The sequence below is a fragment of the Ranitomeya variabilis genome, chromosome 3 (genome assembly GCF_051348905.1).
Source record: "Ranitomeya variabilis isolate aRanVar5 chromosome 3, aRanVar5.hap1, whole genome shotgun sequence".
Lineage (NCBI taxonomy): Eukaryota > Metazoa > Chordata > Amphibia > Anura > Dendrobatidae > Ranitomeya > Ranitomeya variabilis.
The window spans coordinates 734,177,847-734,248,911 of NC_135234.1; the positions used below are offsets into that span (position 1 = coordinate 734,177,847).

At 47.0% G+C, this 71,065-nt stretch overlaps 3 protein-coding genes across 8 annotated transcripts in view; 1 reads left to right on the forward strand and 2 right to left on the reverse strand.

The window, feature by feature from the left end:
* Positions 1-12,776: 12,776 nt before the first annotated feature.
* Positions 12,777-25,986, reverse strand: FAM76B (family with sequence similarity 76 member B). 3 transcript variants are annotated; one of them, XM_077298459.1, is made up of 10 exons: positions 25,644-25,986; positions 23,794-23,858; positions 23,353-23,407; positions 22,453-22,608; positions 22,174-22,373; positions 21,148-21,195; positions 20,824-20,904; positions 19,667-19,817; positions 15,871-15,972; positions 12,777-15,480 (listed from the first exon to the last, which is right to left on the reverse strand). In XM_077298459.1, the coding sequence occupies exons 1-10, from the start codon at positions 25,725-25,727 to the stop codon at positions 15,391-15,393; spliced, it is 1,032 nt and encodes a 343-aa protein (XP_077154574.1). In that variant the 5' UTR covers positions 25,728-25,986; the 3' UTR covers positions 12,777-15,390. The 3 variants fall into 3 exon arrangements, with proteins under 3 accessions (XP_077154574.1, XP_077154575.1, XP_077154576.1); XM_077298460.1 differs by having other exon boundaries at positions 13,663-15,480; positions 19,667-19,802; XM_077298461.1 differs by having other exon boundaries at positions 15,298-15,480; positions 19,667-19,799; positions 25,644-25,859.
* A 541-nt stretch (positions 25,987-26,527) lies between these two features.
* CEP57 (centrosomal protein 57) lies at positions 26,528-41,260 on the forward strand. Of its 3 annotated transcripts, none has more exons than XM_077298457.1 (11): positions 26,528-26,675; positions 27,075-27,237; positions 30,624-30,803; positions 30,937-31,058; positions 31,299-31,415; positions 33,169-33,246; positions 33,352-33,450; positions 34,673-34,753; positions 34,988-35,214; positions 36,728-36,872; positions 37,526-41,260. In XM_077298457.1, the coding sequence occupies exons 1-11, from the start codon at positions 26,646-26,648 to the stop codon at positions 37,733-37,735; spliced, it is 1,452 nt and encodes a 483-aa protein (XP_077154572.1). In that variant the 5' UTR covers positions 26,528-26,645; the 3' UTR covers positions 37,736-41,260. The 3 variants fall into 3 exon arrangements, with proteins under 3 accessions (XP_077154572.1, XP_077154570.1, XP_077154571.1); XM_077298455.1 differs by lacking the exon at positions 26,528-26,675 and adding an exon at positions 26,708-26,839 and having other exon boundaries at positions 37,526-41,248; XM_077298456.1 differs by lacking the exon at positions 26,528-26,675 and adding an exon at positions 26,708-26,839 and having other exon boundaries at positions 34,676-34,753; positions 37,526-41,248.
* Positions 41,261-48,409: 7,149 nt separating this feature from the next.
* The window catches only part of MTMR2 (myotubularin related protein 2), a 25,215-nt gene continuing 2,559 nt past the window's right edge, over positions 48,410-71,065 (reverse strand). Inside the window, exons 2-15 of one of the 2 annotated variants that reach the window (XM_077298462.1) lie at positions 69,292-69,398; positions 68,756-68,821; positions 67,507-67,601; positions 66,377-66,487; positions 66,194-66,295; positions 65,211-65,294; positions 64,947-65,096; positions 64,393-64,581; positions 55,838-56,023; positions 54,708-54,914; positions 54,530-54,622; positions 53,786-53,899; positions 52,559-52,735; positions 48,410-50,481 (exon numbers count right to left, since the gene is read on the reverse strand). In XM_077298462.1, the coding sequence (XP_077154577.1) occupies positions 50,332-50,481; positions 52,559-52,735; positions 53,786-53,899; positions 54,530-54,622; positions 54,708-54,914; positions 55,838-56,023; positions 64,393-64,581; positions 64,947-65,096; positions 65,211-65,294; positions 66,194-66,295; positions 66,377-66,487; positions 67,507-67,601; positions 68,756-68,813 (1,716 nt within the window). In that variant the 5' untranslated portion in view covers positions 68,814-68,821; positions 69,292-69,398 and the 3' untranslated portion in view covers positions 48,410-50,331. The remainder of the gene's footprint in view (positions 50,482-52,558; positions 52,736-53,785; positions 53,900-54,529; positions 54,623-54,707; positions 54,915-55,837; positions 56,024-64,392; positions 64,582-64,946; positions 65,097-65,210; positions 65,295-66,193; positions 66,296-66,376; positions 66,488-67,506; positions 67,602-68,755; positions 68,822-69,291; positions 69,399-71,065) is intronic. The other variant, XM_077298463.1, reaches the window with a different exon arrangement.

The following is a 71,065-nucleotide window of genomic DNA, read 5'->3' on the forward strand; positions in this document are numbered from 1 at the left end:
CCAACGATCACGACCAGCGATGCGATCGCTGGTAAGTCGTTGTGTGGTCGCTGGGGAGCTGTCACACAGACCGCTCTCTCCAGCGACCAACGATCAGGGGAACGACTTCGGCATCGTTGAAACTGTCTTCCGCTGTGCTCTGCTTTACGGCCGGCTGGCGCTGACACATTCAGTGCAGGGAAGCCGCCAGCAGGGGACGTGACAGACATCAGAAGGTGAGTATGTAATGTTTTTTTTTTTTACTTTTACAATGGTAACCAGGGTAAATATCGGGTTACTAAGCGCGGCCCTGCACTTAGTAACCCGATGTTTACCCTGGTTACCCGGGTGCTGCAGGGGGACTTCGGCATCGTTGAAGACAGTTTCAACGATGCCGAAGTCGTTCCCCTGATCGTTGGTCGCTGGAGAGAGCGGTCTGTGTGACAGCTCCCCAGCGACCACACAACGACTTCACGACCAGCAATGTGATCGTTGGTAAGTCGTTTAGTGTAACGGTACCTTAAGATGCAAAGTGAGAGGAAAGTTCAGCATGGACGTGCTGCTCAAGGAGTTACACATGTATTCATATACACACTGCACAAACACACAATTATATACACACACTGCACATACACACATTGCACATACACATGCTAACTTCAGTGGAACGATCCCAAATGTCTGGCTGCGGTACCGAAGGTGACGGTACAACCCTGCAATATTCCTGGAGTAGTGAGGGACAGTACAGGGAAAGGAAAAATTATACTCTGAAGAATCTTGTGCTGCCTTTGTGACGAAACTGGACACGCTGTGTAAAGAACTGAGTACGGTAGTTATTTTGTTGGAACTGGAAATGGACTCCGACTCTCATTGTGTGATATTCAAGAGAAGAAAGCCCTAGCAGACTGGAGTGGACTCTGATGTACAAGTGAATCACCAAGCACACAACAGAAGGGACAATGTGTTTACGTGATTGAGGGCCAGGGTGTGCTATTACTACCACCCTCAGCCACGACTACCTCCCTGCCCCGTTACATACACACATTTATACACACACACACACACACACACACTGCACATACAGATGTTATACACACATATATGCACATACATATTACACACACACACAGCACATGTATTTATATATACACACACACAGAAATACATGTATTTATACACACACACTGCGCATACAGTACTTGCCAGCCTGTCTCTTCAGTTCCACTAGACTCCTGCAGTTATGTGACCATGATGTCACCAAAAGTTCTTTAAGCAGTCTTCACCTCAGAATACAAATGCTGGCGGCCCTAATTTCTGGTGTGCCCTCTCTCCCCTTATAAAGCAGGTCCTGCATAAAAAGTCCGTCTCATTAGTTCCTCTAGACTACTGCAGTTAAAAGACTTTTGAGGACTGTGATGTCACCAAAAGGTCCTTAAGCAGTTTTAGCCTCAGAATAAAACTGCTGAGGCCACTAAAGGTACCGTCACATTAAGCGACGCTGCAGCGATAGCGACAGCGATGCCGATCGCTGCAGCGTCGCTGTTTGGTCGCTGGAGAGCTGTCACACAGACCGCTCTCCAGCGACCAGCGATGCCGAGGTCCCCGGGTAACCAGGGTAAACATCGGGTTGCTAAGCGCAGGGCCGCGCTTAGTAACCCGATGTTTACCCTGGTTACCAGCGTAAAAGTTAAAAAAACAAACAGTACATGCTCACCTGCGCGTCCCCCAGCCTCTGCATCCTGACGCTGACTGAGCTCCGGCCCTAACAGCAGAGCGGTGACGTCACCGCTGTTGCTTTCACTTTCAGTTTAGGGCCGGCGCTTTAGTGTCAGGAAGCAGAGGCTGGGGGACGCGCAGGTGAGTATGTACTGTTTGTTTTTTTAACTTTTACGCTGGTAACCAGGGTAAACATCGGGTTACTAAGCGCGGCCCTGCGCTTAGTAACCCGATGTTTACCCTGGTTACCAGTGTAAAATATCGCTGGTATCGTCGCTTTTGCTGTCAAACACGGCGATACACGGCGACCTAGCGACCAAATAATGTGCAGACCTTCTAGCAGCGACCAGCAATTTCACAGCGGGATCCAGATCGCTGCTGCGTGTCAAATACAGCGATATCGCCATCCAGGTCGCTGCAACGTCACGGATTGCTGGCGATATCGCCTAGTGTGACGGTACCTTAAGAGTGAGGGCCCTGAGCAATTAACAAAACCAAAAAAATAAGGGTATGTTTCCACATTCAAGATACCCCGCGACGCCCCCTGTTGTACACGCGGTGATTCCAGACGTGTTCATTGAACACATGTGGAATCACCACATTATATTCATTGACTTATTTATCTTGCGGAGACGGAGCGTCTGTGCAAGATAAATAGACATGCTGCGGTCTGGAAAGATGTGCCGCATGTCCGGATACACAGGGTCGCCGGATGTGGCCCTGCACGCGTAATGGAGATGTGATTTCATAAAATCCCCTCCACTATGCTGCAACATCTGGACGCTGCGGCTGTACGCAGCATCCAATCCACAGCAAATACTGAACGAATACACCCCGTGGAAACATACCCTAAATGCAGTATGTACGCTATGTAGGAACATAGCCTAAAATCTCTCTCACATATTAGGTGGAAAAAAAAAATAAAAATTTGCAAAGCGAGACTCTTTGCTTCTGAACTGGAAGATACTACTGTGTGCATGTGAGAGAAATGGAGTGTGCAGCATGGAAAAAGCAGCACAGATCTCCCATCTTACTCCATGCAGGATGTGGTAATATGTGTGTTCTGAAACAGCAAGAGACCAGAAACTGAAGTAAATCCTGTCACAGCTTCTCGGTATATTGTAGCAGTCTGTTTATCCTTTTCTTAACAAGCGGTCATGTCCTCCTTTTGCAGATTAAACCTTTAGAAGCAGTTATGTCCTCCTCCTTATATAGGACACATACACAGACATGAAGAAATAGGCTGGAAGGGAGGCAAAGTTTTGCCTGATAGGCATTTCACTTATTCACCGCCCACTGGGATGAATTGGTCAATTAATGTCACCACATCGGCGAACTTGATAAAAACATGTGATTCAATTCTCACCATTTTTCCCTCTCAGATCTATACACTATAGAGCAGAGGTGTCAAACTGCATTCCTTGAGGGCCGCCAACAGGTCATGTTTTCAGGATTTCCTTGTATTGCACAGGTGAAAATGTAATCACCTGCACAGAATGATTCCAGCACCTTGTGGAATGCTAAGGAAATCCTGAAAACATGACCTGTTGGCGGCCCTCGAGGAATGCAGTTTGACACCTCTGCTATAGAGGATCTAACAAAATAATAAAATACAAATATTTTAACAATATTTTTATTGTGAAATATTGGATTTAGAAAAAAAAAAAATATACAAAATGCCGACAGTAACATGTGCAAGTACAGTATTCAAATAATCTATACAGGTGAAAAAGCAGACTTGTCAAGTTGAAACTGCATATTTGGGACAGATATACATGATGAACAATGCGTACTCACAAGCGTCAAACGCAGAAATAAAAAGTTCTCACTTGGTAATACCACTAAACATCTGAAAAATATCCTGAACGAGCACAATATAGGACATCTTATCCAATCCACATGAAATAAACTTCCATTCATTTCAGTTCACTACAGACCTAAGATCAAGAATAGAATTCAATATATTTTTTCATCTTTTTTTTTTTTCCTTTATTTTAATACAATGCAAAGTTAAAAAAATGAGGTTAAGATATAGTAACATTTACTGTGGACTTAATACTGTGAAGCCCCTAAAAGAAAAAAAAAAGTACTTAAAAAAAAAAAAAAAGTTAAAAAATACTTAGCTGTATCTTTCTGGTTTAAAAAAAAAAAATCATGACTAGTCATGACTACTAATTAGAAAATAGACGGAGGCAAATTAAAAAGATAAAATACAACCATTTAAGATTAGTCTTCCAATAAAATAAACCTTTACAATGTATGGCTATTTTACAATTCATTATTATTTTTTTTATTTTATTTTTAAATATGCTGAATATAAATTCATACAAATCCAGTTTATCACTTAGATTAATAAGACAAAATACAGTGTTGGGTTCTAAATACAGATATATACACACACATATATATAAAACTTTACTGATTGCAGCCAGACCAAAAAATTAAATAAAAATACATTTAAAAAAAAAAAAACAAACAAACAAAAATAAACAGCTAAATAATAATTTCTACATAAATAACAAAAGCATTTTCCCCATAGCAGTTTGTATAATAATGCAAATTCATCAATATTCTAAAAGGAATTGCCTAATTCTCAATCTTCAGGAGAGCACAGCTTCCCCAGCAGCGACGCACTCCTGACTCAACAGGTCGGACCAACAGCATGGTCGCACCGATGGTCCGAGCGAAGTCAGACGCTGCGAGCTTTGCCTCTGCAATCCGCACTTTCAAGCTGTACGTCAAGGAGCGTTGCACTCCTTCCTTGCCTAGGAAAACCGGCCACCTGTGAGGTTGCAGAAGTGGTCGGTAAACTAAGCATTGACCAGTAAACTGTACATTTAAAAAAAAAAAAAAAAAAAAAAAAAAAAAAAAATCACTGGAGAGGATTTTTTTCATAGGTTATTTGCAACTTTGCTTGCTTTGTTTTTTACAAGCACTTTGCATTTTTACCCATGTAAGGCGAGACAAAGCCTTTGAAGAGATGGTCAGGCGTCGCTCACATCTGCATGGGGTGTTGCCGGCAAGGTAACATACAGATCCTGCAGGTACAATACACTTTATTTTAAAAAAATTGGAACAAGACGCACAATACCTAGCAAGCATTCGTCAGCAGCGTTTTCTTAGCGCCTGATACCGAACACTTTACGACCTCCTTTAAAAAGGAGTGTTATCTCAATGCAGACTTTTAGAAAGAAAACCCTAAAATAAGAGGCAAGACTAGAAAGGTCTACAATTACTGCTCCAAATCTATCCATGTATTTTGTATGGACATGGCAAAGTTTTGAAAAAAAAACCCCCCCAAAAACTTCTATTTACAAGACGCCCTCTCAATAAATGGAGGAGGTAGAGTTGAGCATTGAGATATGAACTGGCCGGCGGTACTCGAATGCCTTCACCATTGTGACTACGAGGCCTCACGGGACGTGACGTGGGTCCAGTAACCCCCAGATGTGCCAACATTAGAGCGCTGGCAATGCCCCGGTCAGGCTGAACTGTGCGCCGTGCAAGGGGAGTGCATATCTCAATGTTAACGACAAGTAACAGCAGCTTGTGATAGAGCCTGAGGATGGGACCGGGACCCCAACACAATACATCGAATACCTAAATAGTGCAAATATCCCATGAAATAGGCTAGAAGTTGATAGCACTGACTGCTTTGATCAGAGAGCTGGAGGCGACATTACATTGGCCTGTAGTAAACCTTGTCCTAGCTACACAGAGGGAAACTACGGGAAGTGGCCGCTTCATTTCATTCCTCACGCTCTTTCTAGAATTGCCTAAATTGCCTTTGGTTTTGTCGGAAACGCCAACTAAAGTGAATATTTACAAGGTAAGCAATCCTTGGGGGTAAGGGGACGAAGCCGGCAAGGTTTATAGGTTGTACAGAAGAGCTAGGTCTGGAAAGTTAGGAACTATACATGGAGCGCGACTCTTAAATACGGCCTTTCTGAAAACTTTGATATTATAACTATTAATTAGGGTGAAAAGGAGCCGACAAAAATGGCAAATTTGACTTTGTGGAGAACCACCCCTGCGGAACGCATTGCAAAGGAAGTGGCTGAAAGCTCGTCCATATGGACATGGATAGGCGGCACAGAGAACAAAATGAGCATTTGGGTTAAAGATTTTCACCCCCTTTTGAGGCAGATCTGTTGGTGAATTCATGATTGAAACTTGGCCTAGTCAACATGAATCTCGCGTCAGGATCCCGTTAAAGATGATTCAATGCAACATTTCATCACTGCAATTGATGAGCACAACCAAAAATCGCTCTACAGTAGGAAAATAGCAAAAGACTCCCACCCCTTCTGGACATGCGATGTAATATGGAGCGGACTCAGGTGCTGTGTCTTCCTGTATCAGCAGCGGCCGGAGCGGTCTCTGATCGCTGCGGCCAATCTTTGGACAGTGGGATATATAAATACTGTGATTGCTGAGAATCGTGGCACCCGGGAGCTGCTGAAGGATCCTATAATGGCCATCTTTATAGGTGAACCATGGTACTACAGTATATATAAGCGATCACATGATTGCAGGTCTATACATTTTAAAATAATTATTTATAAAAATTAAAACTGAACATATTTCATAATGGCAATTCCAACATAGATTTTAGCAGTAAGTATACCAGCCTCATCAGTATCAGGTGACTGTGCCGCCTTACACCATCTATACCACGTGCTATAGACTTGACGCAGGGGGCCTCTGTCCAGATTAGATTATTACACGGAGCCACTTCATACACAGAAAAGTAGTACACAAAATGCCTCTTATAAGTGGGGAGGGCGAGGTACTGGATATGTGTAATATATATACACACCTCAGGAGCTTTACTGGCACATACAACAAACACTGAGTTTGTAAAGGCAGTAATACTGTCAGGATATTAAAAAGATTCACTTAAAAAAAAAAAAAAAAAAAAAAAAAAAAAAAAGGGTCCTTTATTTACATCCGAGCCATTTTTTTTTTTTGCATGAAAAGTTGACACGCAGGAGGCAGAGGAGCAGTAAGTGCATTTAAGGGGTTAAACAGATATGGACGGTGCCAACACTGATCGTGGCTGATGCAGCAAGTTGTCAGCTATAGCGCACGGCAGCTGGATTGTCACCTATATGGGGGATGCTAGTTTCTTATACCGCAGGTCAGTAAAAAGACGTATTGGCGGTCACTACAGGGTTAAGCTACTGCAATGCCCTACACACGGGGTAAGCGAATCAGAAGAACAATACTACATTTCTAATTGGGAGGCATTTGCTAATATTATATATACTACATATTAGGATAGGATCTTAGAGATAGGAATACTTCTTTAAAGAGTTGTTTTCTTTTCTTTTTTTCACCCAGGAGCGCACTGCTCCTCTGCCTCCTGCTTGTCAGGGGCAGCAAGTGGATGATGGACTTTTCAGACTGACCTGAGACATGTGCTCTTTCTGATGCAGTTAAATAAGGTAGCTTTGCCTCTTGCAGCACTAGAAGAGCACAGAGGCAATAAAGCAGACGGGGACGAGCGATCCGGCCAGCTTCAAAGCAGAATGTGCAAGCTAAAGGAAAGAGCTTGCAAGCGAGTGCTCCTTACCTAGGATACAAGTCACCACTGATTGAGACCGCAAAAGTGGTAGGCAGCGAGGAGTATATTATAGAATAAAATAAAAACCCATCTGCTTTTGAGAACGGAGAGGACTTTGCAATTTTTGTTCTATATATTTCTGATATTGAATAAATCACTTTAAGGCTGCCGTCACACTAGCAGTATTTGGTCAGTATTTTACATCAGTATATCTAAGACAAAACCAGGAGTGGAACAATTAGAGGAAAAGGAGATTTTTGTGTACTCACCGTAAAATCTTTTTCTCTGAGCCAATCATTGGGGGACACAGGACCATGGGTGTTATGCTGCTTGCCACTAGGAGGACACTAAGTAAACACAAAGAGTTAACTCCTCCTCTACAGTATACACCCCTTGACTGGTCAGAAACGACTCAGTTCGGTAGTAAAGCAGTAGGAGTATAAGAAAAAACAAGACAAATCAACTGTCAAAAACTAAGGAACAAACCACAACAACAAACAGCCATAGGCTAACAGGGTGGGTGCTGTGTCCTTTTCTCCTATGCCTCATTGGGGGACACAGGACCATGGGATGTCCTAAAGCAGTCCCTGGGTAGGGAGCAATCGCACTGCTAAACCCCATGTATCACTGGCTTACTGAGGTACCGCTGTCTGCAGAATGCGCCTGCCAAGGGCAGCGTCTGCCGAAGCCTGGGTATGAACATGATAGTGCTTCGTGAAGGTATGCAGACTGGACCAAGTCGCAGCTTTACAAAGCTGTTGTGCGGAGGCCTGGTGCCGAATGGCCCAAGAAGCACCGACCGACCGAGTCGAGTGTGCGTTAATCCCTGCTGGGACAGGGGCGTTCCTGATGCAATAAGATTCCTGAATAGTGGAGCGAATCCACTTGGCTAGAGTGGCCTTAGAGGCGGGTAAACCTTTCCTGTGTCCCTCCGGGAGCACGAACAGGACATCCGACTTACGGAAGGGAGCCGTGTAAGATATGTACGCCGAAGAGCTCTAACCACATCCAGAGTATGGAGAGCCTTCTCGATACGATGGGTTGGTGCCGGACAGAAAGATGGCAAGACGATGTCCTCGTTAAGATGGAAGGATGAGACGACTTTAGGTAGGAAGGAGGGATATGTTCTCAAAACTACCTTGTCTGGGTGAAAAAAACAGGAAAGGGGGACGACAAGAGAGCCGCCAACTCCGAAACTCTCCTGATTGACGTAATAGCCACGAACAAGACCACCTTCCAAGAAAGGAGGGTGAGGGGAATGTCCTGCAATGGTTTGAAGGGGATCTCCTGAAGAACTCCCAAGAACCAAAATAAGATCCCATGAGGCTAATGGCATTCTATAGGGAGGGACCACCCGGGGAACTCCTTGGATGAAGGTTTTGACCGTCAGTCTGGAAGCGATCTTCCGTTGGAACAGAACTGACAATGCGGATACTTGACCCTTGAGCGAGCTTAGGGCAAGGCCTGACTCTAGACCGGATTGGAGGAACTCCAGAATGGACGGAATGAAGAATACCAGGGGAGAACGTCCATGCGCCTTGCACCATGAGAAGAAGGTGCGCTATGTACGATGATAAGTGCGCATGGATACAGGTTTCCTAGCACGAATCATGGTAGATGAAACCCCTGGAGAGAATCTGGCTTGGGCTAAAATCCAGGATTCAACGGCCACGCCGTCAAAGACAGGGCCCTGGAGTTCTGGTGGTAAATAGGGCCCTGTGAAAGGAGACCCCTGCGATCCGGGAGCCACCAGGGGACGTCGGCGACCATTTGGACGAGTTCCGCGTACCACGCTCGGCGCGGCCAGTCCGGTGCGACAAGGATCACCGGTCTCCCCTCTGCTCTGATCTTCTTGATGACCCTCGGGAGCAGAGGAAGAGGGGGAAAGATGTACGGCAGCTGGAACCGCCACCACGACAGAACTAGTGCATCTGCTCCGATGGCGCGAGGATCGAGCAATGAACTGGGGAACCTGGTTGTTGAGCCTCGAGGCCATGAGATCCACATCCGGCTTCCCCCTGAGATCCACATCCGGCTTCCCCCAGCGAAGACAAATCTGCTGTAAGACTTCCGGATGGAGGGACCACTCGCCACGAGGCAAGACCTTGGCGACTGAGGAAGTCCGCTTCCCAATTCTCCACACACGGTATGTGGATCGCAGAGATGAGTGAATGATTTGTCTCGGCCCAGCGAAGAATATGGGCGACTTCGCACATGGCTGCCCTGCCGGTTGATGTACGCTACGGCCGTGGCATTGTCGGTGGTCACCACCAACCAGCGTACCGGAAGAAAAGACCTCCCTTGGTTCAGGGAGGACTGTAGCGTCCACCTCAGGGATTTCCTGACATGTGGTGATAGGCGAAAGCGACGGTCGAGGGAGAACGGACTCCTGTCCCAGGCTAACAGCAGAGCCTGCTGCAAGGGACGGAGATGAAACTGCGCAAATGGAACTGCTTCCATTGTGGCTACCATCTTCCCGAGGATGCGCATCGCGAAGCAGATGGAGTGCGGGACTGGGCGGGAGAGCTTACGTGCCCCCTGTTGTACGGACAAGACCTTCTCTGGAGGGAAAATTACTAACCCACGGGAAGAATCCAAAATCATGCCCAGGAAGCAGATTTGCTGGACCGGCACCGCAGATGATTTCTCGAAGTTGATTTTCCAACCCAGGCGAGAAAGCGAATCCACGGTTAACCTGACAGACTCCACGCATGCAGAGTGGGAAGGCCCTTTGATCAATAGGTCGTCCAGGAGAACTACCACTCCCCGAGCGTGAAGAATGGCCATGACAGCTGCCATGACCTTTGTGAACACTCTGGGGGCAGTGGCGAGTCCGAAAGGCAAAGCCTCAAACTGGAAGTGCTTGTCCTGGACTGCGAAGCGCAGGAACTGCTGATGAGAGGAGCAGATCGGGATGTGGAGATAGGCGTCCTTGATGTCTATGGATGCAAGGAACTCTCCTCTTTCCAGAGACGCGACAACTGAACGGAGCGAGTCCATTCTGAAGTGTCGAACCCGCATGAACTTGTATAGCAGCTTGAGATCCAGTATGGGCCGTAGAGTCCCGTCCTTTTTGGGGACCACAAATAGGTTCGAGTAGAATCCCCTCAACCTCTGGTCTCGAGGAACCGGAACGGTGACACCGTCCCTTCGAAGCGCCTGTATGGCATGAAGAAGAAGTGACGCTTTTGATTTGGGGGGAGAGGACTGGAAAAAGCGAGGGGGGGGGGGGGGAATGGAGGAAAACTGTATTTTGTATCAGGAGGACACGAGCTCTCTGACCCACTCGTCGACCGAGAGACAATTTTGGCGAAACAAGAGAAGGCGTCCGCCTACTCTGTCGGTGTCCGCTGGACACGACAACGAGTCATTGAGTAGAAGGTTTAGTGGGTGCAGAAGCCTTGGAGCCAGAGGGTCTCGGTCTGGGCTTCCAGGAACGGTTAGGTCTGTATGAGACCTGGGGATTTCTGTCTCCCCGCCGTCCCGAACCAGGGGAGGAGGACGACCAACCGGAGTTGTTACGAAAGGATCTGAATTGAAACTTCTGTTGATTCCGAAAGGGCCAAGTAGGTTGCTGCTGAGGAAGGAATTTACTCTTTCCTTCGATAGTGTCAGAAATTATTTGGTCTAGCTTCGCTCCAAATAAAAGGCCAGCGTGGTAAGGTAAAGTCAACGACTTTTTAGAGGCAGAATCTGCACGCCAATCCCGGAGCCACAAGGCCCTCCTGATGGAGATTGCGTTTGCGGCCGCTAGAGCTGCACAATTAGCCGCATCTATAGAAGCGTTGACAACAAAATCTCCAGCCTGAGCTATCTGGTTAGCGAGTCTGGCCACCTCTGGGGGAAGGTTACTGCCATGGACGGTAGAGGTTAACACCTCTGCCCAGGCAACCACTGCCTTAGCCACGCAGGTAGCCGCAAAAGATGGAAGGAGTGCTGCTCCTGAGGCTTCAAAGACTGAGCGAGCCAGGTAGTCAATTTGACGGTCAGAAGGGTTTTTGACCGATGAACCGTCGGACAAGGATAGGATTGTTTTGGATGCGAGGCGTGATATGGCAGGATCTACAGAGGGGGAGAGAAGCCACTCCATCAGGTCCTTGGAGAAGGGATATTTGGCTTCTGTGGCCTTTTGGGCCGTAAAACGCTTATCCGGATGTTCCCTGTGTTTTTGGACGATGTCCTGAAACTCAGGGTGATTAGCAAATATTTTCTGGACGCGTTTAGTCTTTTTAAAAGACACTACGTGTTCCTGAGTGGAAACAGATTCCTCGTCCACCATCAGAGATTTATTGACTGCCTCAATAAGGGAGTCAAGTGTATCCTGACCGATCGAGGAGTCCTGAGTTAAAGACTCCTCTGACTCATATTCCGAGTCATGTACGCTGCGACCCTTGGGAGAAGGGGAGTGAGAGGTGGAACTCCCCGATGCTGAAGCTCGATCGTGTACGGGGGACGAGACATGGGCCCTTTTCCTAGAACTTCGAGATTCTCGAAGTAAAGTATGGCCCCTGTGGTCGGACGGCCCTTCACCGGCGGCGGATAACGTCGCGGTCGACGGAGGGGAGTTCTGGTTTATAGAGGATCCCTGGAAGGATTCCAGTGCCTTGGCCAATGAATCCATGGAACGCGACAAGGAAGCGGCCCACTCAGGAGGGTTAGGCCCGACGGGGGTCGGTGGAGACATTGGAGGTGGCGGCAGAAGGCGGCTGCGCACCGGCCGGGTCACAGTTCTGGCACAAAGGAGTAGTGTGAGCACGTGGCAAAGAAGAATTACAAGTGGCACATGCGGTAAAAAACAGTGTGCTTTTTGTTGCCCCTTTTTGCCTCCTTAGATTGAGACATAGTGTATGTCTGTGCCTCCAAAATACTGCAATAGCAGGGATGTGGATGCAGGGAAGGGGTTAAGTGTTTTCCTATAGGGAGGAGCAGCTTACCCACGGTCCTGTGTCCGTGTCCCCAGGGAGGAAGCGTTTGAGCTTGAATTCCACGCAGGAGAGGAGTCCCAAGATGGCGCCCGAGATTTGCAGGGCTGTTCTCGTTCAGAACGAGAAGGGCCTGAGCGGTGGGCGGGGCTCCAGTGGTGGGTGGGAATTATTTATGCAGGATGCCGGCGGGCGCGGTGTAGCGCCTCTCCCCAGGGACCCGGACCGCATCCTCCCACGCTGCAGCGTGAGGAGGGGACTACTCACCGAGCCTCGGTGCGGCCTCCAGCTCAATCGGTCCTCCCTGCGCCGGGGGATGGAGAGCGTCCTATGTGCCTGCCGCAGGGGACTTATGGCTGTGCAGCTGTGCCTGACGCAGGGGACTTACGGCTACCGTGGGGACTACAAGACGCCGAGGTGAGGGCTTGAGTGCGGTGGAGCCCGGGAGATGCACGAGAGGTATACTCTATGAGCTCACCCTATGTGGGGGAGATCGGGACAGAGTAGGAACCGTCGCCCTGGGTTTAGGTTAGGCGTGCCCCATTCGTCGCAGGAGAGGTACGGGGAGGTATACTCGCCTGTTGATGGTTCGGGGGAGAGCGGAACCTAAAAAGGAATCAGTCGCCCCCTTCACTCTGTTAGATAAAAAAATAAAAATTTACAGAAAATAAAAAATAAAATATTTAAAAAAATAAAACCATTTATATGGTGGGGTCTGAATAGACCCAAGTGCCTCCTACAGACACTAAGCAAGAACTGAGTCGTTTCTGGCCAGTCAAGGGGTGTATACTGCAGAGGAGGAGTTAACTCTTTGTGTTTACTTCGTGTCCTCCTAGTGGCAGCAGCATAACACCCCATGGTCCTGTGTCCCCCAATGAGGCGTAGGAGAAAAGTATAATAGAAACACATCACCACTTCTGCATTTATCACCCACTCCTGGTTTTGGCTTACAAATACTGATGTAAAATACTGACCAAATACTGCTAGTGTGACGGCAGCCTAACAGTGAGGAGGCGAGGGGGGCGTCCTGACTTAGGCTACGTTCACATTTGCGTTGTGCGGTTCAGCGTCGGCGACGCAACGCACAACGCAAATGTAAACGCATGCACAACGCAGCGTTTTGTGACGCATGCGTCCACTTTTGCATGGTTTTTGGCGCAGAAAAAACTGCATCATGCAGCGTCCTCTGCGCCCTGACGCATGCACCACAGTGACGCATGCTTCACAAAACGCAAGTGCAACGCATGTCCATGCGCCCCCCATGGTAAATATAGTGGCGCATGACGCATGCGTCGCCGCGGCTGCGCCTGACGCAACGCTAATGTGAACGTAGCCTTACAGACACTGATGTGCGACCAAATTACATCTGTGTAAAACTGGTATGAAGGTGAAAGCTACAGAGAAGTCCATCAGATCAACACACTCACCTATGAAAGGGGGTTATAATGCCCAAATGGAGCAATGCTTTCACTGGCACATTGGCACAGAAGGTTTAAAAACAAAACAAAAAAAAACAAAAAAAAACACACATCAGATCATTAGATTTCTACCTAAATGTTTTCTGTACAAAGTAAAAAAAAAACAAACAAAAAAAAAACCATCTGATAACAGAGAAAGGTTCTATACACACACCTAGAAATTAAAAAGTTACACCAAAGGCACTTGCAAGTAAGAATCCACAGATCTTACAAAAAGCGCACAGGCGACAGACGAGGGATTTCCTCCATTCTGGTATGAACTTACCAACTACTAGAAAGAGGAGACATCCCCGTAATGTGAGCGTCCACGAGAGAGCAGCATTTATTCTTAACTGATGCAAAATTCTGGGCCGATTTCAGAATTTATTATTATTTTTTTTTTTATTAATACAAAAGCTACAAATCCTCCGCTAAAATGACTGCGTGCAGTAGTAAGAGCTTAGCGCACACTTTAAACCTTGAGCTCAGTGCACAAACAGTAGGGAGCAAGGTCTTGAAGATGTTGTCAACCACTTGGACAACTTCTCATTCCCCTCGCTTGGCCCCGATAAAATAATAAAGGAGGAGAGTATAGGCTTTATTATTTTATTGGGGCCAAACATTTTGATCAAGTGGACAACCCTTCGAACTTTGGGGTTTTGTTTTTTTTCTTCCTACCATACAGCATTTGTCATATGGGGTTAATAATTTTACATCTGCATAGACCGGTCTTTCATACATATGGCAACATCATTTTTTATTTTATTTTTGTACTGGTAAATATTTTTACAACCTTTAAAAAGTTTAAGAACTTAAAAGCTTGAATCTGCGATAATCCAGTATTGCAATATATGGGGATATTACCGATGGCCTATATGAAGCCCAGCCACAGCCCAAGCTTCTTAGTGGTATAAAGATGGCAGTGATGGAGGAGGCCACCTTAGATAGGACTTATGAGCCACCCAAGGGGATTGCGTCACTAAGATCCCACTATCAGGAACGGACTGCGGCATTTAAGTGGTTAAGTGTTTTTAAAGTCAAGTGCTGGCTGTATAACACTGCCGGTACCTGCCCTGAGACTGCCACATACACCCGCGCCCGGCAGGGACAACTGGGCGACAATCGTGGACACTTACCCCTTAGGAATTTGCTTTTCCCATACGGAGGGCCAACTAGTTCTCACGAGTCCAGTGGAAGTGTCACCGTGACTGGTTTCCCTATAGATGGGGATTGTTTACAAGGACTTCTATTCATTTTATTTTTCCATCCAACAAGGATCCAGGTGTGATATTAAAAGACCGGACATGCACACAAAAATAAAATCTATAAACTTGCGATTAAAACAAAAATTTAAAATATATATTATACAGCAGATGTCATGGACTTGCTACAAATACAAGCCTCTTATTAAAAACAAAGGCCGTCGGCTGCCTCGGAGTTTTATTTCTTTTTTATACTTTTTATTGCCGTATAAGTTTGTGAAAAATGGCACTACTGCAGCGACACACATTCGATAAATTGGCCATTGCAAAAACAACCAGGCGTCTTCAAGCCGGCTGAAGTTGGTTTGCCTTTAAAAATTGATTAATGAGTCCGGTCAATGATTTAAAAAAAAAAAAACAAAAAAAAAAAAAATCTAAAATATTCCCTTATTACTACATAATTTTTTTTAAGGGCTTCACAGAATAAGAGGGAGAAAATAAAATCCCCCCAAAAAAAACAAACGCAGTCCTCCATGCTAAACAGGCCCTCAAGGAGAGGTCAGGATGCTGCCGCTTTTGTCAAATTTTTTACCCTTGGATAAAGCTGCCACCTGCTTCAGCAATTCACGATTTTTGCCCTAAAACAAAGATGAAAAACAGAATTGATAAATGTCAGGTTATACTGCAGGCCAACTCTGCATCAGCAGCTGAGGATATATAAACTTTTATTTTTTTTTGTGCTACAAATTGATTTATGAAAGGAGGAAAAGACATGAATTCTAGCTATTGTAACCGAGCTCCTATTGAGGTGAATGGGAGCACAGAAGCGGGAGACAAGATTGTTTTGGAGGCCAGTGACAGAAGATGAATCCTTTAAAAGATGGACAATTCCATGATCTGATGCTGCAGATCCTAACTGGCAATCTTCGGGAGTGCACCGCCACCACCTGCACTGCAAGCAGGAAGCCAGGGGAGCGGTGCACTCTTGCAGAAAGATCATGAGACAACCTCTTTAATTGTTGCCATACCTGCATCTGCTCCACAGATTCCTTATGAGCTTTTTCCATGCCATTCATCTTTGTCCTCAAATTATTCTCTTGGTACTGGAAGTCCGCTTTTAGCTCTGTAAGCTAAAAAAATATAATAATAATTTCAGTGATTTGATAACATTAAGAAAATGTATTTGTAAAATACAGAGGCCGAGACCGTCCTCCTTTCAAAAGGTTTTTATAGCCGGCGCTGTAAATGAAACGTTAAAAGCCAGTGAAGGAGACTTCGTCCCTGTGTGCTACACCCTTCACCGAGGTATTTTGGGGTTTTAGAGGGGCTCTGATAAGCCAGGAAGCAAGAGAAGCACTGATAGATGAATTGTAGCCAAGTACACTTTACAAGTAAGTTTTCTGTAGAAAGAAATCCCACAAGTCAGGAGGACTTGTAATGTGTCACCGTTAATCTCCTGAATGACACCTATGCTTTTAAATAAACCGAAATATCACCTGGAAAGCAACTACGGTATTATTCCAATACGCAAAAATTAGTTTTGCACTACTACAAAGTACAAGATTGCACAGACAATATTCACACGTAAAAAGTTTTAACATACTGAATGTTTTCATATACAGGCATGGCATTCTTGAAATTGTTCCAGAAAATGAAGCATTTCTCCCAGAAATAATAATAATATTTATACAGCGCCAACATATTCCGCAGCGCTTTACAGTTTAACAGTTTCAGAAATGTATTGTATTGTAATTACAAGTTTATTTCCTTTATTTTTTTTGTGTTCAAATATACACAGAAAAAAAGGCAAATTGGATATAACTTCACCCCCCACCCCACCCCTTAACCAAAAAATAAAAATGGTCCGGACAAAAATTTTTGGCACCTTTTAAAAACTATGAGTAAGCAACTTTGTTTCAAGCATGTGATGCTGATTCAAACTCACCTGCGGCAAGTAACAGAAGTGGACAATAAGACAATCAAGCCTGAACCAGATAACAAGGGGAGAAGATAACTCAATCTTTTCACTGTGCGTGATACACTAAGCATGGAGAACAGAAAGACTAACAAAAAAATATATATATATATATATATTGTTGTTGAAAAATATCAACAATCTCCAGAGATCTTGATGTTCCTTTGCCCAAGGTGCGCAACATAAATCAAGAAGTTTACAACACGTGGCACTGTAGCCAATCTCCTTAGTCCAGTGGTGAATAAGCAGCATCAATCATGTGCCAAAGAAATTTAAGCTGTCTTGTAGGCTCAGGGTGTATCAGTGTCAGTGCGAACTATCAATCAACATTTGAAAGAAATAAAATATTATGGCAGGAGACCCAGGAGGACCATATTGCTGACAGACTTAAAAAAAGCTAGCCTGCAGTTTGCCAAATGTACATGAGTAACCAAAAATTTTCTGGGAAAGAGTCTTGTGGACAGATGACACCAAGATACAACTCTTTGATAAAGCACATCATTCTGTTTACCGAAAACAGAATGAGGCCTACAAAGAAAAGAACACAGTACCTACAGTCAAACATGGTGGAGGTTCAATGATGTTTTGCTGCCTTTGGCACTGGGTGCTTTGCCTGTGCGCAAGGCAGCATTAAATCTGAAGATTACCACAGGATTTGGGGTTGCAATGTAGTGCCCAGTGTCAGATATCTGGATTTGCGTCCTAGGTCATGGGTCTTTCAGCAGGACAATGACCCCAAACATACTTCAAGAAGCACCCAGAAACGGATGGAAACAAAGCGCTATAGAGTTCTGAAGTGGCAGCAATGAGTCTGGATCTAAATCCCATTGAATACCCGTGGAGAGATCTTAAAATTGCTGTTGGGAGAAGACACATTCAAATACTCTGCTAAAATAAATAATGGGAACACTTAACACAATATAACTACAAATCGATCACACTTCTGTCAAATCAACTTGTCCTGTTATGAAGCAACACTGACTGAATCAATATCTCCTGCTTTTTTGTGCAAATGGAACAGACAACAGGTAGAAATGATAGGCAATTAGCAAGACAACCCCTATGAAGTTGTTCTGAAGGTGGTGACCACAGACCATTTTTCTGTTCCTTTTGGCTGTTTTGGTCACTTTTGCATTTTTGTCATTGCTCTCACCCCTAGAGGTAGCAATAGGCGGTGTCTATAACCCACAGAAGTTGCTCAGGTGGTGCAACTCATCCAAAATGGCACATCAATGAGAGCTGTGGCAAAAGGTATCAGCAGTGTCCAGGGCAGGGAGCAGATACCAGGAGACCGGCCAGTACAACAGGAGACATGGAGGGGGCCGTAGGAGGACAACACCCCAGCAGAAGGACTGCTACCTCCTATGAGGAAGGAGGAACAGTGCCAGAGCCCTGCAAAATGACCTCCAGCAGGCCACTAACATCCATGTGTCTGTTCAAACTGTCAGAAACAGACTCCATGAGGGTGGTATGGGGGAATGACGTCCACAAGTGGATGCTGAGCTCACAGCCCAACACCGTGAAGGGCGATTGGCATTTGCCAGAGAACACCAAGATTGGCGTCCTGTGCTCTTCATGGATGACAGCAGGTTCACAGTGAGAACATGTAACAGACTTGACAAAATCTGTAGACTCCGAGGAGAACATTCTGCTTCGTGCAACATCCTTCAGCATGACCGGTTTGGCAGTGGGTCAGTAATGGTGTGGGGTGTCATTTCTTTGGAGGTTTGCAAAGCCCTCCATGTGCTCGCCAGAGGTAGCCTGACTGCCACTAGGTACTGAGATGAGACCCTCAGACCCCTTGTGAGACCATATGCTGGTGTGGTTGACCCTGGGTTCCTCCTAATGCACGACAATGCCAGACCTCATGTGGCTGGAGTGTGTCAGCAGTTCCCGCAAGATGAAGGCATTGAAGCTATGGACTGGCCCGCCTGTTCCCCAGACCTGAATACAATCAATCACATTTAGGACATCAGGTCTCGTTCCATCCACCAACGTCACGTTGCACCACAGATTGTCCAGGAGTTGGCGGATGCTTTAGTCCAGGTCTGGGAGGAGATCCCTCAGGAGACCATCTGCCGCTTCATCAGGACCAATGCCCAGGCGTCGTAGGGAGATCATACAGGCACATGGAGGCCATACACAATACTGAGCATCATTTTCTTGTCTTGAGGCATTTCCACTAAAGATGGATCAGCCTGTAATTTGATTTTCCACTTTGATTTTGAGCATCATTCCAAATCCAGACCTCCGTGAGATAGTTTTGATTTATATTCATCATTTTTAGGTTTTATTGTTCTCAACACATTCCACTATGTAATGAATAAAGATTTGCATATTAAATATTTCATTCAGTGTTATCTAGGATGTGGTATTTTAGTGTTCCCTTTATTTTTTTTTTATGTATGAGACCTGAAGCAATTTGCGAAAGAAGAGTGGTCGAAAATTCCAGCTGAGAAGTGTAAGAAGCTTGTTGATGGTTATAGGAAGCGATTGGTTGCAGTTATTTATTCCAAAGGGTGTGCAACCAAATATTAAGCTGAGGGCGCCAACAATTTTGTCCGACCCATTTTTAGAATTGTGTGAAACTATGTCCAATTTGCCCTTTTCTCTTTTTTTGTGTTGCACCAATACACACAAAGGAAATAAACATGTAATTACAAGTGCAGATTTATCAATATTATCCAATTCTTAGCCGGATCTCCACATCACCAGTCGTTTTGCTGGACGTGCCTTTGCTACCAGAAGGACAGTGAGTTTTACAGTATGTGTTAGTTATGTAGGCTTTAGGGTGGGAGTTTTTCTCGAACCACACCAGAGGCGGCGCTCTTGAGCAGCAGGCGGCTTACCTTCTTATCTTTCTCCAGGATGGTCTGATCTCGCTGCTGTAAGAGCCGTTTCAGGGACATGACTTCTTCTTTCAATTGACTGATAAGCACAAAGTTGTCTGTGCCGCCGCTGTCCGTCGACTGATTGATTGAACTACTAAAATAATACATGCTGGAATTTAAACATTTATTGTAATATCAAAAATAATAAGACGTCTGTAATACGAGCAAGATATACAAAGTAAATTCTCTCTCTCTCATATATATATATATATATATATAAACACATAGGACAGCAGCGGAGCAAAAATGAGCAGAAAACCCCTCCCCAATCATAAGCAGATTAGGCACCAGCACTGCCGCTCCTGCAGTGTGACCACTGCAGTCAATCACTGCTGTCAGCAGACACATGGCAGCTTCACGTGACGCCGGTGCTAGGGGTTCACAGGGGGGCATGTTGTTATCGCTACGAGACCTTGGGCGTAACAATTGAGCTCAATTTCTATTCTACAGGCCTCTGCTCCACTAATTCTGTGGATCAGACTGTAGAGAAGGCTTGTATTTGGGTTAAAAGAGGCAGCCTCATCTTACTAAGTGGATAAAATTGCTTGTAAAAACAAGCAACCTGGCAATACGCTTCTGATTAAACCTGCAGGCATTTTTCAATCCTGAGTACTGCTCACTGCCTAGGTTACCAGCCACCTCTGCAGTCTATCAGAGGTGGACAGTCTCCTAGGCAGGAGAGGAGCACTCACATGCTCTGCAGCTGGGAGGACTGTCGGGTGCTGCCAGCTTCAGTGTGCCTTACGATGCTGCCCCTGCTTTCTGCTTCGGAGGGCACACGGTTTGGTCTGGAGGCTTAAACATGCTGCTTATCCGAACTGGCAATCTTCAGGAGTGCACCACCACCTGCAAGTAGGAAGCAAGGGGAGCAGTACACTCTTGCTGAAAGATCATGAGACAACCCCTTTAACTGTTCCCACATACAAGCGCTGACCGATTTGAAATTAAAGATCATAAGCCGGACAAAGTTATTCACGCAACTATTAGGAATATGGAATATTGGGGGTCCGTTTAGAGGGTTGGAGCCGCCCCAGAAATGAAGATATCTGACAAATACTCATATATCCATATTATAACTACATGTAACAGAAAATCTTTAGCTTTGATACACGTACCTGTCTCCGTTGGATGGCTTGGATTCCAATTTGGGCTTTTTCTTTGGAGTTTCATTCTGAATTGCTGTAGTAGATTTATGACTGCAATGAGAAGAGTCTGTAACTCACTGATCGACATGATACACAGACTTTATATCAGATATTCCCCAACAGGACAAACGCCTCAAAGCAAACAGCCCCCTATCTGCGGATCGGTGCAGATCTGGACGCCGAGGTCCCAAGACATCAGCCGATATGTGGCCACAAGCTCACGCTCCCCATTCACATGAATGGGCCAAGATGTAGGACATTTGGACACGAGTCGCATTTTATCCGTGATCATACCTTTGCTTCCAGATTCCCTGGTCTCCCTCGGGGCTTAGACTACTTATTCTATGGAAAAGGAGAAAAAGACTTGTGTTATTACCCAACATATACCTATGTATAAACAGAACTACTAATCAAGATACAAAAACCAGCACATGCCCTTCAGCTGCCAAGGCTTGCAGAGAATGGCAGATTCACCCCACAGCCAATTTCTGTTTTTTTTTGCTCCCCTTCTCCAAAGATTGACAGCGACATTTAAAATGATAACAGACGTGGGTGGATTGAGATTCCACCCGCAGCTGTTAGGGGCACAAGTCAGCTGATGTGTGCAGGAAAAGCTGCAGGCTCAAAGCCGGAGCCCACATCAAAGGGGGAGAACAGACATGGTCACTGTATGTCGTGAAGGGGTTAAAGACGAATACCCAGAATTGAAAGTTATTCTCTGACATATGAACAGGGGATAACAACCCGATGTCTACAGGATCTGCAGAGCATAAGCACCTCCCCTCCTTCCAAGACTGGACTCTGCAGAACCTGCACGGTTCAGTTTCTTATCTCCTAATTCCAAGGTTGGAGAATAACTTTCAGTTCTGGGATTCCCTCTTTAAACTACAATTCTGTATAAGCTTTAGCAGCATGTGTGGGTTTATAGCTTGTTCTGCTCCATTCATTGTCAATGAAACTGGTAGACATAGCAGAACTTTCAACTTTTTACTGGAGATATTTATTAGTAAATTGATTTTCAGGTCCCTGGTCCAGTGACCTTGTCAGTAGCCCGTAGCCACCAGACCGAAGCCTTGTGAACACCTCCTACCTGCAGTCATCTCTTCCGATCAGTAGGCCCGATGCAATGTCACACTATAACAATGACCTAGAAATCAGAAGAGGTGTCGGGATCCCAGCAGGTAGGAGCAGATGACTGAGCTCCCACCCGGAGGTCACAGAATACTGAAGAAACTCCTGAGCCAGGGTCGTAGGACTCGATCCGCTCATATCGGTCCTACAGCTAAATGCATTACTACGCAGTAAAATCTCGCCGCTTACTTGTGACTGCTGCTATGCCGGTGGTGGTGATGATGGTGGTGGTGATGATGGTGTTTAGGGTGAAGCTGGTCTTTCTCAGTAAGAGAAGAGGATGAAGAATTTGAATGTGTGGAGCCCAGGCTCTTCCGCTGCTCCTTAGTCTTCTGGAGAACCCTCTTGTAGGAGAGCGTACAAAGCCAACACAGCAACTTCCCATCAACCTGGAGACAGAAGCAAAAAGTGAATGGATCAGAAGTAATCATGTGATCTGGTGCCGCCGCATCGCGTGATCTGTTATACCTTTCTTCTGCCTTCTTCCTTCCGGTCAAAAGCGCACTGCTGTTTGCATTGTTCGCAGGTTTGTGGAGGTCCGTATTTTTTCTCTGAGTTGGTGCAACGCTGACACTTGGTGCCGATAAACGCTGCTATAATGTTACAGTACTGACAAGGCTTGGGCTGAGGAGAAGAAGAAATGGTACAGAGTTAGGATTATCACAATGTGTAGCAAGAAGGAACGTGGCATGGCGAGCCGAGGGAGAGAAGACGAGGGGCACTTGTGTCACTCAGGAACGCAGAGAGCCCCCTCAATGAGGATTAAAAGCTATCCTGAACCTATGACATTTAGGATATACCCGCACCCATCTGGTTCCATCTTGTTTAAGTCAATGGGACTTTCGGAAATTGCTGAACATCCCTGAAAGTGTCACCAAGTTCCCTGCCCCTAGTCTCACGCTCACCAGCCATCGTTGTTGTCCGTTATCGGCGCTGCTCCGGTCGTCTTATGCTGGGCGACCTGGAGGTCACTTCTCAATGGAAGTCTGAGAGCCACAATGAGGGTCTCAGCCTTACACAGAGCTGGAGACTTACTTCTGGTCAGTCAGAAGTTGCAGTCCAAGATGGCGGAGCAGGACGGCACGGCACCGGGAACAGAAAACAACGGTGGGTAAGTAAGACTAGGTGCAGGGACCTCATGTGAGTAGCATCACTCCAGCGCCAAAATAAAGCGCCGGCGTGGTGCTTTACAGGGGTATTACAGCGCCGCTCACGAATACAGCGATACTGAGGTTATATCCCACACTATTCGGCAGGTGCTCTGCAAGTGTCCTGCTCTAATGTGAGCTCACAACATCAGTAAATGAGCAGCTATAGATCCACACGGACGTCTCCCAGTAAATGGACGATCGCAGACAGGCGACTTACCGTTCCAAACTGCTTAACGTTCTGAGCGCACTTCTTGCATATAGTGTTGGTTTTACTAGAGAAAGACAAGAAGGATGATGACATTAGAGAGGAGGGAACCTCAGCGGTACACGGCCATTATTAATGACTAATATAAGTGCCGGGAACGCCTCGCTGCAATCCAGGTCAGAGGAGAAACCTGCAGATCAGCCCGCAGGTCGGTGTGTGGGGTAATCACGGCGTCTACGTATGCGGGATACAGAACACTGGGCGTCACACAGATTACTGGGCGACACAGGGGAAGGCTGACAGCCGGGGTGAAGGCTGAAATGGAGCCACGGTTCTCACACAACTTCTGGTAGAAAAGTTCTCTCGGGAACAAATCCTCGGAGATTGCAAATAAATTACTAAAATAAGACTCATGATCTACAAACCAGAGGAAAAATGCCGAACCGTCCGTACCTCTCCTGCTGAAACTCCGACCGGCAGTACGTGCACTTGACAATGGGATGAGCGATGCGGCACTCCTGGAGGAAGAACAATACGGGAACATCAGAGAGGCCAGACTACAGCCAAGGTCACCGAGCGCAGAGGAAGTCATCACCCCGTATACAATATGATATCACTTATCATAAGAGATGGCATTACTGATCTCCGGGGGCGACTGCCGGACCCTCCACCAGAATGGCCGAATGGAGACATCTCTGCTCCACTAACCATCTGCAGGACTGTCCGACAGCCGAGGACAAAGCTCCTCATCTCTGCCAGTACCATAGGCAATGAAAGGAGCTGAGGGGGCATTCTCCACCTCCTCTGGATCGCTGGGGTCCCAGCCACCTCGATGGCCACAGAGCGCCCGGCGACATCCCACCCCGGGGGGGACGCACAGAGCGCCCGGTGACATCCCACCCCGGGGGACTGCACAGAGCGCAAGGTGACATCCCACCCCGGGGGGCCGCACAGAGCGCCCGGCGACATCCCACTCCGGGGGGCCGCACAGAGCGCAAGGTGACATCCCACCCCGGGGGGCCGCACAGAGCGCAAGGTGACATCCCACCCCGGGGGGCCGCACAGAGCGCCCGGTGACATGCCACCCCGGGGGGCCGCACAGAGCGCAAGGTGACATCCCACCCCGGGGGGCCGCACAGAGCGCCCGGTGACATCCCACCCCGGGGGGGACGCACAGAGCGCCCGGTGACATCCCACCCCGGGGGACTGCACAGAGCGCAAGGTGACATCCCACCCCGGGGGGCCGCACAGAGCGCCCGGCGACATCCCACCCCGGGGGGCCGCACACAGCGCAAGGTGACATCCCACCCCGGGGGGGACGCACAGAGCGCAAGGTGACATCCCACCCCGGGGGACCGCACAGAGCGCAAGGTGACATCCCACCCCGGGGGGCCGCACACAGCGCAAGGTGACATCCCACCCCGGGGGGGACGCACATAGCGCAGCGCCCGGTGACATCCCACCCCGGGGGGCCGCACACAGCGCCCGGTGACATCCCACCCCGGGGGGCCGCACACAGCGCCCGGTGACATCCCACCCCGGGGGGCCGCACACAGCGCCCGGTGACATCCCACCCCGGGGGGCCGCACACAGCGCCCGGTGACATCCCACCCCGGGGGGCCGCACACAGCGCCCGGTGACATCCCACCCCGGGGGGCCGCACACAGCGCCCGGTGACATCCCACCCCGGGGGGCCGCACACAGCGCCCGGTGACATCCCACCCCGGGGGGCCGCACACAGCGCCCGGTGACATCCCACCCCGGGGGACTGCACAGAGCGCAAGGTGACATCCCACCCCGGGGGGGACGCACAGAGCGCCCGGTGACATCCCACCCCGGGGGACTGCACAGAGCGCAAGGTGACATCCCACCCCGGGGGGCCGCACACAGCGCCCGGCGACATCCCACCCCGGGGGGCCGCACACAGCGCCCGGCGACATCCCACCCCGGGGGGGCCGCACACAGCGCCCGGTGACATCCCACCCCGGGGGGGCCGCACACAGCGCCCGGCGACATCCCACCCCGGGGGGGCCGCACACAGCGCCCGGTGACATCCCACCCCGGCGGACCAAAGACTCCCTATTAGTCATAAAGAGGTTCTGCAGCAGCTGATAGAGGTCATGTCACCCTTTTCACAGCACTTGGTGCAGCTGCTGCAGCACCTCGGTGATGTGACTCCGCAGGGAGCGATGCTGTCCTGGTATCACGTGTATTATGGCGGCTGGGTGCCGGGTGCTCGTCCTTCAGTGACCTGCGCCCACACGGAGGGCAGGCGGCCGCCCGGACTAGGCCTCAGCACGCACCTTGCACAGCTGCTGGCCCTGAGAGAGCTCCTCGAACGGATACCGCTGGTTACACTTGGTGCAGGCGTACAGCGCCGAGGCCATCCTGCGGCCGCAGTGACGGAGCAGAGCCGGGGCTGAGGACGCGGCTGCGGGCACGGAGGAGACGCTGCGCTGCTATTTCTGCCTCCCGGATGGCGGCGTCTCAGAAATTGGATATTTCGTGTCCGGCGCCCGCCCGTCGCAGAATTTCCTTCTCTGTCCCCGTCACTCAGCGGCTCCCCCCTGGCGTTACACAATCCTCCCACCGGATGTGGACGTCGCTGCCGGTTCCTCTCTTTTCCGTTTTTTATCTCGTCACTTCGGGCTTGTCATTATCTCTCCGGTTTTATGTCCTGCCCTCCCGCCCCGGAAAAAAAAACACTAATAAGAAATAAACAAAAGGACGAAAAAACAACCCAAGAAAGCCGTAACCGGATAGTGACAAATCTGCATCACTACAAAGGAAGGGCCGCGGGAGCCAATCACAGCGCCCCTCTCAGGGGCGGGAAACTCCCGTTTGAAATTACTAGCCTATAGGAATGAAGGATAAATGTTCACTTGACCAATCAGAGTACGGGAACCAAGATGCATCTTAAAACGCTATTGGTCGGTTAAGACAAACCAATGAAAATAACAATCGGTATATAGTCACTACTAACCACGCCCATGAACATTTCTATTGGGCAAGTTTACTTTCTAAACAGATATTTATTATAACAGAGCTCTATAGAATGGATATAATTTCCAAAAAGAAATAATGTTTATAAAAAAATCCCTGTACGGAAATGCCGATTATTATAATGCCGATCTTAGGCACCGCCTCCTTCGATTTTCAATGCTCTGATTAGCTGGTGAATATGTCAATCATTCTAGTGACGCCAGCAGGCCTCTGCTTCCCTCTGGTGGTCAGTGGTGTGTACTGCGGCTTCTGTATCATTGTCACCCGGATTAGTACACACACAGCTGTTGCCCGGAAGAGAGATGGCGGCGGGTGTATTCAGCTCCAGGACGGTGAGAGGTTTTTTTTTTCTTTTGCAGTTTCCAGAGAACTACAGGTCTCAGCATGAGTGTGCTGCAGGCTGCACGGTCGTCGGAAGTGGAGGGAAGAGGCTGTGAAGGATGATATGAGCCCAGCTCAGTCCTGCACGGGGAGGGGGCTGGGTTTTATACACCAGGTGCAATGGGGCTGACCTAGAAGACCCTGAATCCAGTGATTAACCCTTCATGTTTGCGCTTTTGTCCCCCGCGATGTGAAGCAGGCGGCATCTATCGCTCCTGTACCCTCCACATGTGGACCGCTGCTCAGAGGGGGCTTGGGTGGACCGCGGGGGTCCGGCGGCTCCTCTAGGGGATGTGGCTGCGATATCTTCTTGCCTAAAATCCTTCTCACTTTTTTGTGTTTTCTTTCAGCCTCACAGTCCGTTATCGGGAACGTACAAAGGACTCGGCAGTAAAGATGCGGCTTCCTCCACGTCTTACTATTCCTACCCCAGAGGGAACCTGAGCGTCACCTCCGACCTGCAGCGTCCCCCCAGCAGAGCGCCCCCCGCGTATCCCGAGAGCAACAGCAAAGGTGATGGCGAGACTGCAGACAGACTGGTAGAACGGTAGCGGGGGTCTCGATAACAGGAATATCCCCGACTGCGCCCCTCCTGTCCGGGGTGTAAGGCTGGTGCATCACATCTCGGAGACATCCCCTGCTTGTTCAGCTGTGCGTCGCCCCCCTGCACTTCCGAATGATTGACAGTTCAGTCCGAACCGTGCGCTCCCCCCTGCTGTTCTGTGAAGGCGCTTGTCCTCTGCAGCCTCAGAGGAGTGATCTGGCCAGCTTCAGAGCGGCGCGTGCAATCTCCGTATTCTGCGCTCAGGAAACTGGCCACCTCTTCATAGTTTGCAGTGGTGGTCGGTAACTCAGCTATGTTGAGAAAACCCCTTTAAGGGCTCTTTCAGATGAACCGTGATAATTGGCCCAATGTTAGATCGCAGCGCACGGGCTCCCCACCTGAGCGTGACAGCTGAGTACATTTCTATTAAGTGTCCCGCTCGGGTCAGGAGATGTGCGGCCCGTCCGTGCATTGTGACCTGACATCAGACCGATTATCACTGACCTCAGAATGAGCCTGAAGGCTTTGCCTAACGCACCTATGTGTAAGGATAAGCCCCCTCACTTAGAGATCTATAGATGTCCTCACTAGCGCCAGGACACAGCGAAGTCGTGCGCACTGGTCTAAATGTCCAAAGGCGCAGCGGGAAATTGCATCTCGGTCAAATACCGAAATGCAATCAAAGAGATATAAATCTAACCCCGGTAACGCAGCATGAACTGCATTGAAAAGTGATTACCCATCGAGCAATTGCCCATTTGAATCCATACAGATCAATCCCTCTGGTGGTGGAAGTAGGAACTGCATTCAAAGTGACTGTCCATCAACATGGCGTGTTCAGGTAGTGATGATCGTACGGTCACAGTCAGTCTCGGGACCCCCCCACAGTGAATTAAAGAACTTATTCCAAGGGGAATGCTCATCATTTATCCAGGTGATAACGTCTAGTTTAGGGTCCCCGACTGACAGCCAGAACCGGCCCATTCTCAGCCGCTGCTCCATCCATCTAGATTGGGGTCCCTGACGGACAGCCAGAACCGGCCCATTCTCAGCCGCTGCTCCATCCATCTAGATTGGGGTCCCCGACTGACAGCCAGAACCAGCCCCATGCTCAGCCTCTGCTCCATCCATCTAGATTGGGGTCCCCGACTGACAGCCAGAACCGGCCCATTCTCAGCCGCTGCTCCATCCATCTAGATTGGGGTCCCTGACTGACAGCCAGAACCGGCCCATTCTCAGCCGCTGCTCCATCCATCTAGATTGGGGTCCCTGACTGACAGCCAGAACCGGCCCATTCTCAGCCGCTGCTCCATCCATCTAGATTGGGGTCCCTGACGGACAGCCAGAACCGGCCCATTCTCAGCCGCTGCTCCATCCATCTAGATTGGGGTCCCCGACTGACAGCCAGAACCAGCCCCATGCTCAGCCTCTGCTCCATCCATCTAGATTGGGGTCCCCGACTGACAGCCAGAACCGGCCCATTCTCAGCCGCTGCTCCATCCATCTAGATTGGGGTCCCTGACTGACAGCCAGAACCGGCCCATTCTCAGCCGCTGCTCCATCCATCTAGATTGGGGTCCCTGACTGACAGCCAGAACCGGCCCATTCTCAGCCGCTGCTCCATCCATCTAGATTGGGGTCCCTGACTGACAGCCAGAACTGGCCCATTCTCAGCCTCTGCTCCATCCATCTAGATTGGGGTCCCTGACTGGCAGCCAGAACCGGCCCATTCTCAGCCGCTGCTCCATCCATCTAGATTGGGGTCCCTGACTGACAGCCAGAACCGGCCCATGCTCAGCCGCTGCTCCATCCATCTAGATTGGGGTCCCCGACTGGCAGCCAGAACCGGCCCATTCTCAGCCGCTGCTCCATCCATCTAGATTGGGGTCCCCGACTGGCAGCCAGAACCGGCCCATTCTCAGCCGCTGCTCCATCCATCTAGATTGGGGTCCCTGACTGACAGCCAGTACCGGCCCATTCTCAGCCGCTGCTCCATCCATCTAGATTGGGGTCCCTGACTGACAGCCAGAACCGGCCCATGCTCAGCCGCTGCTCCATCCATCTAGATTGGGGTCCCCGACTGACAGCCAGATCCGGCCCATTCTCAGCCTCTGCTCCATCCATCTAGATTTGGGTCCCTGACTGACAGCCAGAACCGGCCCATTCTCAGCCTCTGCTCCATCCATCTAGATTGGGGTCCCTGACTGACAGCCAGAACCGGCCCATGCTCAGCCGCTGCTCCATCCATCTAGATTGGGGTCCCTGACTGACAGCCAGAACCGGCCCATTCTCAGCCTCTGCTCCATCCATCTAGATTGGGGTCCCTGACTGACAGCCAGAACCGGCCCATGCTCAGCCGCTGCTCCATCCATCTAGATTGGAGTCCCTGACTGACAGCCAGAACCGGCCCATGCTCAGCCGCTGCTCCATCCGGCACCCCTCCGTCAGCATTCAACGATGAGCGCCACGTCTGTACCCGGCGTATGTTCCCCATCCCGCTGACCGAATCCCTAACGATGGTGCCCATGTCCCGGCATTTATATTCAGACGTGATGTCATCATGCCCAATGCAGACGTCGACGGCTCTGGACCACCCCTTTAACTGACCACCGGTGTAATTGTGGCACAATAAGGTTCTACAACTCTAATATCCTTCTTCACCAGGATCTCTGCTTGCTTTCAGTGAATGAAATCCTTCTCTTTCCTCCACTTTTACTTCTCTGCTTCCTTGACTGATCACATGCAGTTTTCAGTGGCCGTTTTCGGCACAGCGGAGGTCCCAGTAGTTAGATCGTGACCTGATGGGACACTTTATGGTGTTCACAGTGGATTATTGTCATAAATCGGATCCTGCACCCGCGCAGCATCGGATCGCTGCTCCTCCATGACCGCAGCCGTATAAATAATTTCACAGCTCGGTCACTGATAGCGCAGCATTAAATATTCACAGCGTCGTCCTCCTAACATCTGCTGGAAACACACTTGTGCCGCCAAAGGGACCAGCGTCTTAAAGAAACACTGCACCGCATGTCGTTTACTTCTCCAGTCACACCTAAAGCGGAAGCAAAAATTCAGTTATATGGAAGGAATAACGGCTGCCATGATGTCACCTGTACACGGCACTCACACACAAGGGATTCCTGCTCTGGAGCAGCATGGATGACACTATACAGCAGTACTGAGCAGTGTAGCTGTGAATCCAGCTCTAGGATTTACAAGAAAGCAGCAGCTCCCGTCTGTGCGTCTCCTCCATTCTATTGTCATTATAGAATTCATTAGACGGCTGTAATCTGATCCCTCAGTGATCTGACCACTGCTTCTTTACTAACTAAATTTCCCCATCTATTATTCGCAGCCATCATTTCGGCTTTGAAAAACCTTCAAGAAAAGATCCGTAAACTGGAGCTAGAGAGGATAAAAGCCGAGGATAACATCAAGCTTCTGTCCAGGGAATCGAAGGACTACAAGCATCAGCTGGAAACACAGAGCCGGTCTACGGATCACATCCGAGATGACGTCTGCAGGCAGAACAGAGGTAATGACTCTGCCGACACGGCTGTGTGATCAGATTGTCCCTGGACACAATATTCTCTGCGCAGAACAACTTTATACTGATTTTTAGTATTTTTTTCTCATTAATTAACCCTTTCCCGTTGTGTCTTGCATAGATCTCTCCCGGCAGCTGTCGGCGGCAGAATGTCGGTGCAGCCTCCTAGAGAAGCAGCTGGAATATATGAAGAAAATGGTGCAAAATGCAGAAACCGAGAGGAACTCAGTCCTGGCAAAACAGGTACCTGGGAGTAGGGGCACAAATCACGGGGACGGCCCTAGCCAACGAGGGGCTGATGGGTGGGTGACCCAAAATGTAGACCCCCGTCACATGATGTACCATCATGTTCTAAAAAGCAATATAACCCTTTTAAATTAATCTTTTGAAGGCTTTTTTGTAATTTTTTGTTATTTATAACCTTTCGGTTTGTGTGATATAAAATGGCCAAACTTTTCTTCTCTTCTTTTTTAATATGATCAGGTATCTCTGGAGGGAGACAAAGCTCTTGAAAAATCAAACCTACAAGCCAAGCTGGAAAAGCTGGACACGCTGGAACAAGAATACTTAAAGCTGACCACCATGCAGGTGCTGGCCGAGGTCAGTGTCTACAGAGGGGCCTGTAGCGCAGGCGGACCGGGGGAGGGGGATAGGAGGAAACACAAAGGGGCAGATCACAAATAAGGCCGAGCTGTGTTCTCTGGATTGGTCACAGCGGCTGGGTGCCATAGGATTGGTGATGACTGGAGGATCGGTGCGTGTTACGAGGATGGAACTCGGAAAAGCCCGATCGGAATGGAGCGGAGGTGGTGCGATACCTGCTACCGATCCTCTTATTCTCTATGGGACTGCCAGGAAAACGCCAAGACCTGTTGTTGTTGTTTTTTTGGGGGGAAAGCCCCATATAGGACGAATTGAATGGTGGTGCATGTGTGCTGCCCCTGTGTATGATACAGGCTCAGGAACTGGGCCTCTGCGTCGGGTACGGTCTCGGAAACCGGGCCTCTGCGTCGGGTACGGTCTCGGAAACCGGGCCTCTGCGTCGGGTACGGTCTCGGAAACCGGGCCTCTGCGTCGGGTACGGGCTCGGAAACCGGGCCTCTGCGTCGGGTACGGGCTCGGAAACCGGGCCTCTGCGTCGGGTACGGGTTCGGAAACCGGGCCTCTGCGTCGGGTACGGGCTCGGAAACCGGGCCTCTGCGTCAGGTACGTGCTCGGAAACCGGGCCTCTGCGTCAGGTACGGGCTCGGAAACCGGGCCTCTGCGTCAGGTACGTGCTCGGAAACCGGGCCTCTGCGTCAGGTACGGGCTCGGAAACCGGGCCTCTGCGTCAGGTACGGGCTCGGAAACCGGGCCTCTGCGTCGGGTACGGGCTCGGAAACCGGGCCTCTGCGTCGGGTACGGGCTCGGAAACCGGGCCTCTGCGTCGGGTACGGGCTCGGAAACCGGGCCTCTGCGTCGGGTATGGGCTCGGAAACTGGGCCTCTGCGTCGGGTACGGGCTCGGAAACCGGGCCTCTGCGCCGGGTACGGGCTCGGAAACCGGGCCCCTGCGTCGGGTACGGGCTCGGAAACCGGGCCCCTGCGTCGGGTACGGGCTCGGAAACCGGGCCCCTGCGTCGGGTACGGGCTCAGAAACCGGGCCCCTGCGTCGGGTACGGGCTCGGAAACCGGCCCCTGCGTCGGGTACGGGCTCGGAAACCGGCCCCTGCGTCGGGTACGGGCTCGGAAACCGGGCCCCTGCGTCGGGTACGGGCTCGGAAACCGGGCCCCTGCGTCGGGTACGGGCTCGGAAACCGGGCCCCTGCGTCGGGTACGGGCTCGGAAACCGGGCCCCTGCGTCGGGTACGGGCTCGGAAACCGGGCCCCTGCGTCGGGTACGGGCTCGGAAACCGGGCCCCTGTGTTGGATAGTTTTTTTTTTTGGGTTGCTACAACATTGAAGAAAAATGCAATACAAAAATGACCAAAACGTATTTACCCCAGATCTTATCAATAAAACCATCAGCTCGTCCTGCAAAAAAAAAAAAACCCAACAGCAGCAACAAACCTGAACACGGCTCAATCTGAAATTGGCGACTCAAGTAGGAATCACAGATCATGGCGGAAGGCTTCCCAGTACATTGAATGGTGAAGTGAATGGCGCCATTTGAAGGTACAACTGGTCCCGCAAAAGACGAGTCCTCGTACGGCTATAGCAGCAGAAGCAGGATGGCGCTTGGAAGAAGAGAAAAAAAAAAAAAACGAAAGCTCAAAAATATGTAAAAAGGGGTTGATTGTTGAGATGAACCCTTTTAGAGCTGGAGAAAGATTCCATCAAATATTTACATTTATTTATTTATTTTTCTTTTTAAGAATAAAATCCGTGATATTGAGCAAAAGCTGCGAGAAGAGGAACATCAGCGGAAACTGGTCCAGGAGAAAGCGGCTCAGGTACGTGGGTGATGGTGTCCACGATTGATGAAGTGGTCCACATAATAGGTTCCATCTTGTGCCAAGTTCTCGGCTGGTGCTGACCCCGTGCCTCTTCTCTCCCAGCTGCAGACCGGTCTAGAAACAAATCGTATTCTGCTCAAGTCTTTAACTCCTCCGACAAAGCAGGTGAACGTGAAGCGTCAAACGTCACACGTCGACAAGGTGATAACCGAGCCTCTTATTCATCTAGGGGACGGGCGTGGAGAACCACGGGTGGCACGTTGGAAAGGCAGCTAAAAATTTGAGAAAAATCAAGTATGTAAACACTTTGATCGAAGCTTCTGAGCGCAGCTGTGGCCACAGTGTAGTGGATGCTGCCGGGTACTGCAGGACGGCTCTGTGCTGCACCATGAACGGACTGCTGAGCGAGGCTCTGGTTCAAGTGTTTACATGCGGCTGCAAAAACTGCTGAACAGTGGGGGGCACCAGTTGTCAGACTTCCACCGATCTCGTATTGATAACCAGGGCTGTGGAGACGGGAAGGTAAATCTTTGACTCTGACTCCACAGCACTGGTCACTACTGAGCATGTACATAAAGTGCAGCACAGATTCATCTCACCTATGACCCCACAGCACTGGTCACTACTGAGCATGTACATAAAGTGCAGCACAGATTCATCTCACCTATGACCCCACAGCACTGGTCACTACTGAGCATGTACATAAAGTGCAGCACAGATTCATCTCACCTATGACTCCACAGCACTGGTCACTACTGAGCATGTACATAAAGTGTAGCACAGATTCATCTCAACTATGACTCCACAGCACTGGTCACTACTGAGCCTGTGCATAAAGTGTAGCACAGATTCATCTCACCTATGACCCCACAGCACTGGTCACTACTGAGCCTGTGCATAAAGTGCAGCATAGATTCATCTCACCTATGACCCCACAGCACTGGTCACTACTGAGCATGTACATAGAGTGCAGCACAGATTCATCTCAACTAAAAGCTGAGATCAGGACCAGAACAGACATTTATAGGACATTTCATAACTTTCCCAAATTATTCTGAAAAAATATTCAGCCCATCCTGCACTGAACTATTGTACACAATGTATTATATATTTTAGGAATCGGTCTGTTTTATAATGACTCCACCAAAATGGACACGGACACTGACTTCACAGTCCTGTTGATGACCACACACACACACACACACACACACACACACACACACACACACACACACACACACACGCCTCATTATATGAAGCTGCTCATTCCACGCCCGCATATACTCTATGGACAGTAGGTCATCGGGGAGCTCATGTGTCAGGGACAAGCCTCTATTACTATAGCAATAGTCCAGAACATCCGGTAATTTAGACCCTATTAGGCCCAGTTATTCTTTGGTGAAATATTTCCTCTTTATTTCAGAAGGGTGATCATCAGAGCTGCAGCCACACACAGCCTCACTACAGGCTAAGCCTGGGAGACGTGCCTTTTGTTGCTGGGAAGGTGAGCAATATGGTGGACAAATCAATAATATCAGTCTGCACAGCCCCCCGGCTGTACTAACCCGTCTGGTGATGACTGTAACTGGAGCTAGACCCCAAGATCGAGGCGATCATTGCTGTCTGTGCTCGGAACCTTATTGTCGCCCTCCAGTGGTGAATTGTGGAACTTGCACATGGGATATATTTACATACAGTTTTGCTTATATTGTTCTTTTTTTCCTTTTTTTTTTTTCAGTCTACTGCTCCTAGTCACTCTGTACGAGCCAACGTGCAACACGTCCTCCACCTGATGAAGCAGCACAATAAAGTCTTCTGCAATGAGCGGGTGGTGAGCGATCAGGCTATAGAGTGGAAAGGAGGCGACGTCCAGTGGACCGATCATGTGGTGACATCGTCCTCATCGTATCGGGAGCTCTCAGAGGTCCTACTCATGCTGGAAGATGAATTTGGTCAGATGAGCTTGTGAGTATTGATGTCAGCGGTCTGTGCCGAGGATGGGGGGTGGGATTGCACACAAGGGGGGTAGGATTATACACAAGGGGGGTAGGATTATACACAAGGGAGGTAGGATTATACACAAGGGGGGTGGGATTATACACAAGGGAGGTGGGAGGGGTGGGAAAAGTTTTCATTAACGCTCTGGTGAACATTATTGGCAGCATTGATTTGCGTATTGTAAGAAAGCCAAATTTCTCATGAAATAAGCGCCAACTGTGTATCATTATAATAGCATGTCCCTATCCATTGTCTAAAAAGTCTACCGGTCCCCATAGTATTGCACTTGTCTCCAGGTTTCCTTGTCACCCTGAAGCTGTAGAGTTCAGGTCTGAAGACCCACGGCCAGTCCATAATCGTAACGTAAAACCTGTCTGTGTGAAATGAGCCTTAGACTGCTTGTGCTTGGTGATCATAGCATGTCTGGTCTGCTAATACAGATCTCTTGTCTTTATCATCGTGAACAGGGAATAAAACCAACCTTTTCACTCATCAAACCAGTCATAAACCAAGTAAAGGGATTGTGCCTCATGATAATGAGACTTCTACAAAGTCTTCTGCAAAGACCAGGAAAATAGCCCCAGTGGCCACTATGAAAATTGCAAGATTTTTATTTATTTTTTTTTAGTTTTTTAAATTGACAATTTTATTTTTATTTTTTTGTAACTATTTTTAAAAGCAGCCAGTCACCCCAAATTTACTGCAAACTAACGACATATCCCTGTCTCCCCTGCCGTCACTTCAGTGCAATAGAGGGAGCATAAATCGCTCTCTCCTCGCTGCTGACATCGCTACACTCGAGATTTGTTTGCTCTTTTCTGAACAGGGACAGAGATCAAATAATGGAGATTTATCATCAGCATGGTCTCTGCAAAAATTAGAGCTGTCAATCAGTGTAGAAGGGGGCAGCCATAATCTAAATAATGCCCCCTGAACGGTGTGTCAACACATTTATCCATGCCAGGATGGCATCTGCCTCTAACAGCAGCGACTAGGGCGACCTCTGATCACTGCTTGTACCAGCATTGCTTGTAACATGGCACCCATGGGCATGTTGAAAGCCCGAATGGTTGCCATTGCGGTCCTCCTGTGCCGCGCTGCTTTATGGCAGAATGTAAAGTCTGCAGTATATCAGTGTATAGCACGAGTGATCCAACGATCGCAGGTTCATGTCTAAAAGGGACTAAAAAATAAGCAATGGACAAAAAAAAGTTGAAATCACCACTTTCCCCCTCCCCAGTTCAAAAAAAAAAAAAAAAGTGAAAAAAAATGCGAAATCTGTAATGAAACCCAATCGCAAAAATTTTTTTTCGCTCCAAGTACATGCATTTAAGTGTAAAAAAAACAAAACAAAAAAAACCCCTCTCCCCAAAAGTAGGAAGGTGCCAATAATGGGGACCACGACTATACAGGAAAAGGAGATGACGGCCAGTGGATGCTGGTGATGGAGATGTGAGCGGGGATTTCTCTCTTCTACTAGTGATCACCAGGAGCTGGTGAAGCAGATGAATGAAGCCCATTCTCAGCGTCTTAAAGAAGATCTCGAGGAAGAACTGGACGTTCTGGTGAGGAGAATGGAGGCAAAAGCCGATCAGATCACCAAAGTACGCAAGCACCAAGCCACGGTGAGTCACGTGCCACCACAGCAGCCACACGCCATATTGTTAGAGTTGTAGGACATAGTGTGCGGCAGTCACATCCCCCATCATAGGAAATAAGCATGTGCTGACTGTGCAGAGGTCACTGTGCGGAGAGTGGGAGGAGGTGATCTGTGATACCGCCTGTCGGGAGTAGATCTGATCTCTGAGTATATAGATTAATTCTGAGTTATCTATACACAGTCTGATTATCATTTGAATCCTGCCTCTGATGATAATGAGACTGCTGCGAAGTGATCTCTACAGAACAGGAAGTGTCAGCTTATTCTGAAGCTCTACATGAAAACTGCAAGAGTTCAAGAAGTATAATATAAAATTCTGATAATATATATTTACTCTTTTTTTTATTATACAGATATTTTTTTTAATAATATAGTCAGATTTAATTAAAAAAATTACTTTTTAATTAACCATGGGTCATTTTCTTATTATACAAAAATGCATTTGCAAAATTAAAGGGACTATCCCTTCACACAAGCCCTTTGATACGGGATAAGTCCACAAATTGCTGATCTTGCTGCCAGTGGGCATCCTCCCTATACGATCCTCTGGGAAAAGTGGAAGTTTTGCGCCTGTAGCCACCGGTCGGATTTCATCTCTTCTTCTTTCTCTGCACACAGCTTGCGAAATTACTGAAGGAGACAAAGCTGAAAAAGAAAAATTCTTATGAATCTTCCAAAACCGTTCGGAGCGTAAAATACCAGCAGGCGACTAAACGAGACCCCAACCGAGCGAGTCCGGGGGAGAAGAGCAGGAAGAGTCTGCAGTTACTGCGCGAGATGCAGACGCTGCAGGGCTCGCTGCAGAGGGACGACGTACACTGGGAATGATGCGCGCCCCCCGCGCTGCCGACCTCTGGGGGATACAGAGACTGGAGCTACGAAGCAGCGTCTGTTCCCCGTGATCTTAGGAATAAAGTGATCGTCTTCCAGATCTCCTGCAGGTGGCGCTCCACTGAAATGCATTGTATTCTTACATATCCAGGAAGCTCGTGGGATCCTTAAAGGGGTTGTCCATTACCATCATATTAATGACACACCCATATGAGGGTCTGACACCTGGCTCCCTAACTGATCAGCTGTCGTTTGCTCCACCAGGTATAGCCACACAAAACGTAGCTGAAAAGCGCATCTTCATGCGTAGCGGCCACTGCTGGGTACCGCAGAACAGATCCAGTAGGATAGGTCATCAGTATAATGTGACCGGACAACCCCTTTAATAAGAGGGTGAAGCCTTTGGATTTAATTAGAGACTGTCGGAAGTATTTCGCCACCTCGGTCCTAGAGAAATGGGTGAGGGGTCATGTCAGGAGTTGTAGTTTGGAAAACCAAAAGGATTATCTAGGATTAGGACAACTTGACTGCAGTCTTCCTAAAGAGAAAAGACAACAAAACAAACAGCGCCACATCTGTCCGCAGGATGACCGAGGTATTGCAGTTCAGTACAGTTTGCTTCAGCGGAGCTGACACAAGTCATGGAGAGAGGCAGCACTATGAATATAAGAAAGCAGACATGTTCTTCTAATGCTGATTAGTGTGTCTACGTACTGATCCTGCCTGAAGAAGACTGATCGGACAAACCACGGGCAGCAGCGATTATTGCAGCCTGGTATGTTTTACTCTGAATTACTGCTGCGTTTCGGGAAAAACAGACTTAGAAAATCCGACCAAAGACTTGTGCGTCTTGGAAGGACTAGTCCATGAAAGGTCCCCGACTACTTCTTCCCCAGACTGACAGGTGTGTCTGTGTTTGTGTGTATCTGGGGAGACACCAGTCAGATGGCGACCTGTTTTTCAAAGTAAGTGTTCTCTTAAACTTCACAGAGATTCAGAGTAAAACATAAATGGCTGCAATAAGGCCTCCAGTGTCTGATTACTGCTGCCCGTGGTTTGTGCAGTGTGAATTTCCTGTAAAGCTGTTTGGCTCCTGAGGAAGTGGCGAAACACTGACAGCTACAAGTGCAGCAACAGCTGGAAAGCTTAGGCCTCATTCAGCTATCTATCCCTCCCTGCATCAGTGAGCTGTTTTACATTTTCCTCCTTTTTTGATCCTCCTATCCATTCCCTATGAAGCGCCGTGGCTCCTTTTTTTTTTCTTGTCTCATTACAAGGGAGTCCTGAGGAAGGTGGCGAAACTCTGACAAATAAAAGGGCAGCAACAGCTGGAAAGCTTAGGCCTAATTCAGAAGTCATTCCCCCCTCTCCAGCAATGTACTGAATTAGATTTTTGGTCCGCGTTTCTGTTTTTCTCAAATACAAAATTCCCCGATCTTCTAGCCATTACACTGTAAAAACGAGCAGCACCCACAGATTTTTTTATTTTTAGCCCCATTGATTTGAATGAGCGCGTTTGATCCAAAATTGACTTTATTTGTGGACGTGTGAACAATCCCATTATCGGGAAGGCAGAGGATGCGTCAGTCTCGTCCCCGAGGGGCGGTTTTATGTGCTCATCCACATGGGCGGCACTATATGGAGCCTGTTGTATAGATATTGTGCGTTGTATAGATTGTGTAAATGCTGCTGTATACTCCACTCCTCCTCGGGTACTTTGTGGGGCGCCTCACAGAATGTCTTTTTATTTTTGCACTGATAATTTACACATTTTTTTGCATTATATAGCATTTTACATGCAGTCAATCACCCATTAATAGACGTCCTCGTATCCGTTTTTGGGAAAGATGGATGACTAAGTAGCATGGTGATCACTGCAGGAGCGCTCACCCAGCTTTCCTGCAGTCCAGAAAGACAGATTCACCCTTTTTATGATGTCCAGTGTACAGTCTGGCAAAGTTTGGTGTTCACTTCAAGGAGGTTATCATCACGGTCCTTGTCTATAACTGCTCGGCTTGTGACCGCTGCAGCCAGTCGGTAAACAAATTACTCATTTTTCTTTTTTTTTTTTTTTTATTTTGGGGGGATTTTTGCAGCAAATTCATCAAAACGGTGCGTAATATTTGGTGAAATTAGTGCAAATGCAGAGATGCTTTTTCTTTTTTGCCATTTTTTATTTTTATTTTTTTTAAGTGAAATGTCGCACAAGTCATTCGGCTTTAAAGTGTTTTAGCTTTTTAGTCTTTAATTGCACACACACACAAAAAAAAAAATGTTGACTCCAATAAGATACTGGAGGACAATTGCTCCAAAATTTTGCGATATTTGGAAAAGTTGAAAAAGGATGAATTGGCTGAAAACATAGAGATGATGAAAACCAAGACTAAAAAGGCCATAATGAACTTGGCACAAACAGAAAAGTGACTAAAATCCGTCCTTCTGCTAACAGCATGTGCAGCATAGACTCCCTAGAAGACCCTGCAGTTTCCACACAGGTTTTGTAAAAGCAGTTTGCGCCTAATAAACCGTGTAGAAGGACCCCTTTAGGAACGGGATCAGATGAGTGTGCGGAATGGTCCGTTTAGGGACCCCATGGGTGTCCCACCTTCATACGCATCTATGAGGCTGTACTCTCCGGTCTGAAGACCCTCAGTCATTCCAGGCATTGCTGACTATATACAGCACGTGAAATATGACCGCCGGCCTTCACGGATTTTTGAGTTGGAAATAAAATCTCCATATTTTGCTGTGTCCCTAATATAAATATCTGTCACTTACTAATGTGCGTGTATTACTGAAGATATCCCGAACTTCTGATATTCGTGCAGTGCGGGAGCTCTTGTTTCTAGGAGAGTGTTTCCTACATCGACGGGTCATCAGTGGCTGACTGCTGGATTTTCTAACTCAGCCTGCCCCCTCTCTGTCTTGGCTGGGTCACAGAAGGAGGCTGGCTTAGCTATTAAAATGAGCTAGCCTCCGTCATGTGAGCAAGTGCCAACGCACGGAGTACACCTTAGTCCCCGAACCTCCAGCTCTGGTCCTTTCATCTTAAAACAAAATATATGGGGAATCTTATTATTTTATAGTCTGGACACATCTGAAAGATTTTTATTTTTTTAACTGAGATATAATAAACACTAAGATTATACGAAGCATAAAGTTACAGATTTGTTAAAAATGTACCGTAATTTTACTGCTGGATATTTAAAATGGAATTATGTAAACTTTCTGGAATTTTCTAGTCATCATTTTCATGATGTTTGCTTTCACTGAATGTAAACTTTTTTTTTTAAATTTTTCATATTCCAAGGCTGAAACAGTCTTGGTGCTTTCTTCTATCATCATCATCATCATCATCATCATCATCATCATCCCTGATGTAAGGTTCACAGGATTAAGAATTCTACTTTCATGTGTCTGTATAATGCACTTTTCTTTTCTTTTTTTTTTTCCTGACATCCGATTCTATGTTACGTGTTCTGGCTTGCACTATGTAAATAAACCAATGTATGGATGAATGGTACATGCATAATGTGCTGCTGTCCACCTGATCTTCCATCCCTGACTATAAACTCCAAGTAGATCAGGCCAAGGGTGAAGTTTCCCCATCAGGTTACTGTGACTCTTATTGCTAGTGTCCATGTTGGTGCTTCATGGCAGTCGTACCAGGGATCTGCAAATTTATTTGGCTGGTGTTTGAATTTCCGCGTCCTGGGCCCTCTCCATAATATTCCCACCGCACACACTGCCCCTCTCCATAATATGTCCACCGCACACACTGCCCCTCTCCATAATATTCCCACCGCACACTGCCCCTCTCCATAATATTCCCACCGCACACACTGCCCCTCTCCATAATATTCCCACCGCACACTGCCCCTCTCCATAATATTCCCACCGCACACACTGCCCCTCTCCATAATAATCCCACCGCACACACTGCCCCTCTCCATAATATTCCCACCGCACACACTACCCCTCTCCATAATATTCCCACCGCACACACTGCCCCTCTCCATAATAATCCCACCGCACACACTGCCCCTCTCCATAAGAATCCCACCGCACACACTGCCCCTCTCCATAATATTCCCACCGCACACACTACCCCTCTCCATAATATTCCCACTACACGATACCCTGCTCCATATTCCCACCGCACACACTGCCCCTCTTAATAATCCCACTGCACACACTGCCCCTCTCCGTAATATTCCCACATGATGCCCTGCTCCATAATATTCCCACCGCACACACTGCCCCTCTCAATATTTCCACCGCGCACACACTGCCCCTCTCTATAATATTCCAACTACACGATGCCCTGCTCCATAATAATCCCACTACACGATGCCCTGCTCCATATTCCCACCGCACACGCTGCCCCTCTCCATAATATTCCCACCGCACACACTGCCCCTCTCCATAATATTCCCACCGCACACACTGCCCCTGCTCCATAATATTCCCACCGCACACACTGCCCCTCTCCATAATATTCCCACCGCACACACTGACCCTCTCCATAATATTCCCACCGCACACACTGCCCCTCTCCATAATATTCCCACTACACGATGCCCTGCTCCATAATATTCCCACTACACGATGCCCTGCTCCATATTCCCACCGCACACGCTGCCCCTCTTAATAATCCCACTGCACACACTGCCCCTCCATAATATTCCAACCACACGATGCCCTGCTCCATAATATGCCCATCACACACACTGCCCCTCTCCATATTTCCCCCACACTCACTGTCCCTCTCCATAATATTACACACACACTACCCCTCTCTGTATTCCCCTCTCCATTTTATTCCCCACACACACTGCCCCTTACTGATCACAAGACCCCGTGATGTCATATAAAACTTGTCCAAGGCCTCATGCGACGTCGTCTGACGGGCTGTAAATACCTTCCTCATTGAATACAGTTGTGGTCAGTGATAATTGCATGGTGTACTTACCATTCAGAGATACCAATAAAGTGTTTAGTAAGATTGCTTGCATATACATACAGTCCTGGTCGAAAGTGTTGGCACCCTTGAAGTTTTTCCAGGAAATGAAGCATTTCTTCCAGAAAATTATTACAATTACATATTGGCTATACATGTTTATTTCTTTTGTGTGTGATTTGACCATAATTTAACTCAAAACGAGACGCACTAAAGTGTTGGCACCCTCAACTTTATATCTGGCTGCACACATTTTAGAATAAATAACTGCAATCAATCGCTTCCGATAACCATCAACAAGCTTCTTACACCTCTCAGCTGGAATTTTGACCACTCTTGTTTTGTAAACTGCTCCAGGTCTCTCATATTTGAAAGCACTCTCTCCTACCAGCAATTTTAAGATCTCTCCACTGATGTTTAATGGGATTTAGATCCGGACTCATTGCTGTCACTTAAGAACTCTCCAGCGCTTTGTTTCCATCCATTTCTGGTGCTTCTTGAAATATGTTAGAGGTCATTGTCCTGCTGGAAGAACCATGACCTAGAACACAAAATCAACTTTCTGACTCTGGGCACTACATTGTGACCCAAAATCCTTTGATAATCCTCAGATTTCATGATGCCTTGAACACAGTCAAAGCACCCAGTGCCAGGAAAACAATCGCAAACATCTTTGAACCTCCACCATATTTGACTGTAGGTACTGTGTTCTTTTCTTTGTAGGCCTCATTCTCTTAGCCTTCATTGGGGGACACAGAAACCATGGGTAATATGCTGACACTAAGAATACATGCAAGTGCAGACAGTTGTATTATCGTTCCAAGTGCAATCCGACAAAACACTGGATAGCACCTGGACCAATGTTATACTATGGGGCCGTGCATTTTTTTTGCAACGTAGCCCTCGGACCAAAAACGTTGTGTACCCCTGATCTATACAATGAATATATTTTAAGGTGTTGTGAATTCTTTAAAAAGAAATCTTAGTGATCAGCTAATTAAAAAAAAATCCCTTCTATACAAAAAAGGATTGGTAAAAGCAAACACCCCATTTAATTAAAACCTTAACTCTGGGTCAGGTTAAAAATAACGAACGCAAACTGCAGTCAGACAGTAGTTTATTAAGGCTTCATCATTCCAAAAATCTACAATTGTAAGAAACACATTTCCTTATAAACGCCAGGTAAAACAGTCAGTTAAGTAACGTAGTAACAACCTCTAGAATATTACAGTAAAATCAGTGCAAAAACCTGCATTTAACCATTTGCATAGTGTTACTTAAATTCCTTAATAAAGGTCATCTACATACAGACAGACCCGTTCACATGAGGGCGGTACGGGGACATCGTAGTACAGCGGCTGTAACCTGCCTAATGCTGATGGTCGGCTCACCCCAAAGTGTGATACATGCAGATCTGCAATATATGTTATAGGGGTTGTCCACTTTTGGGGACAATCATTTAAAAATTTTTTTAACTTAAGTACATGTACTTGGGGGAAATGTTTATTTTTTTGCATGTTCTTGTCATAAAAAAATGCATCACCGTTTTGCTTTTACAGGCTCTTTTGACTCCCTTGATGTGACCTTTGCGTCGTAAATCGCTTCAGAAGAGCTCAGAAAATAACAGATAAGGGAGTTATAAACCCATTGCCAGAACGAGCTCACTGATAGATTCTCAGTCAACCCAGCAGGAACAGAAATTATAAAAGGCAAACTGTGCAAAATTAGTTATGAAATCGAATTGCGGAAATAATTTTTAGCCAAAAATACATGCATTCAAGAGATTAAAGGGGTTGTTGACTTTCGGCAACAATTCTCATGACGAAAACAATTTTCATGACGTGTCAGGAATTGCAGAACTAATAAGACGCTGTGGATATAATGGAAGCAAGAAGAGCATCACCAAACCAACGGTTTGCAGCACCCTGGACCAGCAGCCACGTCGGTAGTTAATGGCCGCCAAACAAGAGCCCTGCAAACCGCCTCTCAGGATTCCCGATGCCTCTACTGATCAGCTGGCCTGGTGTGACGCCATACCAAAATGATGACGGCATGCCAGTCCTAGTAATCAGAGGAGGAGAGTGGGATGCCGGCAGGTTAGGAGGAAGCGGCCATAGACTTTCACACCACGCGGGCACCAAGCTTATTTCCACTTCTACGTACCTAAACGTGCACAGCAGGAAATAATGAAACATCCATATAGAAAATGAAGCCGTGGGGAATGTGGTGTGGACGTGCCCTCAGGATGTCAGATCTCCCACCAATCAGCAATTTGGGGTGCAATCTCCAGCATAGATTCATGTGGTCAGTGCGCATTCCTGTCCGTTTCTTTCATACGTTGTTATGGCCGCCCAGATATAAATGGGTCTGTCCCTTTAATGCTTTTTTTAGTCATTAAATATGACACTCGTCTCGATAATGCCCTGAGGGGAGCGCTCCCAATTTTTAAGGCACTTTTTAGTGATTCGGTCAATATCAGTGATTGGGAGTAAATGAGAGGAGCCATTATGGTACAGTCTGGGGTCGCACAGTTCTGTGAATATATCTTCATGGCCAGTGACCGTTCAACCCTGCACCAACAAAGTGGCATGTTAAAGTTTGGGTACCCCTGGTTAAAACTCAAGATGACACATTGCCTTTGTATTTTCGGTAAAGTATTAGAGCTTGTAAACGCTTTTTGTAGTCAGACAAGAAGCTTTCAATTCTTGTTTGAGGGATTTTCATCCATTCTTCCTTGGAAACTTCTTCCAGTTCTGTGAGATTCCTGGGTCGCCTTGCATGCACTGCTATTTTGAGGTCAATGATGTTCAGGTCAATGGACTGTGAGGGCCATTGTGAAACCTAAAGCTTGCACCTTTTGAGGTCGTCTATTGTGGATTTTGACGTGTGTTTCGGATCATTATCCATTTGTGGAAGCCATCCTCTTTTCAACTTCAGCTTTTTTTTATAGATGGGTAATGTTTCGATCAAGAATTTGTTGACATTTTATTGAATCAATTCTTCCTTTTACCTGTGAAATGTTCCCTGTGCCATTGGCTGCAACACAACCCCAAAGCATGATTGATCCACCACCATGCTTCATGGTTGGTGAGATGTTCTTTTCCTGAAATTCTGTGCCTTTTTCTCCGCACACACCTTTGATCATTGTGGACAAAGATTTCTATTTTACCCTCATCGGTCTACAGGACGTGTTTCCAAAATGCATCAGACTTGTTTAGATATTCTTTTGCATAAATATGAAGCTGAATTTTATGGTGAGGATGCAGGAGAGGCTTTCTTCTGATGACTCCTCCATGAAAGCCATATTTGTTCAGGTGTCTCTGAACAGTAGAACAATGTACCACAGCTCCAGAGTCTGCTAAATCTTTTTGAAGGTCTTTTGCAGTCAAGCGGGGTGTGGTTCTGATTTGCCTTTCTAACAATCCCACAAGCAGCTGTCACTGAATATTTTGCTTGGTCTTCTAGATCTTATCTTGAGCTCCACTGTTCCTGTTAGCTGCCATTTCTTAAATACATTTCGAATTGAGGAAAGGGCAACTTGAAAACGCTTTGCTATCTTCTTATACCCATTTCCTGCTTTGTGGGCCTCCACCATTTTCATTTTCACAGTGCTAGGCAGCTGCATAGAAGAACCCATGGCTGCTGTTTTTTGGTACAAGGTTAGAAGAGGTTGGGTTATTATAAAGCTGGGAAATTTGCATCACCTGGCCTTTCCTAACGATGATACTGGACAAGGCTAACAGGCTAATTAAAGTCTGAAACCTTGGTCAAAATTATCGGAGTACACAAATCTTCAAGGGTGCCCACACTTTTGCATCGACTCATTTTCCTTTCCTGTGATTTTTAAAATGTAAAAGAGGAAAAAAAATATTTTATTTTTTTCCCCTAAAATACAAAGGAAATGTGTCATCTTTAACTTTAGGCCTTTTAGAGATTATTTCATCTAAAACTTGCCTAACTGTTCACAATAACAGTAATTTTGACCAGGGGTGCCCAAACTTTTACATTCCACTGTACGTTGTGCACACAGATGGTGGATTAATGAGGGTACCCTGGAAATCCAATGATCATTATCAGACATCATTTCGCCTCTGCTCGCTGCACATTTGGAGTCTACGATCGGCATCTATGGCAGTAAAAGCCAACTAAGGCATCATTCAACTGTCCGAGGCCAAATCAGTGTCTTTCGTGCTCCGTTGGGGGAGGGGAATAGAAGTCAGTATAACTTTTATTTTTTATACAAGTAGAAAAATATACTTTTATACAGCCGTTTTTTTTACAATGGCATCCTATTAGCGCTGTATATGAACATATGCCTATTAGGATACAATTCAACCCAAAGTCAGGAGCTCGTTATAATGTGAGCTGCAATTGTGGCCAGAATGAAGCCGTATCTGGATGCTGGTACCGGCTGTAGAGATAAAAACTGACTGATTTAAAGGGGTTATAGGAGATGGAAAAAAAAAGGATCAGCTTAGTTTCTTATTTTGACATGGCGCAATACCGGAGCCAGCCATTAGACACAAGGGGGCGCTGTTTTCTGAAGAAAAGCAGATGCCATTTCCAATATCATATGAGCCCTTTAATAGGTGCAGTCTTGTCGCAGGCAGCTTTTACCGCGCCGTGTGAACCCACTGATCAGACTGGTGTCGGTTTAGTAGATGCAGAGTGATTAACGCCATCATCTCTGAGATGCAGTAGTCAGGACACAATAAATAATGTAAGGCAGCAGCAGTCACAGATTATGTCACTACGTGGGTTAGAGAGCCGTGGATGGGAGGTTCCCTGACGTGAGACCTCCCCCGCGGCTGTACATTGCCATAAATAAGTGTTATATGAGAACCGGATCTCTGGTTATTATGTGTTAAAATAGTTATTACATTTACGTAAGGCACAGGGGCTGCTCCGGCCACGGAGTGTAAACATGGTGTCGAAAGGGCGGAACGTGGCACAGGCGAAACCACTAAGTAGAGACCCTGTGAGTCACGCCACGCCCCTCAGACCCTGCATGATGAGTGACATAGTGTCGCAGTTTTACACTGCTAATAACCTTCTGGGTCCACTGCTCCTATTTTGCAGAGTTTCAGCGTTATTCCCATCTCCACTAATGAATATTGTTGGATAGTGAAAGCACATTTTCAATTTACTGCTTATTAAAATTTTCAGCCATTCTTGAGATGTTAACACTTTTCATTTGTTTACATCCTGTTGCCTAGGAAACCGACCACCGAGGAACCGACCACCGGTGCATACTACTCCAGCAATCCTGGTCAGCTTTAAAACGAGTACTTACAGGCTCAATAGAAAAGAGCGTGTAAGCGCTGCGCATGTTCTGCTGGCTATCAGCAGTGGTCGGACTCCGAGACAACAAGCTGTAAACAAAATATAAGTGTTAATATCTCAAGAATGGCTGAAAATTTTAATACATAATTGCAAAAGCACTTGGTTTTACAAGCAATATCCGACAATATCCATCTATAAATATGAGAATGACCCTTTCAAGGAATTGTCAGGTTCTTGAGCAGCAAATATTGATACCAAAAATTGCTAATACCCTTTTTCCAGCCCAAATGCTCCTGCAGCCAGTTACCGTCTTCGTTTATAAGATGCCGGCAAAGACTAATCAACACATGACCGCTGCAGCCAATCGCTGGCATGTCATCACCAGAGGCTTTTACACAAAGACAGCAGCGGATCTACTGGAAACTGGAGAGGTGAGCAGTTTTTTTTTATGTGAGATCATAATATTTGTATCTTTTTTTTTTTTTAAAGAACTGAAAACCGCTTTAAGATAACGTCACGGAAAAAAAAGATGGAGGAGCGTAATGCCTGCTGTAGACATGTGTTATCTGTAGCATTCCTACACCACTATTTAGTGCAAAGAGACGCTGACCTACATCAGTCGCCCCGTGATTACAGGCATTGTCCTCCTCAATCCTAGTAGCTGAACCTCTTGTCTGAGGGTCCTGGTGTTTGGAGGACCCCAGGAGCAGATAGCAGACTCACACCGGCTATACACCTACAGGATGCCCTCACTAAAGGCAGTGTATAGGAATACTCTTGTCCACGGGCCGTGTCTGGTGCTGCAGCTCAGCGCCTATTAATGAGCTATTCCCAAAATATGTAGTGATCCTCCATCCACATTATAGGGGATACCCTACTGATCGCCGGGGGTCCGACAGCTGTAGTCCCCCCCACCTCAGAGATCCGAGCTCTGGAGCTTGAGTATCATCTTAAATGGAGCAGAGTTAGTGATGCTGGACCTCCCCGACATTCATTGTCTATGGGACTGCGTAGTACAGACCGCTGCCATCTCCGAACGTCATATAGACGATGAATGGAGCAGAAGATGTGTATCTGCTCTTCAGCTTCATTTAAGATAGTGCTTGTTATTTGAGCTTCAGAGCCCCAATCTTGAGATCACTGGGGGGGTGTAACAGGTGATCAGTAAGTTATCCTTTTGATAAGGAATAACATCATATTTTAGGAATACCCTTTTAATTAAAGGTACATAATTGGTGCTTGGCAGTTACCAGATCCATCAAGAGCAGCATGCTGATGCTTTCCATCTAACTTGATTTTTTCTTCTACACTGAACAAAGTTGGAAATGCTGTGGATTTTAGTTGCACAGGTAAAATCCACAATGATATACAGTAGAGGTCCAGTAGATTTTTCACGCAAAAATTGACCTGCAGTGCAGATTGTAAAATTCAACAAAGTGGGATAAAATCCAGGGCGAATCCACATGTAACACTTGCAGACTTTTGATCCAGATGCGCAGCGGAAAAATCCTCGATGTGTAGACCTTCCCTAAATGAAAACAACTAAAAAAAAGGGTAGGAAATCATAAAATGTGGGTCATGACCCGAGACCCCCACAATGAGCCAGGGTGGAGAGTCGCTCTTTACGACTATAATGGCTACAGTTTCCAGAAGAAATCCCTGTCCATGGCTTCCCCTGGAAAAATCAGCTATTTTCTGGGGGAGCGGAAGAGACAGGATGATGCGCAGCTTTTTTAGAGGATAGTCTCTGATGACAGGATAGTCTCTTTACAGAGTACCACCAACGATCTCCCGCCAGAAATGATGGTGTGAGCCGCAGACTGGCTTTTCAGGGACGGATTTTGCCCTTCGGCGGACATAGTTGGCCATGTCATTAGAGATACCCTTTAATCACTAGTGTTAAGAAAAGGTGGAGCGCCACTTTATAGGGGACTTGGTCCTCAGCGCCTTCTCTCTGCCCTGATCCTGTAGACTGACCGGTCTGTTCCTACACACACACAGTGAGAGACCGGTGAATCCTGCAGAGCGGGGTACGAGTCACTGAGACCGGCATCAAATGTTTTCTCATAGTAAAACTATCCAGCCAGGATCGGCCTCGTGCAGCACAGTATTAGGTTTTATAGTAAACCTGCCAGCACTCCTGTAGTCTCAGCACTAGATATGGTTTGCACCAAGCTGCATTACTAAACACGGCCCATCGACAAGAGTGGCGCTGTCTCTGGAATCTTTTTCTTCTTCCAATCTCTCTATAACAATGCCTTGTGTTAGTCTGCTATAAAATGTATGTATTTATGCTCTCAACCATGAGTAAGACTTTAGAAAACTCCTTACATCGAGCACCATACTGGTATTAAACAATGGTCTGAGTGACGGACGCCACCGACCCTCCTCGCTCGGAGGACAGCGAGCGGTTGCTCATCTCTTGCTGAAGCTCTTCCAGTTTCTTCTGCAGCTCGGCACGTTTGGCGAGGATATCCTTGCAGCGGCCATTGGTGGTGTCCTATGGGGAAAAGAGACAACAATCAACCTATCGAAATTAACCCTTTCCTGTCCGCAGCTGTTCAGAGCCATTTGCTGCTGAAACTGGTCAGGAATATGTTGGTTTCCTGTTGGGTCTGCTGTAATTGCTGGTGCTGATTATCCTGGACTAGCTGCTTAGGCTACGTTCACATTAGCGTTAAGCTAATGTGCGTCGGGTTTGCGTCGGCGACGCAGCGGCGACGCATGCGTCATGCGCCCCCTATACTTAACATGGGGGACGCATGCGTTTTTTTTTGTTGCGTTGTGCCACACATGCGTCTTTTTTGCCGCAAGCGTCGGACCAAGAAAACGCAACAAGTTGCATTTTTCTTGCGTCCGATTTTCGGCAAAAACCGACGCATGCGTCGCAAAACGCAGCGTTTTTGCGTGCGTTTTGCTGCGTTTTTGCGTGCGTTGTGTCGCCGACGCAGCGGCGCACAACGCTAGTGTGAACGTAGCCTTACTCATCTCCTCCATGTTTCTAGACCGTGCTTGCACTGCTGCAGCTGCCTTCACCCAAGAAATACAGTTTTACCCAGCAATCACCTGTGGTCATTGGGATTCCTGCCTGCACTTCAAATACCAATTGTAGGGAATCCGCTCTTTGGCAGTCAGCAGCGTTCACACAGGCAAACAGTTTCTTGTGCAAGCAGGAAGGTTTATGGAGTCCATAAACATTCAACAGAAAGTAAAACAATCTTTTCTCCAGTAAAAAAAATATTACATTACAATAAGCAGTCCCATAGAGGGTCCGGGCTCACCCAACCGAGTCTCAGTCCTGCGCTTCCAGCAGAGACGAGCAGCAGATCAGGTCTTTTCCCTTTCATTCTTTTCATTCTCAGACACAAGTATCAGAGGTGTTTCCACCTCTACTCCCAGGCACTTATAAAATTTCACATGTAAAGCGCCATGGAATAAATGGCGCTATAATAATAATATCAGATGCACCTGCAGGATTAGATGGTGGGAACGATAGTCCCGCCCATCTCTTCTAGTCTTTCCCAAAACCCTGAACCCATACTGGTCCTATTAAACCTTTCAGCACCTATACGTACTGGAGTCTGCTTACCAGGTTTCATATCTCCGACACTTGCCACCTTGGTGATACACACCTCTCATCCAGGAGTCTGCCAGCTGTTTGCCTACATTGGGCTTACCGGAGCACCAAGATGACAAAGATAGAGGGCTTTCAAATTCCCTCAAGCTGCCAAGGCAGATCATTGGCACCCCGAGATGTATTGAATAGATATGGGAGAATTGTTGCAAAGTTAATGGCACTTAAAAATTAAACCGACGGTTACACCTTATTTCATAAATCAATAGTGCACATGAAAATTAAAAAAAAACTTAACTTTATAATATATCTTATCAGGGAAATTTGATTCTTTCTCCTACTGGACTGATCTTTCTTTCTCATTTTATAGGTAGAATCTGTAACATCTGCTTTCAGTGGAGACAGATTCCCCATTACTGAGATAGGTGACAGTTAGTGCTTATAAAATTCCATGGAGAGGGAGAAGCTAGAGAAAATGATTGTTATAGTTCTCCATAAAACATTCTGCACACAATATGTCATTTCCTAGCTCAGTAATGGGAAAGTCTGCAATCATTGAAACAAATTTTACCTGTGAACTGAGAATTTTGATAATGACAAAAAAAGCAGATTTCTCTGATAAGATATATTACAAAGTTGCTTATTTTCATGTGCACTATTGATTTAGGAAATTAAAAACCACGGTAGAGCTTTAAATGCCTCGGTTAGAGATTGATAGCAGCATTTAAGTTGCACGTTTTGGCTGTACAACACAGCCGGCACCTGCACTGTGTGGAGAAGGCTCAGCTCCTGCTCTATACACCTGCACCCTCTCCATTAATCCCCCATTATGTTCTGGGGAGAAAAGCTGCTAATACAATACATGGCCACTTGCTGTGCAGGGAATTACAAAACAGCCCTTATACAGTAATTTTTTCTAAATTTCTTCCTATCTTATTCTATTGGGTAACATTGGGATTAAGTATCTACAGGTATCATAGATAACATAAAGAAGGATACACACCGGAAGTTTAGTTCTGGGATTCCACCTTATGTAGTATCCCGTCCACAACTGCAGATGTCTAGTGCTGGTCACAGGATACAAGACGTGGTCAGAGTAATCCACAAAGAAAGGGTTGGCGAAGTCTTCAAGTTGGCTGTTGATATAGGACCACAAAGAAATGGTCTCTTGTAGTATAGACTAAAATAAGGAATCACAAAGAGGAACAAAAAAATAATATCAGAAACTGATGGCAAAAACTACTGCAAAGTAATGAAAAATAAATCAAAATAAAATAAAAACAAAAAAGAAGAAAATTGCCAGGGTCAATGTTTTATGGTAAATTTGGTCCCCAAAATATACTAAAGTGGATCGAATGCAATCAAAACGTTGCAGGATTTATTTGTAAGTGACTTTTCTTTTGTGCCTTGACTTGTGGTATTCGTTGCTGTATTTTATTTTTTTTGGTGACACGTCCTTCAAAATGGAGCATGAGGGTTGATTGATTTTGTGCAAAATTTCTCATATTTTTATTTGCGCCCTTTTAAATAAAGAAGCACGACCCTTTTAAAACAAGACGCATTAGTCTTCAACTGCGCAAAAATAAATTCTGATTTTGAAGGACGGAGAGAACATTTTTCAACATTTCAAAAGGTGTCAATTTATTAATTAGGTGAAAGCATCTGGATAAGAAATCCACGTTCATAAAGCAGATTAAAAAAAAAAAGACAAAGCCAAGCAAAAGTTTACTTACCGTAAATAAAAGAGCAAATGAAATAATAGAAAAGGTGCAAATAGAACAGGCTCTATGAGGAGCTCATGACAGGAGGCTCCCATACACATTAATTAGACTGTTCGCTGATTCCACCGAAATCAATGGGTTCGGCCGACTGTTAAATAATGCGTATGGGGGCCTTTAAAATATTTCTAAACATTGAAGACAAAAGTTTATCTACATATTTCTTAATTCGGCTACATCATAGGAGCGGATCACCAAAATAACAGAAGTGCTGCTCCCCCTGCATGACATCACATGCGATCAGCAGATCAAGTGACTTATAATTTTTGTTAAAAAAATACCAAACTGCAACTTAGCACCGCTTGCATCAGTGTAGTTCAAACAGATGTGGAGTTTCTGGAGGAAAGCAGCCATGTTTTCACGTTTCTCTACTCTTCTACAACCGCCCCTACTCCCTCCTGAAATAGTTACACCGATCATTTACGGTTATAGGTCACGTGCACGGATCTCACCTCTTCCACTCTCTGTTGTTCGCTGTCACAGAGAAATGTCCCAAACAAGCAGCTGTAGAGATGATCCAGAATAGTCAGGAGGAAATGCTCATTAAATTCGAAGGCGTGCGGGAACTGAGGACATAGAAGGTGTAAGGTTAACTCTGCCGAGCAGTGGCATGGGCATTTCTCATGCCGTACAGAAATAGGTTTCCCATTTACTAAAGCGAGACATTGATATTAGAAAACGGAGGCTGTGTGTGTCGTTCACAGGTACCGGCTAAGTGTAGCCAGACGGCACCGAAAGCCCAAGGGAGGCCATCAGAGTGTCCAGTGCCCAAAATTGGTCCCATAAATGTGGTGTATATTTACAATGGAACCCTATGTTCCACTGCGGCAGCTTTTCCTTGTGAACACATCAAATGGAAGCTATTAATGAAACCCCCTGAAATTGAGGAAGAACTTGACGACCTCCTTATTAGAGATTAATAAATCCTTTCATAGGATCCATTCCAGCAGCTGGGTCAGTATTTCATGGCTGCCAGATAGCAGCACGGCAAATCCGCCTCCTACCTGATGGCATGATGATGTCTGATCCAAAAAGGTAGGTAAGAGGAGGCTGTCCCGTGGCCACAGGCTACTGACATGGCTACTGGACTGGGTCTTATGAATCCTCTTGCTCATCTCTACTCATTATACTTTAGAGTAAAGTTGAGCAAACTGCTGATATCAAGGAAACCAAGTGTTTTATCTCTGGCACCGTACCTGTCGGGTCATTTGCCACACACAGTCAATAAACTGCAGGAACACTGGGGATCTGTCGGCGTCTGGATGATTCTTGTTCCCATGTCCGACCCTCTATAATGACAGAAGAAGTTGTGGATCTGAGAAGAGAAGATGGGTCATACGCAAAGGAATTGCAAAATATTATAGGATCACTCACAAGGAAGAATTTATGCCCGAAGCTTAGCCATTCTTTCTCCACTAACACTTCGAATCCTCGGATAGTCCGATAATAGCCATCAAGCATGAGCATAGCCAACGAGGTGAGCTGTGTGGTGCGATCCCAGCCGTCGCTGCAATGAACGACTACAGATGTCTTCCCCGACTCCACTTTGTCAGCAATTCTCAGTGCGCTGGACATTATGCACTAGAGAAGAAACACATTAGATGGTCTTTTTCTTTTCATCTCATAGACTCCTGTTTGTGGCCGTAGCTGTCACTAGAAGGTGCTCACTGCACCACTGAGCACCTCGTCGTATCAGCCTGGGGCCTGCAGTCATCGCCCAACTCCTGCCTCCGCTGCCACCATCGCCCAACTCCTGCCTCCGCTGCCACCATCGCCCGACTCCTGCCTCCGCTGCCACCATCGCCCGACTCCTGCCTCCGCTGCCACCATCGCCCGACTCCTGCCTCCGCTGCCACCATCGCCCAACTCCTGCCTCCGCTGCCACCATCGCCTGACTCCTGCCTCCACTGACAGAAGAATCCAGCAGCAGCGACCCTGCTCCAACACAACCGGTAAACTCCAACGCAGCTATAATTCGGATTATAAGACGCACCCCAACTTTACTCCCAAATATTGGGGGAAAAAGGGCGTCTTATAATCCGACAAATACGGTAACTCATTCTGCAGCTAGCAATACACAATGCAACACTGAGGCTATATAAAGCAAACGTTGCAACATTTTTAATGAAACCCAATCGCAAAAATGATTTCTAGCCCCAAATACAGGCATTTAAGAGAAACAAAAAGCCCCAAAATCTGGGCAACCCCAAAATCTAGTGGTGTTTTTAAATTGGTGCAATTTTTTATTCTTTCTAAATTACATGTTGGGCTTAGGGTAGGGTTTGGGGTTTTGCATGGAAATATATTTTTTTTTCGTTAGATCATCCCTCGGTGATATGTTGATTACAGGGCGCACCTTTATTAAGCCCCCAGTAATTAGCAATGGTGGCACGTGTTTGACAGTGGGGGGCTCCAGCAGCTGTATTCCAGCGATCATACATTTATCATATATTTTTTGGACATGTGATAAATATGGTTTATGGCACAACCCCTTTAATGCCCACCTTGATATGTTCCAGCCAGTGAGTGGACTCCAGGTTAGACAGCCAGTGAGATTCCTGAATGATGGGATACGAGATCTCCTTCAGCTTTCGCAGAGACTCCCTCATGACGTGAATATTGTGGATTTCTAGGAAGACCAGCTCTGCGTTCTGGTAGGCATCCTCACTCTCAAATCCTCCACCTTTCGACTGCAGAACAGACAAAAACAAATTTGTTTTTTTTTTCTACACACAGGTAATTTTTAGAAAACGTATGTATGTACACACGACAAATTATGGTGAAAATTTTGCAATTTACAAACTTTCAATGTTTATATCCAGAAACCAGTGGGTCATGCTGTACAAAATAGTTAATAAATAACATTTCCCACATTTCTACTTTACAGCAGCATCATTTTTTAAATGATTTTTTTTTGTTAGGAAGTTATAAGAGTTAAATGTTTACCAGCAATTTCTCATTTTTCCACCAAAAATTACAAAACCAATATTGGTAGGGAGCACATCACATTTGAAGTGACTTTGAGGGGTCTATATGACAGAAAATGGCTAAAAGTGACACCAGTCCAAAAACTGCTGTACAATTTCTCCTGAGTATACCGATACCCCATATGTGGGGGAAAACTACTGTTTAGACGCATGGCAGTGCTCAAAAATGAAAGAGTGATGTTTTGAAGCGCAGACTTTGTTAGAATCATTTGCTGGTGCCGTTTCGCATTTGCAGAGCCCTTGAGGTGCCAAAACAATAGAAACCACCCACCAGATTGCTATTGATTTAGGGGTGTAGTTCATGAGTATATGAATTTATAAGGTGGTGGTATATGTAAGTTGTGCAGAGTATCGGGCTGTGTGATGGCTTATTTTTTGCGCCTGAGCTGACGTTTTTATTGATACCATTTTGCGGTAGATACAATGTTTTGATCGCCTCTTATTACATTTTATTGCAATGTTGCTGCAAAAAAACCCCTAAATCCTAGCATTTAGATTTTTTTTCTTATTACACCTTTGGACTGTTATGAACGCAGTGATAGCCAATATTTGTGCATTTTTTTCATTGTTTTATTTTTAATGGGGCAAAAGAGGGGTGATTAGAACTTTTGGACTTTGGTAAACTTTTTTCTCTCAATTTTTACCTGATTTAATAGTCCCCTTCGTGGACTTGGATCGTCTGATAACACTGCTATGTATGGCAAAAATTACAGTCTCCTATGAACACCAGCTATTTGATTGCTTTCACAGGAGAGTTGTCAGGACAAGCACGAAAGTTTTCAGCAGACCCCAGCTGTCATGGCAACTTATCAGCGCCACGTGATCACGTCACTGAATACATTTGCATTTGCAATGAAGATCTCTCATGTCGGGACGTGTTACATGCCACTGTCAGAGATTGACAGCAGCATTTAACATGTTACCACTCGTGGCTTTTAGAGGCAGATGATGGCTGAATAACTCAGCCATCATCTGCAGGGAAAGATGCAGGTTCGGCGTGAGAGCCAGCATCAAAGTCAAGGACACGATTTATGACGTAAATGTACGTCAACTGCAACTGCCAGGACAGGCACTAGGACAGACTGCATGAAGCACGAGACAGATGCACTAAATCTGTCAGGCTGACTGAGATGGATGTCTGTTCTCAGTCAGCTAAATAATAAATAAGTTGCCCTTCTCCTTTAGTCTGGCTCCGCTCCACGACCCGTCAGGTTGACTGAATGGAGCAATGAGCGTTTATGATGCCTGATGGGATGCTGCTCTGACGTGACCTCTGTCTCACTCTTCACCCTGCCATCCTACTCCTACTGCCTGTCATCTAAAATCTAGGACAGGGTGTGATTGATGGTAGCTGCCATCTTGGAATCCTGACAGTAGATAAAGCATAACTTTTTGCTAAGCAAAAGTATTTAGAAACATTTTTTATATTTCAATGTGAATTATTTAATTTATCAGTGTGAAAAAACAAGATAATCTTGTAGTTATGATACCTTTTAATGGCTAACAAAAATAAAATAAATGATGTTACAACGCAAGCTTTTGGGACTTCTTAGGTCCCGCCTCTGGCATAGTATAACAAAGTTTCTGAAGAAACACAAAAGGGATTTTTGGTTCTTACCGTAAAATCTCTTTCTTGGAGCCTTCATTGGGGGACACAGGTAACCATGGGTGTATGCTGCTGTCACTAGGAGGCTGACACTATGCAAATAAAGAAGAAGTAGCTCCTTCCCGGCAGTATACACCCTCCGACAGGCACCAGGCAACTCAGTTGGTGCAAAAGCAGTAGTAGGAACAAGTAATATTAAACTCAACCTATGTACCAACCCACAACGGCACATTGGCCAACACGGTACAACTTCAAGGGAGGGTGCTGTGTCCCCCAATGAAGGCTCCAAGAAAGAGATTTTACGGTAAGAACCAAAAATCCCTCTTTCTTTCTCGCTTCATTGGGGGACACAGGTAACCATGGGACATCCAAAAGCAGTCCCTAGGGCGGGATATTCTGCAGAAAAAGAGGAGTTAGGACGGCCGGTGAGAAACCGCCGCCTGCAGTATCTTCCTACCCAGGATCGTGTCCACAGAAGCCTGAGTATGCACCTTGTAGAATCTTACAAAGGTGCGAATGGATGACCACGTTGCGGCCTTGCTAACCTGCGAGGCCGAAGCTTGGTGACGAACTGCCCAGGAAGCTCCCACTGCCCGGGGAGAGTGAGCCTTCACCCCCGAAGGAGGATGTTTGTCTTGGACACGGTATGCCTCCAGAACCGCCGAACGGATCCAATGAGCAAGCAGTTCTGGAAAGATAAATCCGGATAGCCCTGACCACATCCAACTTGTGAAGGGTTTTCTCCAAGGGATGAACCGGTGAAGGGCACAAGGAAGGGAGGACAATGTCCTCATTGATGTGAAAGGCCGAGACAACCTTCAGTAAGAAGGAAGGGACCGGTCGAAGAACCACCTTGTCCTGGTGCAGGACTAGAAAGGGAGAATGACAGGATAATGGCGCCAGCTCCGACACTCTTCTAATGGAGGTGATGGTGACCAAGAAGGCTACCTTCCAAGATAGAAGCGAGAAGGAAATGTCCTGAATCGGTTCAAAAGGTGCACGCTGGAGGGCGTCTAACACGAGGTTGAGATCCCAAGGCTCGACAGGAGGATGATAAGGGGGAGCTATATGAGTGACCCCCTGAATAAAGGTCCTCACCTGAGGAAGGGAGGCTAGGTCTCTTTGAAAAAGGATGGACAGAGCGGAAATCTGACCCTTCAAGGTGCTAAGGGAAAGTCCCGGATCGAGACCCGCTTGAAGGAAACTGAGAAGGGATGGAAGGGAAAAGGTCATAGGAAACAGACTGTTGTCCTCGCACCAACGGAAAAAGGCCTTCCAACATCTGTGGTAGATACGCGAGGAAGACGGTTTTCTCGCTCTTATCATAGTTTGGATGACGCTGTGAGAAAAGCCCGCGTCCTTCAAGACCGCGCCCTCAACGGCCATACCATTAAATTCAGAGACAGAGAATTCGGGTGGAAGAGGGGCCCCTGCGAAAGAAGATCCGGTAGTCTCCATGGAACGTCCGATAGCATGTTCAATAGCTACGCATACCAGGCCCTGCGAGGCCAATCTGGAGCTACCAAGAGCACCGGACCCCTTCCGACTTGATCTTTTTGACGACCCTCGGGATCAAGGGGAGGGGTGGGAACAGATACGGCATCTGGAACTGGGCCCACGAGATCACGAGAGCGTCGCATCCGACGGCCATCGGATCCCGAGATCTGGAAACCTACTGGGGAACCTTGTGGTTTGCCAGGGAGGCCATTAAATCGACGTCTGGGACGCCCCACTGCTGACAAATCTGGCTGAAGATTGAGGGAAGGAGAGACCACTCACCCGCGATGATGCCTTGGCGACTTAGAAAGTCGGCTTCCCAATTGTCCACCCCTGGGATGTGGACGGCTGATAGAGAGGGAACATGGCTCTCCACCCAACGCAGAATCTTTGCCACTTCCGTCATGACTTGTCTGCTGCGAGTCACTCCCTGATGGTTTATGTAAGCCACGGCTGTGGCATTGTCCGACTGAATGCGTACCGGCTTTCCCGAGAGGAGAGACTCCCAGCGGATGAGGGCTAGGAAGATGGCTCTGATTTCCAAGAGGTTGATAGGAAGACGCGCCTCTTGAGCAGTCCAGCGGCCCTGGGCTGTGAGGTGGAGAAAGACCACTCCCCAACCCTAGAGGCTGGCGTCGGTGGTGATAACCTGCCAGTGGGGAGGGAGAAATGACCTCCCGCGCGGAATGGAGGGGGACAGCGTCCACCAAGAGAGAGACTGCTTCACCTTGGAAGAGAGGCGAAACGGACGGTCCAGGGAAAGCGGGTTCCTGTCCCAGGCAGTCAGAAGGGCCAGCTGGAGGGGACGAGAGTGGAACTGAGCATAGGGGACCGCTTCCATAGAAGAGACCATTTTCCCCAGAACCCTCATGGCGAGGCGGAGGGACAGAGGGTTCGGGCCCTTTAGTGCTCTGACACCCCGACGAAGAGAAAGGAACTTCTCCTTGGGGAGGAAGACCTGAGCCCGAGAGGTGTCGAATTCCATGCCCAGGAACTCCAGACGTTGGGTTGGAATCAAGGATGACTTCTGGTAGTTGATTATCCAGCCGAGGCGAATAAGAGTGTCCAGTGTAAGCTGGAGGCTCTGGCTGCATTCCCGACGGGACGAACCCTTGATCAAGAGGTCGTCGAGGTATGGGATTACCAGAATCCCCTCTGAATGTAGAATGGCCATGACAGCTGCCATGACCTTCGTAAAGACCCTGGGAGCAGACGCCAGTCCAAAGGGGAGAGCCGTGAACTGGTAATGATGTTCTTGGATCGCGAACCGAAGAAACCTCTGATGCCGTACGCAAATCGGAACATGTAGGTACACATCCCGAATGTCCACAGAACACAGAAACTCTCCCGGTTCCATGGACGCGACGACAGAGCGTAGTGATTCCATTCTGAAGTGTCAAATCCGGAGATGGCGGTTTAACCACTTGAGATCCAAAATTGGACGAAGAGAGCCGTCCTTCTTTGGAACTACGAACAGGTTCGAGTAAAAACCTGAAAACCGCTCGCGATAAGGAACCGGAACAACGACTCCTGAGGCGAGGAGCGAATCGACGGCCAGGAGAAGCCCTGGGAGATGGGAGGACTGTTTGGGAGGACGAGAGAGCAGGAAACGACTTCCTGGGGGCGAAGAAAATTCTATCTTGTAGCCGGAAGTGATGATCTCCCTGACCCAGGCGTCGTCGACTACCAATAGCCAAACTTCTGAGAACAGAAGAAGCCGGCCTCCCACCCTGGAAGGATTTCCAGGTGGGGGCGACCCGTCATTTATTAGCAAATCTGTGGCCCGAGATCCAGATGGTTTTGAGGGGTGGCTCTTAGCTCTCCAGCGCGGGGGAGGCCTGAAAGAAGGCTTCCTCCGGTCTCCTTGTGAGGAAGAGCGGTCCTGATTGGGGTTTCCTGAGGAGGCAAAGGACCGAAAGGACTGGGGGCCCCTCCTGTTGAAGGAACGTTTAGGCTTGGACTGGGGTAAGGAGGTACTCTTACCACCCGTAGCGTCCGAGATCACTTGATCCAGCAGCATGCCGAAGAGTCTAGAACCCTGGAAGGGCAGACCAGTGAGGGATTTTTTAGAAGCAGGATCTGCGTTCCACGCTTTGAGCCAAAGGACCCGGCGAATGGCCACAATGTTACTGTTAGCCCTAGCAGAGCAGGCCGCCACATCAAGGGAGGCATTCATGAGATATTTACCCACAAGAGAAATCTGATCCGCTAAATCAGACAGTTCCTCAGCAGGAGCAGAGGCCAAAATGCCTCTGCGCAGGGTTTTGGCCCAGGCTGACACAGCTTTCGCTACCCATGAAGAGGCGAAAATAGGACAGAAGGAGGCCCCAGAAGCCTCAAACACCGATTTGGCTAAAGCCTCGATTTGTCTGTCCGTGGGGTCTTTAAGAGAAGCCACGTCCGGAATAGACAAAACCGTCTGAGAAGATAGTCTGGACACAGGCGGGTCGACCTTAGGAGACTCAGACCATTTGCTGACAAGGTCGGAGTGAAAAGGGTATAAAACGTCTAGCAGTTTCCTGCCAGGGAAATGCTTACCAGGGTTTTCCCAGTGTGTAGAGGTAGTGTTGTCAAACTCCCTGTGATTAGGAAAAAACCTAGAGGGACGTTTAATCCGTTTAAACGCAACGGAGACGTCCTGAGAGCTTGCCTCGTCCTCCTTAAGATCAAGCGTTTGAATAATAGCCGAAATAAGGCTATCGACCATATCCTGTGTTCCGGAAGTCTGATCTGCATCCGAGTCAGATTCCGACTGAGAAGTCACGTCAGACCCGAGGTCTGCCTGCGAGGAAGGGGAGCGGGTAGATAGGGGTATCCCGGTGTGGTCTGGGGAACTGGAAGCGGATCTAGATAGGGTCCTTTTTCTGTCTCTTTTCTCAGGTCTGCCTCTGTGAGGGTCTTGGACAGGTGCGAGCGAATCGCCGTGAGAGGCGTTCATGGCACTGGTGGCATTAGAGAGAAGCGGGATACGTTCAAGTGCCTGGAACAGAGACTGAGAAACCTTAGTCAGGTCTGACACTGATTGAGACATTGCAACAGCCCACTCCGGGGGAGGGGGGGTGCACTCATCCCGGGACCTAGGAGCTTCCTGAGGGCCGGACATGATAGGAGGAACGCAGGACGGGCAGAAAGAAGACTGACCTGAGGCCCACTTTTTCTTACAGTGAGCGCAGGCGTAGTGGATGACCGTAGTGGAATAGCCAGGTGCGGGGTCGGACATAGATAGAGGTATTACCTTGTACCGCAGGTGCTGAGAAGTACTGCAGGGAGGAGTAGAGCCCGAGAGGGCAGTAACGCTAAGCCTACTGAAAAAAACAGCGACAGCGGCAGGAGTCTGTGTCCCCCAGGGATCCTCGTGTCCCACACGATGCGACGGAGACGCAGCAGGAAGAGGAAGTCGGCCTGTGGAGCGTGGGAACAAAGCGACGGAGGTGGGCGAGTCCAAGCGCAGAAGGGAGGAAAAACTCCCAAGAGAAAAAGACGCCCCCGAGAGTGCTGGACTTCGGGGAAGGCGTGCCCTCGGGGACGCAGGGCAGGACAAAGACGCAGGGGGGGCGTGGCAAGCCGGGCGCTGAAAAGCCGCCAGAGAAGGAGAATGGTGCGCGCGCGCCCGAAAAATGGGCGCGAGTTTTGAAGGAACTTGTTGATTGAAGATACCCTACCTGAAGACAAGGAACGCGTCAGGAGCCCTTGTTCGAGGAGAGGGTCCTGCGAATGAAGTCCTCCTTCCCGCGCCATGAGCTCTGGCGCAGAAGACGGCGTCAACCCCTAAACAGGGGGAGAGGGTCACTGGAAGTGACCGCCGTCTTCCTCTCAGCCCACTCCGAGGAGAGGGATGAGGAGGGGAAAAGGGCAAGGACTGGCCACCGAGACAAAAAGGTCACCCTGAACACCCGAAGGGGTGACAGGGGACGAAGTCCTGCCCAGCGGGTCCGAGAGGGTACGATGTGGGTGAAACCACACTGCTCTCTCGGTCGCTCAAAGTGGGGAAAACAGGGTGAGAAAACTGCACCCTGTTACCCTGAAGAAAGAGTCTGAAAAAGAAAGGGGGAAATGATTAATAACACACAACAAATCCCTGTAAAAGAAATGCGGATCTGGGGTTAGATCCAGGTCCTCCTCCTACAGACACTAGGCAAAAACTGAGTTGCCTGGTGCCTGTTGGAGGGTGTATACTGCCGGGGAGGAGCTACTTCTTCTTTATTTGCATAGTGTCAGCCTCCTAGCGACAGCAGCATACACCCATGGTTACCCGTGTCCCCCAATGAAGCGAGAAAGAAATATATGCACAAACAGCAAAAAAAAATAAAATATATATATATTTTAGCACATATCTCGGCTGCACATTGAAGCGGATGCTTCAAACATTGTGGTTCGTACTCAGACCATGAATGTCGGACATGTGTAATTGGCTTTCCTCAGAGATCAACGACAAGAGAGGTCAATTTATTTTCCCCCTTCCCGACATAGCATATACTGGTACATCCAATATCGGGTGCCCGTTTTTTTTATCTAAGCTCCGGAGCTGAGGATGGATCTGTTACACAGCTATCATCTGCCGCTAACAGCATTCAGCAGAGTAGAGCTCCCCCCATTGCTATAAACCCTTAAAAGACAAAATCAGTCTCAGACCCCGTGCCTGGCATGGCCGTGCTTGTCTGTGATTATTACTATAAAATATAATATATGTATATAATAATTAACCTGATAAGTTAAAGCTGTTGGAAAAAAAAGTTGAAAAGCCAAAACTACGTTTTCTTCTTGTGGTCATGACACCGCAAAAAGAAAAAAAAAATGCAATAATAAAAATAAAACCATCCCAAAATGGTATCAATAAAACAGTCAGGTCATCACGAAAAAACACAAGTTCTTGAACAGCTCCATCGGTGTAAAAATGTTTAAAAAAATGGTGACAAGCAAATTTTATGAATGTCTACATTTTTTTTTTAAATCTTGAACTGTGACTTACCTTACTTGCGATGGCATTAGCACTAGGTCTTGCATCAAAAATAAATATTTTGTGGGACTGTGCGTTGGCGTCCATGATGGACTGCAGATACTTCTCATCCTCCTTGCACCTCTTCCCACTGCCTCCTGGCATGGGCTGGCTGCACCGCACGATGGAAGCCTGAGTCTCTGGATGAATCCATGATAGAACCTAAGTATGAAGGTATCTTTATTATAAATATCAACCAACATGGGGCTTTAAATAACTCCTAAAACAAATGTATGCTGAGTATAGTCTGAGACTACCAGTCAAAAGGGATACAGTGCGCTGTGCCTTGTGCTGGGGGGGGATCTCTGAGTTTGTAGTGGAAATTGACCTGTAATTTTATGTGCTGAAAATCATGGCAAATGCGCAGCAAATTCTGCATGTTAAATAGGTGGATTATGTAGGAGATTTTGTTGCAGATTCATCACAAAATCCACTGCAGAAAATGTGCAGCTGAAAATTTCAGTCTTATCAACATAACCTCCTTCCTTATAACGCCCCCCCACTCAGTTTTATACTTGTGTACACACAGGAATCCGATCTTTGGCCCTGAATGCAGCCACCCTCCGTAATTCGTCATCAGACATAGTCACTGGGACGACTAGCATTGCCGGATAGCTGTCACATAGCTCGTACCGATCGTTCAGTCTGGAAATTCTCCAGCTTTCGTTGGGCAGCCCCTGCAAGAACAGGTAGAAAATAAGCACTAAAAAAGTACCAAAAAAATGGAAATAAAGTTCTAAACATTATTCCATATTCAGCATACAAAGGTAAAGGCAATAATAACCACTCACCTGCCTTTTGTATTCTGTGATGGGGTCATAAACTTTCCAGCCATTTTCAGAGAAGGTTTCTCTATACTCGAAGGCAAACAAAGGCTGGAAAGGGAGAATAGTGACAGGTTATGGGTAAAAGACATTATACTTTTTTTTTTTTTACTTAAAGTGACCCATTTTTAGTTGGATATAAGGAGTTGTTCACTACCAGCACAGCCCCTTTTTAAATATTGTAAAACCTCCCGCACTGGGACTGTTCCATGATCGTGGTGCTGGGGTCCGCCAGTCATTGATATGCTATGTGAACCCTGCAGCCAATCAGTGGATGAAATTGGGTTTCTGCGCTCTCACCTCCTCCGTTTGAGGGAAGTGAGAGCGCATCACACTGATAGCGTCCACTGATTGTTATGTAATGTGAGCAATGCAGCTAATGTCATGCAAATCCTGGCAGATCCGGCGCCGACATTGCTACAATGCCGGTATGGAAGGTGAGCATTTTTTTAATTATTATTTTACAAGGGGGATTGCTTCATTTCTTAATTTATAAAGGGTTTGTCTAGGTAGTGGACCACCCCTGTAAGAAAAGTTGCAGCATGGGAAGTAGAGTTACCATGGTTTGGTTCCCATCTAGCCTCACGTTACTGGCAGCGTTTCCATGGGGCGATGCACTACGGATACCGATGATTTTGATGCCGGCACAAATGACTCAAGTGCCCTGCTCATTCAGTGGCTGTTTACATGGGCTGATAACCGGGACCGAATGCTTGTCTTGTCTATATAACATTATCTTTCCCCGCACAGCAGCCCTCGGGCGGCCATCTATGCAGGGGAGATGGTGTGAGTGAGACGGCTGCAATGCTGAACCAGCACGGCGGCCTCTTCACTCTCCAAATCAGTACGGACCCCCAAATGTCAGACCTCCATCAGTTATATGCGTGACGGCATATCCTAGTGATGTGCCCTCTGTATACAGAGTGACCTAAAGCTCACAGCAATCCTACCAATTCGTGACTTAAAGGGAAAGCGTAACCCAGGAGACTTTCAAACACAGATTTTCGAAGGCGTCCATCTTGCTTGTAAGCAAATCTCATGTTTCTTATGTCCTTTAAAAAAAAAAAGTGTAAGAACTGGAAAAATATCTTTCCTCGATACTGTAACCTGTCGTTTATGGCAGAGGGTTTTACCTTGCAGACAATTTCAACCCCATGAGAGTTCTCTCCGCGTCCGGCAGATACGGCGATCTTTTCAATGCGACTTATGATTCCGAGAGGAGCATCCAGTATCAAGCGATGGTCCTAATGGAAAGATAATATTTACACGGCGGACTTTACTGCCACTTGCCAGGCAACGATTGAGCAACGATGAACCCTGTGAGTCCAGAACATAGGCTGGCAGTGCTATAAAAGCAGAAGTGATGGGGGTCCGGCAACAAGGACCCCTGAGCAAAGGTTGTCATTAAAATCGCATCTTCAATAGAGCAAAGCTGCAATGTACACACATCCCGTGGACAGGTATGGCGCCGTAGCAGCCATTGTTTTTAACCCCTTTAAAAAGGTGCCTATATAACAATCAGAAAGACACTCATTTGAGAAGTAAACACATACGCTAGGCTTGGCAGAGCATGCATGTATTCAATGGGGAGACACTAGTTATTTCCTATAGGAACGTGATCAGGCATGTTGAAATTCAGCATTCTCTATCTACACCTGATCTGAATGTAATGACATGCTTGACGAACATTAAAGGTATATTCTGATTTCAGCATATAAACCTTTGTAAATATTTCACTATGTTTTATGTTCTTTTTTTTCACCATTTTCAAGGAAAACCTATGTTTACTATCAGGGGATAAAACTCTTGGTCGTGTGATGGACACGAGACTGCTCAGCACAGCTTCCTACATGGTACCTTTGGTAGCGACACAAACCTTGAGGCCATAGATTGCTGTATTCCCCCTCTACATCGCAGCACCGTACAAGTGAATGGGGTCCATTGTGATTTGCAACATACTGCGACTTTTACAAGCAAATCACAAACAAAGTCAACCCATTCTGACTTTTTGCTGGTGGCAATGCAACCCAACTCTCTTGCGTTCTGCTGCAATGTAGACGGGGCACTCAGCGATGAGACGTGCGTCGCTGCCCAAGTCGCCGCGTAGCCCCAGCCTGAAGGTAGCGGAGTTGTTAAACTGTTATACTGGTCAGATTCTAGCTCACGTTTTTCAGACAGACTTTGGAAAACGAAAGTAGCAATCAGACGGGGTTTGCACCGAGCCGCTGCTTCAAATTTTTCATTTTTACCCCTATAGACGTACCCGTTCCAAACTCTTGAAATACATTCTGTAGTTGGTGACGGTGAAGCTTCCCCGTATGGCCCCCGTGAACGGACAGATGTAAGAGATGTCCTTCGCTGTCAGAGAGAAGGAAAGGAGCAGTAGTCAATACCAAAATGCAACTTGAAGGGGTTGTCCACTATGTGGGAAAGACTTTCTTACTTAAATGCATGTATTTGAAGCTACGAAAAAAACATTTTTTACAATTGCGTTACATTACATTTTTTCCACCACTTCCATCTATAGCCTCAGTGTCGCTCTGCCTATGGCTGAATGAGTTATCTGAGACTATACCAGTGAGCTCGTTCTCAGGGTCTGACAGGACAGCTTCTAACTCTTTTTGTCTTTTTCTAACCTGCTCTCAGCTGATTTAGGACCACATGAAAGGTGAACATGCCGGGAAACAAAAAGCCTGTAAAAGCCAAATGGTGCAACATTATTAATGCAAACCATCTGAAAAAAATATTTTTATCCCCAAATACATGCATTTTGGTGACAACCCCTTTCCTACATAAATAATCCAAAATTCAATATACCGTTTCACGCACACAGTAAAGCAGAATACACAGACCCTGTACGGCTGCACCTGCGGACCCTCGAGGTCTGCGTAACGCACCAGTGAGCGTACAGGCATCCAGTATGGAAATTACAGGTGTCACATTATGGATCTTTATAACACTGCAGGCATGAGCCCTATAGGTGACCCCACTGAGACAGGACCTAATGTGTATGGTCTTGTTCTGAGTGTCCATGGTGGTAGACGTTGGACTATAGAAGGATTGGGCAGGCTGGATTTCAACATGCCCAATCCTTTGTTCTCCACTTACACATGCACGATAGGCATGGAGCTGGGAATAATAGCCGAGGCCAAATGTGCGCTCAGCTGCCTGCACTGTATGGACACAATTAAGGTGAGCAAGCAGGATTTTTGTCATTTGTGCCATAGTAGAATTAGGCTGGGGCTACAAGGTGACTTTCGGCGCAACACAGGTCGCCCAGTCAAAGATCTATATGTGAATTGGGTCGCCTTGGGTACCTCAACAAGCAAGTCGTAATCAGACCCGGCTGGACTTTTTACCGCTGGCTTGTCACGGTACCCCGAGGATAACAACGTGACCCCCTTCACTTGTATTGTGCAGCAATGTAGCAGCGACACCTAGTCATCTATGTCCATGCGACCTGTGTCGGGGCCAAAGTCGCCATGTAGAGCCCTAGTGTGAAAAATACTGACCCATATCTTTAACCACCTCTCCCGGTAGCAGCAGCAGCTCCTCCATCCCAGCAAGCATGACGACAGCTGAAAAGACATAAAAAAAATCTGATGTCTAACTATAAAGCTGATACAGGAGAGAAAAACCTAACATCCATCTTCCGCTGAACCCCTGCCGATCAGCCAATCAAAGCACCTTCTGCAGCCAGAAGTAAACAGTGTATAGAGCATGACGGTGCGCCGTGCAGTGGCCAGTCTTGGGTACTGCAGCTCAGGTCACATTCACTTCAATAGGAGTAGTGTATGGAGCAGTGGTGCCCCGACTCTGAACACTATGTATGTTAGTGATGCTAACTGCTGTTTTTTTTTTTTTGTGGTGCCAGAAGCACCATTTTCCCTTGTGGATCTAATCTTGATCCTAAAGATAGGTGATCAATTTGTCAGTCCTGGACAACCCCTTTAAAGAATGGCTGATGCCTACAGGACGGTGATGTGTGCTTGCGCTGCCCCAGCCAACTCTCGCTATGAGATGAGGACATCCCCTCTAACATTCTCACCTTTGTAGGTATAAGGCACTGTGGTATCTCCGTGCAGAAATCTCGTATCTGGGACCCGGGTGCAGTCGCATAGTCCTGGACAGTCACATCATCCTCCTTCTTCGGTCCTGTTGACAGTAAAGGTGTTATTATGGTTATTATGGCTTCTTACCGTCACACAACCCCTCACTCACACATTTCTGCTCGCTGAACCGGTTTCGGTTGTCAGGCTTTGTTCCTCGGTGATGTACAGAAGACACTTGAGGTTTGTTGTCCCCGAGAGATAATGCTGAACGTAGCAGTGCAGACGTATATTTATAAAGGGTGTGACTGCCTCCAACTAACCCAACCCTGACATTTCCCAAGGTGATCACCACCAGCTTCACAGGACCAGAGACGATGAGCTCCAGCTAGTGTAGAACTACAACTCCCAGCATGCTGATTCTTGAATTTCACAGCATCTATAGGGTTTATAATTTGCACTGACAGTTCGCTCCCTATAGAGAGACCTGTCGCTCCATGTGGGCAGCGGGTGGAAGAAGCTGCCAGCGACCCACCTAGCCAACTAGCCTCTTTTTAAGTATGTTTTACTCTGAAACTCCGAAGTGTCACACATGCCACAATAAATCGCTCCGCACCTATCAGCTGCCAGGTTCTCATAAACCCCCAAAAACTGTCCGTACCTTTCTTTCAAGAGTCATAACTTTTTTTATTATTATTATTTTTACAACCTCAAGACCATATCAGGACTTGTTTGTTTTTTTTGTTTGTGGAATGAGTTGTAGTTCGCAGTGACACCATAAAAAGAAGGGTAAAAAAAAAAAAAAGGGCATTAAAATAGCGGAGGAAAAAAATGCACAACTGTATTTTTTCGGATTTTACTTTTATAACTTTTATTGTGCGGTAAAAACGGCATGGTAACTTGATTCCCCAGATCAGTACAATTACCGTGATCGCTAATTTGTATCCTTTTTCACTATTATTTTAAATGGTAAAAAAAAAAAAAATCAGAACTTTGTAAAAAGAAAAAAAAAAAATTGCTTCCATCGCAGTTTTCTGAGACCTGTAATTTTTATTTTCAGTCAATGGACCCCTATAAGGGCTTTTTATTTTTTGCATGGCGAGCTGGGTTTTAATTGATAATGTTTTCGGGATGTCTGATCTTGCTTTTTATCACATTTTTGCTAAAGGTGCCTTAACAAAAAAAAAGCAATTAAAGCAATTTTTTTTCTTGACATGATTTATCATTTCGTGTAGTTTTATACCTTCATAATATGGCCTCTTATGATGCAGCAGAACCAAATATGCGGTTTTTTTTTTTATTTCTTTATTTTTTGAACAGAAAAACAATAGCGATTTAAACTGCTTTTTTTCCTTAATTTTGTAAAAAAAAACAACAACAAAAAACACAATAAAAATATATATATGCAACAAATATATTCTTTTTACATCTAGACTGTGAGCCTCAATGGGGATAGTGCTGACAATGTCTGTAAAACCCTGGAATTAATGGTGCTATTTAACAAAATAAACAAGTTTTCACTATTTATTTTTTTACACCCCATGGGACTTGCATGAGCGATTGTTTGTGCTATATAATGCAGTACTACAACATATACAGTGAAATAGACGCCCTGTGGCGAGGTATCGTAGGGCAGCAAGACGGCAGTGATAGTGGCTAATCAGAAGGCTGCAATCACCGCTGATCGGCGCCCTGCAGTCATGCCGAGGGAAGTGCTACGGGCCACGGTGTTCGGACAAATTGGCAACTAAACCAGTCAGTGACTGACGACTG

Coding starts and splice junctions, on each gene's coding strand:
- CEP57 (XM_077298455.1), top strand. CDS start 26,789: ATGAGCCCAGCTCAGTCCTGCACGGGGAGGGGGCTGGGTTTTATACAC. Junction 33,247..33,351: donor TCCAGGAGAAAGCGGCTCAG/GTACGTGGGTGA, acceptor CTTCTCTCCCAG/CTGCAGACCGGTCTAGAAAC. Junction 36,873..37,525: donor TACGCAAGCACCAAGCCACG/GTGAGTCACGTG, acceptor CTCTGCACACAG/CTTGCGAAATTACTGAAGGA.
- FAM76B (XM_077298459.1), bottom strand. CDS start 25,727: ATGGCCTCGGCGCTGTACGCCTGCACCAAGTGTAACCAGCGGTATCCG. Junction 22,609..23,352: donor ACGTTAAGCAGTTTGGAACG/GTAAGTCGCCTG, acceptor TCTTCTCCTCAG/CCCAAGCCTTGTCAGTACTG. Junction 15,973..19,666: donor TCCTGGAGAAAGATAAGAAG/GTAAGCCGCCTG, acceptor ATATTTTTTTAG/CTTACAGAGCTAAAAGCGGA.